Raw genomic sequence first — 72,089 nt, 5'->3', positions numbered from 1 at the left:
CCTATTTTTGGAAATAAAAGACCAAAGTGGCACTCCAAGAATACCTGTTATAGTGCATATTATCCAAAGAGGAATCCTTCCAGTAGTATTAGCCATTTGTCCTGCGTACCTCCAAATTTCATCAAGTGGTCACTTCCTATGCACGAACAACGTAGCTGACCATGAAGCCTTGCTTATCAAATTAGAACTAGCTATGGCAAAGGGCATACGATCCATCCACGTTAACGTTAATAAGGGTATTTCTCAGCTAGTAATGAGACAAGTCATTGCTGAGTATCAAGCAATAGAAGCAAAGCAGTAGCCATACCAAAAAAAAAAAAAAAAAAACCCTAGAATCTAAAGTGAGGGATGAGTTTCAAATTTTTAAGGCTTCATTTTTCTCTAGCAAGTAACTGGGGAAGCATTTATTCCCAAGCGATAGGGCTTGTAATTTAGATTTATGCCTTAGTGCATTCCGAGATAGAAAGATACCAATAATGGAAAAAGATATGCTCTTGAACTCCAGTAGTAGTTTAATCAGTTACTTTTGGTAGGGATGGGAGACAAAACTGCCACTGATGGGAAAGCAATAAGAAGCTTGAAAGCGATTCTGACACAAGATATGATTACAGGAAGGGAGTTTGATCAGAAATAGACCGAAGCATAACTACAAACTCACGATCTTTGCCAATAGATAGGAGCATTCGGTGGAATCAGTGAACTACACTTGCTTCTGGATAGATGTGTGGGATAGAGGGCTCGTGGTACCTACTGCCCACCCTTCCTCCTCTGCTTTGAGCTAAGCTAATAGCTTTAATTGTGGGATGTCTAAAAAAGATGCTCTTGTTTGTGGCCCTCCTTCTCTTCAAGGTAGCTAGATTAGTCGAAAGAATCCCAGTACCTTATACCAACCTACAGTTGAACCCTTACCCCAATACCTAATTGGACTTGTTCTGTAGTGACAATCTCTCCTTGTAATGCACAGCTCCTAGTACATGATTAACCAATTGCACAAATCCTATTACGTGACTTCAATCACCAACTAGAGAAGGTTGTTGGCTGCAAAGTTCTTCAGTTCATCCAGACGATGAAGATTGAGAAGCTCCTTGGTTATAAAACCCTACGGTGCACAAACACAGCAGCTTCTACTTAAGAAAGATGAACTAGGGAAAATTTTGTCTCCGGACACAATTTGCTTGAACAAAATTTGCTCAACACTTGTGCAACTTATGTCACCTTTGATGGCCCTTAAAATTATCATTTTATATGTCTGGGGTTCTGAGAAAAGAATGCCCAAACACATAATCACAAATTAGAGTCAAAACAAATCTGAAACTCTGTTTTTCATAAACCTTGACAGATAGTTATTTGTTGAGCTGCTATCGAGCCACAAGGCTAGAACAGCACTTAAACCTCGATAGATGCTAGCTGTCGAGTTTTAATGACAAACACTTTCTCAGCTTGAATCTTGGACAGACTTGCATGTCTTTAACACTTGGTCTTGAAATAAGGTTTCTTGAAGTATTAAACACATCCTAGATCTACCCAAATACAAGTAAAGTGTGTTTTGTCAAAGGATTAGCCAACTACATAAAATAGTGACATATGTTTCTAACATGTGAAACACATATGTCCTAAGAATCTCCCCCTTTAGCAATCCGTGACAAAACCATAACAAACAAATGAACATATGAGAGAATTCATAAATCACTCAATTCATACTCACTTGTTGAATACAATAAAATCTACCTAATACAAACTCTTGAAAAACTTTGCAAGAAGAGAGTTTATGGCAAGTAAACTATGACAACCTATATTTCTGAAACACTTTAAACAAAACTCATCAAGGTATCTTTGTGTGAAACAGAAATAATAGATTGCATACAAGTAATAAAAAGCATGTGCATAAAGAGAGAAAAGAATCAACACATGTAAAGGTAGGTGAAAAAAACATACATCAACATATAAAGAAAATAAGTACAATATATGTCAATAATGGTCGCAAGACCCATGTACAAGATATAAATGTATCTAAAAAGGAGAAAAGAAAAAAAAAATACAAATAATCCTCACTACATCCCTTAAATATCAACACTCCCCCTAACAAAATGGTCCTATACTAACTCTCCCCCTAAGTATGACTACTCTCATATCCAAAATTACTCCCCTTTTTTGTCACAAGTGACAAAGGATAAGAGTGTCAAGTAGACATCTCATTTGTACCGGAAAAGCTAGAGTCTCCATCATCATCATCCTCAAAAGCAGTAGAACCATCATCATCAACCTCATCCTCAGCCTCAAAAGCCTCTAGAGTAGGTGGAGGAGAAGTCTCAGAAACAAAGCCACCTATGACCGCCTGTCATCGTCCAATATGATCAACACGGATGTTCACCTGATACAACTCAGCAGAGAGTGCATCAAGGTGAGCATCCATGCACTGAAGCTGCGTCGTGATATTCCCGAGAGTCACATTGCCCATAGAAAAGGAGGAAGCAGATGTGGATGGAGCAGATTGGGATGGAGCCGAACGGCTGGGAGGAGCTGCTAACCCAGACTACCTCGACCTAAATTGAGCCTTACTCCGTTTAACAGTAGCAGCATCTATAGCACACATGTAGGTAAAGTGGTCGAACACTGGAAAGAGAACATAAAAGTGACGTAAGATCCTCGTGATAATGGAAGGGAAGATGAGCTTATCACAGGACGCTGTATCCCTATAAACATCTATGATAGAAAGAATAAAGTGAGAAGGAAAATTTATAGTAAGATGCTCAAGAAGGGACAACAAAAATCGAGCTCGGGACTCTGTGATAGAGTTATAATGAGATAGAGGGTGAAAAAAAAAAGTCATAACCATGTTAAAAAACCGAGGGCCTTTTGCAAAACCCGAATAGTAAGTGAACGGATGCCCACCCCACTCAGAAGGGTGCTCATAAAAAGCAGATATGAGCTCGTCTTTAGACACAGTCCTTAGATGATCACAACCAAGGTAGTCAGGAAACTCTACCCTAGGGACACGGAGCACATTTGCAACAATCTGTAGTGTGACAGCAATACGTGTACCTCAAATGCGAGTAATGAAATGAGGTACTAAATAATCAAATCCATACATGTTGGAGTAAAACTCCTGGATCAGCACGAATGGCCATGTGATTGGGACGTCACACAGTGACTCCCAACCCCGACTGTGAATGACAGTGGGTAGGTCAGTGTCGGCGAAGTCCGCTAGGATGACTTGGCATTTAGAATGAATGCCTCGTCGAGAAAAGTTCTCCAAGAAGGGCTTTTGGGCATCCTCATCATGAAACAGAATAGATGAAGGAGTAGGATCATATGAAGTGGATGCCTCGAAACGAAGAGGGTTCCAAGACGGAGTAGACTTATGTTTGGGTGCCATAGACATAGACTAATGCAAATAGAAGAGAGAGGGAGAGAGAGAGAGACAATCAGAAAAGTCCCAAAAACAATTCAAATATATCAAGATATATTGAAAAGAAAGAATGTATGCATGGGAATGCGTGAACATGTGACATGCAATATAAAAAGCATCATAGGCTCAACCCAATCCAATCCTACCAGCACACATCTAAATGCATGATAATACTGTAATAATGCTTATGTGATGCAATGCATATGGTTTAAAGATCATTTAAACAAAAACCCATCCCAAAATTTCCACAAAAACTTAACAATTTTGAAAAACCCCAAAATTTTTCAAAAACCCCAAAACCTAGGTCTAAATGCATGAATAATGAGAGAAAAAGAGATCATACCAAGTGATTTGAAGCAAGGAAAGGCCGAAAATCACATGGGTTTGAAGGTTTCGAGAGAGAAGTGAGTGTTTGGGAGGTGAGGAGAAGGATCTGTCGAGAAAGAGATCGAGAAAAGTGAGAAAGAAATCGCAAATAGCACTTAAATAGGAACCTTATAAAGCTCAATCGATCAGGATGTGTCGAGGAGGTATCAAGGTTTAAACACATGTACTAGCTACCGAGCCATCCATCGAGGTTCTGTCAAGGATCAATTCAACAGAAAAGTTTATAAAGAAGCTCGATCAATCCACCTAGCTGTCAAGGAGCTATCGAGGTATCGAGACCCTATTTTGCAACCCGTATTTAACCTCACATGAAAGGTAAAAGGGTAATTTCACCTTAGAAATATGCATCTTGATTTTGGTTATTAGATCCTTAATCTATTTCACCAAAATGATCTTGATGTTGTAAGGATTAAATCAACTGGTCATAAGCCCGAATCGGACTACCAAATTGAAAGTTATCATCAAATCAAGTTTTAATGGCTGAGATGCACCATCACAAATTGAGTCCAACTCTATGTAATTATGAACAATTGATTTCAATTGGTTATAAGTATAATCAATTTGAGATCAATGATGTGTCATAATTTGATTGGTTAGACTACATTATATGGTAGGGTTGCACACACCTAATTAACTAGATAATTAAACATTAATTATTAAATGAGTAATTTGTGCAATTATCTTTCAATTAGAGTAAATTTGGAACCAGTTAAGTCTGAAATGGGAGTGATTGAAGCCATTTAATGTTAATTGGGAGCTAATTTGGAACCTATTAATGTTAATTGTGCTGAAACAATTTTCTAACAAATGACCTCTGCTCACTATTTCATCAATATCTCTCAGGATATTTTGAATCTGTGAATGAAGTTAATTTTTCCAAAAACTAGACATCCGGGGCTTCAATTTGAGTATAAGAATGAGACAATTCTGATCAGAATTGAGTCAGATATGATTTTTTAAAGTTAGCTCTATAGACTGTTACAGCAGCTACGGGAAAACTGAACTTTGCTTGCTCCTCACTCTCATCAATCTCCATTTTGAATACACCAAATTTCCCTAAAGGCTAAAATGAGGTCTAGGTTCATGATTTTTTGTCAACTCTCATTAAATAGCCTTCCATTCATATTTCCTCCACCACTACTTTATAAACCCCTCCTCTCGTTCATTTCAAAACACACAAAAAAAACCCCTCTCATTTCCTTTCTTGAGTTCTAGTGAAGTTGAGTAGTCTTGTTATATCTTGGTATTCTTGAGACTCAAGGTATTGAGTGAGACTCACTCTTCCTCTCCCAACTCTTCTTTTCCTCTTTCCTTAGGACATCCCTCAAGAGTCTCCTCATCCACCATATGGATCTTGCATGAAGATATAATCATCTTCCCTAACTGTTTGTTTATGTTATCATAATGAGAATTTAAGATTAAAGCATGATAACAATTATTTAAATTCCCTTGAATATGTTTAAATGTTCTTAAATGTTTTTATGTGTTTTTTATATGTTCTTGGTTGTTCATCACATGTTCATGCATAACACTAGTTTCGATCTTAAATCCACATCAAAAAACATGAAAAAGATGTTTGTTTAATAATTCTTTTAAATTCTTGAATCTAGGATATCACCATCCCCACACATTTACTAGAGTTTATTTTCAATCCAAATGCAATGCTTAATAAATTGAATTAGGGTTTATCACATTCACAGACATTAAATTCAACATGTAAATTGATAGATAACATATTAGATGTTGTGATATGAATGTTGGCCGTCATAGTCTAGAAGACCGGTTTCACTAGGCAAGGAGGGTGCCTAACACCTTCTCACCTTCTAACATAGCCTCCGAGTTTAGATCAAGGGTTAGTAGATCAAATTTTTATCCATATAATTTTCGATTTTTAGATTGTAAATAGGAAACAAACCCATGCACTTTATCTTAAATTGAATTTAGAACCAAAGTCATGTAATTTTCCAATGATCGATGTAAATTCAATTACAAATTAATAAAATGAGGAATTTTTCAATTTTGGTTTTCTTATTTATTCCAATAATTAAATAAGTGACAACTCCATTGTAAAACCCTTAATCTAAAGGGAAAAATATAACTAATCGAACCTCCATTTTGAGAGGCAATAACACGACTTCACCCATTCACGTGAGTTTGGCCCAACATCCTATAAAAACGGGCCGGGGGCGCGGTTTCTCACAAGAGGACCCAGAAAGTTTGTCAATCGATCCACCTAACTATCGAGAGGTGTCGAGACTGCGATAAAAAAAACAGCTGAAAAGCTCGATAGATAAGCTAGGTGTCGATGAGGTATCAAGATTGCTTAAAAACAGTTTTTCAAGAAGGAAAAAACACAAACATGAATACAACTAAATATGCAACTCAACTAAGGATCCAATCAACATTTTAAACTCTCAAAACCATCTCTTAATAAGAAAAATGTCAAGCATTTTGATCCCAAAACACACACACACACACACTAAATAAGTTTAACCAATTTTATATTCCAAAAATAAGTTAAGATCGTTTAGTGATCATGCATTAATACATGTGAACCTTGTGATGGTCAAATCACATTGTACTTGCACATGTATCAAGAGTAGCAAAGAATAATGCGTGTTGTGTGTGAAAAATATCGCAAGATTGCAAAGGTGTCTATATGTTATGACGATTTGAGATATGAGAAAATCACTTTAACTCACACACAATCATAACTATTTGATAGGGACTATCACTTTCGAGGTACATCCTATAACTCCCACATCTCCTAGAATACACACTTGCAATCATATTTAAATCATTTTATTCTTTTTTCTTTTTATTTTTCTTTGCATATTTTTTCTTTTAAGCAAACCATGCATGGGCATATAAGAGATAGAAAAGAAATACCCAATCAGGTTAAGCTTTTGACATTGCACTTTTGCTATGCCGAAGCATACAGATGTCATTTTATGATTTCGAGTAACAGTGGTGAGATGATTATTTATAACTTTCTCTTAGGATTTTGTAGTCCTTTTCGTCAAAAAGAGTGATATGAGTGTTAAGTACAAGTTTTAAGTACGAGCCACAAAGCTCACTTGCTTAGTTGTACATAGGTGCCAATGTACGCATAACACACACTGTTTTTGTATTTTTCTAATTTTTCTAATTTTTTTTATGAAAAACAAAATAAACAAAACTAAAAATAAACAGACAAAAACATATTAAGCAAAGCAAACCATAAAACTAGATTAACTTAAAATAAAAAGCAAAACACACAAGTAATGCAAAAACAAAAACAAGAAGAGAGAGAAGAAAGTGATAGAATTACTTGGAGCCATTTTCCTTCCACACCTTGGAAGAACCTTTCATTTGAGTAAACCCTTGAAACGGCGGTGAGGGGGAAGAATTAAAACCGTTCAAGTTCAAAAGGAACATGAGGGCTTTGAGAAGATCTCCAAGAGAAGTAATAGAGAATTGAAGCTGATTTTGATTTCCCAAAGCTATCATGCCATTACTTTATTGAGTGGCTAACCACAATTTGATCAAATATGACTAGCAACTCCGTAATGATGACAGAAATGCTGCTTCTTCTGTTTAGGCTTTTGAGAGTTAGTCTTCTTAGTCCTAAGGTTTTTAACTTCTTTCTTATCTTGCTTAGGAGGTGTTCCTAAAATAAATTTACCCTTGTCTATGTTCTCACTAGCTAATCCAGTTTTAATATCATTGTTCTCAAGTTCAATATTATTAGCAGGAGGAACAAAAACAGTAGTACTTGTAGAAACAACACTAGGAGAAGAGAAATCATACCCTAAACCAGTTCTATTAGAAGCTGATTTCTGAATGCTAAGCATCTCATCAAGTTTTACACTTCAAATTCTCTCCAATTAAGCTCTAACTTGAAACAGCTCCACTTCAAGCTTCTTAGTCTTCTCAGCCAAGAAATTATTCTCAAACCTTAGTGCTCCATTAGACTAATTGGCTTCATCAAACTTTGTGGAAAGCTTTTCTCATTCTAGCTCTACATAACTAAGCTTCTTGGTGGTCAACCTATATATCTTCTCATGCTTCTCTAAGACCTTGTATAACTTTGCATAGGCTGTATGGATGTCATCTTGTTCATCCATCTTCTCAAACTTGGACTCCACCAATTCCTTTTCTTCATCCATGTCATCAACAATCCCCTCAGTAGGATTGACAATGGTAGTGAAGGCATTCAGGATTCCGTCATCCTCATTGTTGGAATCATTCTCAGGCTCAGTGCCACTCAAAGTAGCAGTAAGTGCCTTGCTCTTCCCAGTGGTCTTGAGATATATGGGGCACTCTTGTTTCATGTGACCAAAGCCTTGACACCCAAAGCACTTTGGTCCTGAAGAAACAATGTACTGACCACCATCCTTAGCATCATTCTTCCCTTTATCTTAGCTCTTGAACTGAGAAGAGTTGGATTGCCTATGGTCCTTGTCGAAGCCCTTCCCATTGGCATTCTTCATGAACTTCTTGAATTGCCTGGTGATATAAGACTTCATCTTAGAATCTTCATCGTCTAAAGTCTCATCTGTCATTACTCTTGGCCTTCAATGCCATGCTCTTGCTCTTACCCGACTTACCAATCCTCGTTAACCCTAGCTCGTAGGTCTACAGATTACCAACCAACTCTATCAAAGGGATCTTGTCAATATCCTTTAATTCCTCAATCGCCATGATTTTGGCATGGAATTTCTCGGGTAGAGATCGAGCACCTTTCTCACAATCTTGGGTTCAGGAATGGTTTCCCCAAGATTGAAGGCTAAGTTCACTATGTCCTTGAGCTTGGTATAGAACTCATCAAACGACTCATCCTCCTCCATCTTGATTTCTTCAAAGCTTGTAGTGAGCCTTTGACAGCCTTGGTTCCCTCATAGGTTATTTGGAGAATGGTCCATGCCTCCTTAGCAGTTTCAGAAAGGATATCTTCTTGAACTCTTCGTTAGTGACCGCACAAAATAAGGCATTTAGTGCCTTACTGTTGAAGTTTGCCACCTTGATCTTGGTATCATCCCAATTGGTTAGTGCTTCCTTCAGCTTGGTCCAGCTATCTCAACAGCTTGCCACACTTTCTCATATAAAGACTACAAGAAAGCTCTTATGCGTACTTTCCAGTATGCATAGTTAATGCCATCAAATAAAGGAGGTATAATTAAAGACTGTCCCCTATCCATGACAAACAGAGGTTAATAGATCATACAGCAAAAATTAAAACTTAATCAGAGTGTGCCTGCTCTAATGCCACTTGATAGGCCAAAAATGTATTAACCTCTTGTGATTAATTAATTGATTAATTAGCCAAGTTTATTAATTAATCAAATTAACATGCAAAGCGCATGGTAGCACAAAAATCACCAATTAAACTAAGTGCAGCGGAAATTAAATTAACATGGTGATTTGTTTACGAAAGAGGAAAACCAACACGGCAAAAACCTACTGGGTGATTTTAAGGTCATCACTCCCGAGAATCCACTATTATAACAATAAGCGGTTACAAGTAAAGAAATCCCAGTACTTTATACCAACCTATAGTTGTACCCTTACCTTAATACCCAATTGGACTTGTTTTGTAGTAACAATCTCTTCTTGTAATGCACGACTCCCAATACGTGACTAACCAACTGTGTAGATCCTAGTACGCGACTTCAATCACCAACTAGAGAAGGTTGTTGGCTGTAAAGTTTTTCAGTTCATCCAGACGATGAAGATCGAGAAGGTCCTTGGTAACAAAACCCTACAATGCACAAACACAGCAATGACTTCTACTTAAGAAAGATAAACTAGGGCAAATTCTATCTCCGGTCACAATTTGCTTGAACAAACTTTGCTCAACACTTGTGCAACTTGTGTCACCTTTGATGGCCCTTAAAATAATCTTTTTTTATGTTTAGGGTTGTGAGAAAAGAAAGCCCAAACACATAATAACAGATTAGAGTCACAATAGATCTGAAACTCTTTTTTTCATAAACCTCAACAGATAGCTATCTATCGAGTTGTTGTCGAGCCACGGGGTTGGAACAACTCTTAAAGCTCAATAGATGCTAGCTGTCGAGCTTTAATGACAGGAACTTTCTCAGCTTGAATCTTGGACAAACTTGCATGGTTTTAACACTTGGTCTTGAGACAACGTTTCTTGAAGTATTAAACACATCCTAGATCTATCTAAATACAAGTAAAATAATGACATATGTTCCTAACATGTAAAACACATATGTCCTAACAAAGGACTAGAAAATCCTAAGAGAAATGCATAAATAACCATCTCACCACTGTTGCCCGCCAATCATGAAATGACATTTGTATGCTTCGACATAGCAAAAGTGGAATGTCAAATGCTTAACATCATTGGATAATTCTTTTCGATCCCTTATATGCCCATGCGTGGTTTGCTTAAAAGAAAAATATGTAAAGAAAAATAAAAGCAAAAAGATCAAAATACTTTATATATGATTGTAAGCATGTCTTCTAGGAGATGTGGGAGTTATGGGATGTACCTCGAAGGTGATAGTCCCCATCAAACAATTATGATTGTGTGTGAGTTAGAGTGATTTTCTCATATCTAAAATCATCATAATATGTAAACACATATGCAATCTTGCGATGTTCTTCACACACAACATGCAATATTCTTTGCTACTTTTGATACGTGTAGGTACAATGTGATTTGGTCATCATAAGGAATACTTGTGTTAATGTATGCTCACTAAACTGTCTTAACTTATTTTTTAAATTGGTTAGACTTGTTGTGTGTGTGTGTGTGTGTGTGTGTGTGTGTTTTGGGATCTATGTGCTTAACATTTTTCATGTTGAGAGATGTTTTTGAGAGCTCAAAATGTTGTTTAGATCATTGGTTGAGTAGCATACCTGATTGCATTCATATCTGTGTTTTTCTCTTCTTTGAAAAACCGTTTTAAGCAATCTCGATAGCTTCTCAATAGCTCTCGATAGCTAGACTATCTATCAAGACCCTTCAACTGCTTTTTATCGCATTCTCGATAGCTCTTGATAGCTAGTTCAATCCATTGAGAAATTTTCTGTCTCCTTGATAACTACCTCAATCCATTGAGCTTCATTGTTGAGGAAACCTCTCGTTAGATCCTCGATAGCTGGTTCGATAGCTAAAACATGCCTTTTTAAATTTCGATAGCTCTCGATCGATCGAGATTTATGAAGATTCTATATATAGCCTTCCTTGAAATTTCAGATCATTTCTCTTCGATCTCTCTTGATTGCTTTCAACCTTTACACCTCCCAAACACCTCTCTCTCACTCTAAACTTCATTCCCAAGAGATTGTCAGCCTAAAGATCATCTTCTTTCATCTGGTATGATCTTTTTCACTCATTCTATCATGTTTTTTGACCTAACTTTTGGTTTTTTTAGAAATTTTGGGATTTTTGAAAATTAATGAAGTTCTTGTGAAATTTTTGGGATGGGTCTTGTTTAAATGATTTCTAAATCTTCATGCATTGCATCACATATGCATTATAACAATGTTTCATGCATTTTAGATATGTGTTTACTTTGTTGCTATGTTATGTTTGGTAGGTTTGGATTGGGCTGAGCCCATGATGCATTTATATTTGCATGTCACATGTTCATGCATTTTCATGCATACGTACCTTCAAGTTTCGATATTTGTTATATTGTATCTTGTTGTTGCTTTTCTGATTGTTTCTCTCTCTCCTTCTTTCTCTCTTTCTTACGTTAGTTGTGTCATGGCACCTTCTGTGATCATACAAGAGTTCTACTCCAATATGCACAGATTTGATTACTCTATACCCCAGTTTGTCACTTGTGTTTTGGGTATACGCATGGTAGTTACTCCGGGTATAGTATCCGAGGTACTACATGTCCTTAGGGTAGCGCATCCTGGCTACCTGGCTGTGAACGTCTAAGGACAATGTCCAAAGACGAACTCTCATTTCTATTTTGTGAGACACCTTCTTCTTGGGGTAATCGTCAAAACACCTCATGCTCAGCCTTTGCTAAAGGTCCGAGAATCCTAAACATGGTGATGACAATCATTCTCTATCCTTTGTCTCAATATAACACTATCACAAAGCCTCGTGCTCAGTTTTTGTTATCCCTCATTGAGGATCTCTCTATTAACTTCCCTTCTCACTTTATACTCTCTTTTATAGATGTCTATAAGGATACAACGACCTATGTTAAGCTTATCTTTCCTTCGGCTATCACGCGACTCCTTCGCCATTTTTCTGTCTCCTATCCCGAGTCTCCTCACTTCACGTTCATGTGTGCCATTGACGCTACTACCATTAAGCGGAGTATTGCACAACTTTGCTCGAGGCAGCCCCGAACAGAGACATCAGCTCCTCCAGCTTCTACCGCTCCATCCACCTCTGCTCCTTCGTCTTCATTGGGTGGAGTGACTCTTGAGGCCATCATGGTACAACTTGTGCAAATGGATGCTCACCTTGACACTTTTAGTGATGAGTTGTGTCAGGTGAACCCGTGTTGGTCATATCGCACGACGACAGGCTGTCATGGGTGGTTTCACTGTCGCTTCCTCTCCATCTCTGCCAGCCTTTGAGGGTGAGAGTGATGATGGCTCCAGTAATGATGATGCTGATGAGAATGATGATGATGGCTCACCTAGTGATGATGAGATGTCTACTTGATTTATTTGCCCTTTATCACTCGTGACAAAAAGGGGGAGTAGTTTTGAGATGAGAGTAGTCATACTCATAGGGGGAGGGTTAGTCTAGGAGATAGAGGGAATGTTATTGAGGGATGTAGTAAGGATTCTTGTATCTTTTCTTTTCTTCCTATTTTAGATAAATTATTTCTTTATGTGCACGTCGGAAGTGAGACTGTTGAGCTGACCTCCTTGGACTTATAACTTACTTGTAAGGTGGGCTTAGGATTTCCTACTTTAGGTCGTTCTCGTCACAGAGACTCAACGTAGTTTCTGCTATCTCTCTCTCCCTCTCTCTAAATCACTCTTTTTCTCTACTCTCTATTTTTTTGAGAACCGTCCAACAACCTTTTCCCTTTCCATCTTCTCATATTTATAGCTCCGGTTTAGTGGAGAGATCATGATTACTGTCATAGTTAGTGCAATTGGGGGTCCAATATCATCAGTTGTAAGTGGGTGGTCAAGTGGGAATGGAATGTGGTGAATGTGGCCTTGGAACTTGGTTCCAACTCAAGTAGGAATGCTCGGCAGTGATGTTTCCTGGGAACTACCGAGCATGCTATGGTGTATTCGGATGTTAGTCTTTCTTTATTATTCGGGAAAGATTTGTTGAGCAAGGGTTAAGTGATGAAACTTGGGCTTATAGTTTCTACGGGTTGATTAGAAAGAGACTGGGGATATGGGCCATGCTACTGGGCCTGAATCCAAGGCCCAGATGGATCTGGGTACCACGGTGCCATACATTAGCCCACCCTTGATTCATGTTTGGCTATCGGGAAGAATCAAGGAATTCAAAAGGCATTCAAGTTTGAAGGGATTAACAGGTAGAGACTTGGGTGGTTACGGAAACCCATTAATGCATTCTCAAAAGGCATGCTATTCCAAGGTGCTAGGTTCAACTATCATTATTATTTGATGGTTCGTGAATCGAGACAGCATGTGTGTTAGTTGTCATTGGCATCCGTAGATTTTTTTTGCTAATCATGCCTCATTATTGCTGATTAAATGTCTCTCTGTCCTTTTCGGCCTCTATAAATAGTTCATCATGAATCATTCTTTCACTTTTTCATTCCCCACTTCCTGAGTTTACTCTCTGCCGAGCATTCATCTGTGAGCTTACTCACCAGTCCAGAGACCCTTTCATCCCTAAAGCCCAAAGTAAGTCTTTTGCCTTCTCCTTTTACTTCAGCTTCTTTCTTCAAGTTTCTTCCTTCAGTATTAGACTTTAAAATGGGTTTTTCCTTCCTTCGGGACACTGCAGCGTCTTTAGCCATATTTAAGCAAAAGTTTGAAATCCCCGATGATGTGGAAATGGCATACTGCAACGAGAGTGAAATTGCTCTCCATAGAGGGTGAGGTACTGCTTTCTTCCCCTTAATGGCGATTCTAGAGGGCGGGGTTAGGTTTCCCGTAGACCCTCTCTTAGTCAACACACTTAGGTATTTTGGGCTGTGCCCCAACCAACTCCCCCCCAATTTTTACCGAGTAGTTAGTTGTGTTAGTAAGTTAAACCATACATTTGATTTCCAATTGGACCACCATGATATAAACCACATGTACAGTCTTTGTGGGAATAAGAATACCAACTATTACTTAAAGGTTAGAGATACATGGGTACAGCTTATATCATGCCTACCTGACTCAAATAGGAATTCAGCCGGGGAGTTCGTCCAGATGCGTGGCAACTAGTTTGCCGGAGAAATTCCCTGCCCCCTCTCATGGTGTGAAGCGGGTTCATACTAATCTCTAACTTAACTGTCTTTCTACTTGTGTTAGTTTTATTTATTTGGACACTAACACTGTATGTCATCTTCCTGTATGAATATATATATATATATATATATTTTTTTTTTTTCTTTTTTTTCTTTTTTTTTGCAGAAGGTAAAGTGTTTGTCCTGGATATCAGGACAGTCCACGTCAGGGACCTGAATTTTGCACTTCGATTTGAGATATATGTCCATTGGGACAGACAGCTCTGAGCATCCCATCTAATTCTCAAAGTTGAACCAATCTATTCCACCTGGTAGTCCTTTAAACAAGCACTTTTGGTTGACAGCCCCCTTTTGTCATACATTAACATTCGGCATGCAAATTTTCTTCCACCAAGATTTACAGTTGGAGAAGCTCGGGAACTAGGTAGGCGATATACTTGCTCGGACGAACTTGCACCGTTGCGGGACGAGCCGGTGGAGTGCATGTCCCGGCGTCTTCGAGAGCTTGCCCATGCACCTGTCTAAGAAGAAGCTCCCTGTCCAAGACGAAGCTATACAGCCCGAAGAACCCGCCGAACCTGAGGCTCCCGCAGATGAAGCCAAGCAATTTGCTATTGATATAATCGACCTTTCTGATACCGAACCTTATGTTAGTGAAGATATGGTGACCCAGAGGGTTATGACCATAGACCGTTTCGTTCCCAGCGCGAGGCAAGCCGTGCAACAGCCACTGCCTCAAAGCCAAGGTCAAATGCCTCCCCTCCCACCTCCTCCCTAAACCGGATGGGTCCAGAAAGGGCAAAGAGTTGCCGAGCAAACGTCTACCAGTCCAGGAGATATAGCAACCCAGACTCCTCCCCGACCAACCGGTGGCATTGTGATTCAAGAGTCGCAAATCCAGGCCGGGACGAGCGTAGCATCCTCCTCCAAAGCCGCGCAGGCGTGGCAACCCAAGTTTCTGCTAGATGGCAAGCCACTTTCCGCAAGCACTTGTGTACAGGTATGGGAAAAAGGTGAAGGGGACTGTGTTTCTCAAAGTTTGACGTAGGGCCTCCTTTTGCCTGAGGATGTGCATGCCTTCTAAGAAGGGTCGGAGGAGTCTATGTGGTGAAGGCTGTAGTGGCATACTATTGCAGTAACCCTTCATCTACCAATTCTCTACTAACCCTTACACATTCATTATTTTTCATTTTCCTTTCAATTCATTGTCGTAATAATTCTCGTTGTTTCGTTAGGCTGCTCAGCTGGCCCACATCTTTGATGGTCGTGTAAAAGAACTTGCCGAGGATGCCGATCGAGAGAGGGCTGCAAGGGAGACAATAAAGGCGGCTGATACTGCCGAGAAAAAAGTTGTTACCGCAAAGAAGGCCAAGGCAATGGCAGAGAAAAGGTCCATGGAACTCTTGGCAAAGCAAAATGAAACGGACCTTAAGTTAGCCAAGGCAGTAAGTTTGAACACTGCTCAATTCGAGGAACTTACCCACCTAAGAGCGGCTTTGGAGGCTTGCGAGGAAAAGTGGTATAATGAAGGGTTTGTAGATGCCAAGAATTCCGCGGAGCTGATCATGAATCAGGCTCGGAGGTTGGGCTTTGAGGCCAGATGGTTTGCTGCTTTGCAAGTTTTAGGGGTCCCTGAAGATTCTTCTCTGAGAGATCCCGGCCAAATACCCTTCCCGAGCTCAACTCCAACTGTGCAGAATCCCTCGTTGCCTATTGACGAGGAGAAAATGGTGAGCATGAGGGAATTGGTGGAACAAATTGATGCTCATGTGGAGTTAGATGAAACGGAAGCCACCGGTATCCCCTGTGCTCGTGATCAGCCTGGTGGGGACCTGCTTTCTCCCACGACCGACCAGCAGCAAATCGGAGTAGTCGCCCGGACCGGACTCGCCGTTCCAACAACTTGATCGCCGAGCTGACTCCTTATTGCTTTTATTTATTTATATTGTCTTTTAATATTATCTCTTTTTTGGTCAATTTGCCTATGTCACCGGGTTGTGGTGACTGAACAACTACTTTATTTCCCAGGTATAACTCATGTGCAGTCGCTGGGTTTAGTGATGAAACATTGAATTTATTTCTCTGTTGTTGTTATTTGGATGATGATTTATTCACCATATATTTGCTTTGATCATATTTATGAATGCTTAGGTACCGCTTTGTTCTATGTTGTTGCCTCGTTTTTTTTTTTTTTTTTTTTGTTATCCTTTTTCTTCTTGCATGTATGGCCGGGGATGATTTTCAAGGTAGAATAAATCAAGCCCCCAGATATTAGATGTTTTACTCAACACATATTTGCCTTCTTGAGAAGATGAACGACAAGCTTACACTTCCGCAGGAAGTAAGTTTCTGTCCTTAGAATTTTTTCTAGAATAAGGTTTCCACCTGCTCAGTGGTGTTGATCAAACGGAGAAGGAGGCTTCTATCCTTAGGATTTTTTTTTTAGCATAAGGTTTCCACCTGCTCGATGATATTGATCGAACCGAGAATGAGGCTTTTGTCCTTAGGATTTTTTAGCATAAGGTGTCCACCTGCTCGGTGATATTGATCAGACCGAGAATGAGGCTTCTGTCCTTAGGACTTTTTTTAAGCATAAGGTTTCCACCTACTCGGTGATATTGATCGAACCGAGAATAAGGCTTTTGTCCTTAGGATTTTTTTAGCATAAGGTTTCCACCTGCTCGATGATATTGACCGAACCGAGAATGAGATTTCTGTCCTTATGATTTTTTTTTTAGACGTTATTCTTTAATACTAAATATGTAATAACGAAATTGAATACAACTGCAACAAGGAACCTCATCATCATATTGACCAATGCAATGTACAAAATTCAGACTTACATTTCCAAGCACGAATGATCAATGGTAAAACTTCTTAAGATTGTGGACATTCCATGGCCGGGCAAGTGGCCTCTCGTTAAGGTCTTCTAAATAGTACGCTCCGGCTCCGGCAATGGCAGTAATTCTGTACAGTCCCTCCCAAGCTTGAGCTAACTTTCCGACATTTGTGTCTCGCATGTTCCCCACGGCTTTTCTTAGCACCAAGTCTCCAGCACTGAATTCTCTAGCTTTTACATCTCAATTGTATCGTTGGGCAAGTTTCTGCTGGTATTTCGCTAGCCGTATTATTGCTGCTTCTTGGCACTCTTTCAACCAATCCAAGCGTTCTAGCATTAACTCATCATTCTCGGCGGGGTCAAATCCCGCAACCTGTGCACTGCACAAATTCACCTCGGCCGGTATCACAGCTTCTGCTCCATATGTTAAGGAGAACGGAATCTCCCTTGTGGACCTTCTGGGGGTTGTATGGTAAGCCCACAAAACATTAGGTAGCTCCTCGGCCCACCTTCCTTTCGCCCCATCCAACCTTCTCTTCAAGCCATTCAGGATTGTCTTGTTAGTTGCTTCAGCTTGGTCGTTGCTCTGCGGATACGCCAGAGTGGAATACCTGTTCGTGATGCCGAGATCACCACAAAAGGTTTGGAAAGCTTTGCTGTCAAACTATAGCCCGTTGTCCAATATCAATAAGTCCGGCACCCCAAATCTTGTGACTATGTTTTTCCACACAAACTTCTTGATGTCTACATCCCGGATATTAGCCAAAGCCTCAGCTTCCGCCCATTTCATGAAGTAACCAACTGCCACCAACACGAACCAGCGATTACCTGTTGCTCGGGGGAATGGGCCGAGAATATCTAGCCCCCATTGTGCAAACGGCCATGGACTACTGATGGGATTCAAATGACCTACCGGCTGGTGATTCAGGGGAGCGTGTTTCTGGCATTGTTCACATTTCTGCACATATTCAGCTACATCTTTCTGCATTTACGGCCACCAAAATCCTTAAGTCATTGCTCGATGTACTAATGAGTGCCCCCCTACATGACTGCCACACACTCCATCATGCAACTCGGACAGAAGCTCATTTACTTTCTCGGGGTGTAAACATGAAAGGTACGGTTCTCCAAAAGATCTCCAGTATAACTTACGATCTACTAACAGCCAATACCGGGAAGCCACCCGACGAATCTTTTTGGCCTCTTTGTCATCGTCCGGAACTCGATCCTCGGCCAAGAAGTCAATGATCGGGTCCATCCAATACGGCCTTGTTATTGAAATTATGGCAACCTCCACCCCCGTCGAGATATAGTTATCTCCCACACTAATACTTGGCTCCCTTATAAGCTCTACTTTAATAAGTCGAGGAACTTCCTCGGTCATTAACGAGGTTAACGTGGCTAGGGAGTCAGTGTGTCTATTTTGTGCCCGGCCGACTTGGGCCACCTTCACCGTTCTGAACTTGTTAATGATTCGCATTGCTGCTCGCAAATATTCTTTCATCCGAGAATCCTGAGCTTCAAAGCTACCCTGGATCTGATACACAACTAGCCAAGAATAGGAATAAATCTCTATATCTCGTGCACCCAGGCATAAAACGGTCCCTAATCCAATAAGAAAGGCCTCATACTCGGCCTCATTATTAGAGGCTTTAAATCTCGATCTAAAGGAATGCTCCAGATGTATCCCATCCGAAGTAATTATGACAATTCCGGCTTCGGCCCCTATAGCACTCGAAGCACCGTCCACAAACACTTTCCACGGGCGATTCTCTACAAGACAGATCATCTTCCTATCGTCTTTAGGGGAGAACTCTGCAACGAAATCAACAAGGACCTGCCCTTTTATCAAGCTTCGCAGCCTATACTATATGTCAAAGGAACCTAACCAAGTCCCCCACTTAGCTATTCGGCCCGTGAAGTCTGACCTCTTTAACAATGACTGTAAAGGATACTCAATCAGGACGAACACACTAGGGCTAACACCAACTTCTCCAAAGGTTGGTATCTTGTCTCGGCATCAACCAGGGTTTCGCTGATGTAATACACTGGTTGGTGTATTCATTGGTCTCTCAATAGCATGACGGTCATGGCATGATTGGACACTGAGAGATACATGAATAAATCTTCCCCAAAATCCGAGGCTGTTAACATGGGCGCTCGCGTCAGATACTCCTTCAAATCTCAAAAGGCTTTTTCACACTCCTCATCCCACTGAAATCCCTTCCACTTCCTTAAAAGCTGATAGAACAGTCTATAGCGATCAGCAAATTTGGAAATGAACTGGTTAAGTGCTGCTAACATCCCAGTTAATACTTGCACTTCTTTTGGATTGCTCGGCGGCCTGAGTCGATTTACAGCTTCGATCTGATCGGGGTTGGCCTATATTCCTCGATTGGTGATCAGATACCCCAAGAACTTACTAGCCCCCACACCGAAAGTGCACTTATCAACATTTAGGCAAAACTTATGTTGCTGGAGCACCTCAAACACTCCCCGAAGATCTTCTACATGTTGTACTTCCTGTTTACTCTTCACTACCATATCGTTGATGTATACTTCTACCTACCACACATCCAATTTTATCTCGGAACATCTTTGGCATCATCCGTTGGACGTGACTCCGGCATTCTTCAATCCAAATGGCATCATGTTATAGTGATAGTTTGCATCCGAGGAGATGAATGCTGTCTTTTCTCGGTCCTTGGGTTCCAAGGCAATCTAATGATACCCCTGAAAGGCATCCTGATGATACCCCTGAAAGGCATCCAAGAAGCTCATCTCGGGTGTCCGTATGTGGCATTCACCAATTGGTCAATCTTCGGCATAGGGAACAGATCTTTCGGGCATGCCCGGTTTAAGTCCGTGAAGTCCACACAAACCCTCCACTTGCCGTTCTTCTTCTTCACTACCACGGTATTCGCTAACCTTTCCGGGAGGATCTCTCTTTTCACCCCAGCTTCCTTCAGCCTCTGGACTTCCAATTTTACCGTGTCAACATGCTCCCTGGCCACTTTTCTCAGCTTCTACTTCTTCGGGGGGAATGAAGGGTCCACATTGAGCTTATGGACAATGAACTTGGGGTTTACCCTGGGCACTTCGTACCGACTCCATGCAAAGACATCCACATTCTGCATAAGGAATAACAACATTTCTACCTTATCCTGGTTCTTCATGCTCGTCCCTATTTGAAAACACATGTCCGTGTCTGGAAAGATTTTAATCTTCATTAGCTTCTTGGCACAACTAGCCCCCACTTCTTCTCGGGGCTTCTGTAATTGCTATGAAAATGCCTTCTCAGTGGTTTCCTTTTGTTCAACTTGCTTGTGCTTCCATCTGACCGCGGCAACTAGGCATTGCCTAGCCACTTACTAGTTTCCTCGTACTACAGCAACTCCATGCTTGGTAGGAAATTTAACCTTCACATGCAAAATGGATAGAATAGCCCTCATTGTATGAATCCACGGCCTTCCTAGGATTTCCGTGTATGGGGAGAATGATCTAACTACTATGAAGGTCACCATCTTCCTTGCCCTCCATATTTACAGGAAAGGAAATTTGACCCTCTAGAATCACCATTCTTCCATCAAATAAGACCAACGGCATATCATAACTCGTCAAATCCTGATTTTTTAATCCAAGCCCCTCAAATAGATCTGGGTACATTACGTCAGCTCCGTTTCCTTGGTCTATCATCACCCTTTTCACTAAAAAGCCGCTCATTCGCGCTGTTATTACCAACGCATCATCGTGCGGTTGAATCATTCCCTCTAGATCATCCTCATCAAAAGAGATAGGCAGCCGGCCAACTTTCATCCTCTTTTCGAGTGGTTGTTTCTCTGTGCAAGTTTCTTTGGGTGCCACTGTCAATACTCCTCTTCTAGTTATAGTCGCACCCCTCGGAGCAGCAGGAATGACCTCAATGCTAAATGCCATGACCGGCATCCCAGTTTCCAGAATCCACTACGAACTCTTTCAAATATCTTGCCTTCACTAGTTGCCCCAGATGATCTTTTAATACCCAGCACTGGTTAGTGGTGTGCCCCTTATCCCTGTGGTATGTGCAATACAAGTTTTGATTTCTCTGAGACGAGTCGCCCCCTATCTTGTTTGGCCATCTGAAGAACGGTTCATTCTTAATCCAATCTAAAATCTTGTGTACTGGCTTTTTGAATGCTACATTCACCCCCCCCCCCATTTGTTCTTCCAGTACCTGCATCCTAAAATCCTTCCTTGGTCTCAAGGGAAAAATGCCCTGCCGGGAACGATTCAGCAATGGGGCCTTGCCCTTATTCTGCAGCTGATCATCCTTAAAATGTTTATACTCCTCAATACCCCTCATAAGTTGCCTCATACCCTCGAGAGGTCTTTTCGTCAACGACTCTCGTAGTTTAAAGTCCTCGGATAGTCCCATCTTGAAAGTGCTTGCCGTAATCTTCTCGTTGTTCCCACCGATTTCGTTGTATAGCTACAAATACCGATTGGCATAACTCCGAAGGGTTTCACCGACCCTTATCTTTATGGATAGTAATGCATCCACCGGTTATGGCACCCGACTGCATGTCACAAATCGACACCAAACTCCTAGATCAACTTGGCAAAACTGTGAATAGAACCTTTTTGCAACCCATTAAACTATCTCAAAGCCATGAAGCCAACACTTAAGGGAAACACCTTACACATCAACACATCATTGTGTGTGTCCAAAGACATCATATGGATATAATGACTGACGTGCTCCACCGGGTCCGTTTTCCCATCATAGGATGGTGGCCGTGTAAATCGGCCCGGCATAAGGGCCTGTTCAATTTCATTTGAGAACGGCGACCGAGCGGCTCTTCATAAGGCCTGGCTCATTGCATCCATGGCAGCATTGTAGGGCTGCCATTCCTCCGGGGAATTTAAACCACGGTCAACATATCTGCGTGAACGCAAACAGTCCCAACGTTGACGCGACTCTCGAGAATGTGAGCGATTCCTGTGGTGGCCTGATTCTTGGGAAAGGGAACAATCCCATGTTGATGGGAACCAGACTGGCTGGACCCCTCTTCACCTCGATTTCCTACACTACCATCCCTCATTTCTTGGTTGTCTCAGTCCCTTCTCTAGCGCCAACCTCTTGCCTCCAACTCCAAATCCCTCACCAATCTGCGCAATTGCTCCAACTCTTCCTCTCTACGCTCGCGCTCCCTATCCTCACGCCTTTTCTGTCTTCTTTCCCGCCATGTGGAGTCCTGAAAAGACCCCATAGATCCGCTCTCAGCTTGGCCTCCCGAACGCCCCTCGGACATTTCCCATGCATGAGTCTCAATCGAACCATAACTTTGTAGGATAGCTTCATGGTGTAGGCGCCAATTATGCACGCCGAAAGTGAAACTGTTGGGCCTGACCTCCCTTTGACTCACAACTTACTTGTAAAGTGGACTTAGGATTTCTTACTTTGGGTCGTTCTCGGCACAAAGACTCAACATAGTTTCTGCTCTCTCTCTCTCTCTCTCTCTCTCTCTCTCTCTCTCTCTCTCTCTCTGAATCACTCTTTTTCTCTACTCTCTATTTTTTTGAGAACATTCCAACAACCTTTTCCCTTTCCATCTTCTCATATTTATAGATCCGGTTTAGTGAAGAGACCATGATTACTACCATAGTTAGTGCAATTGGGGGTCTAATATCAACAGTTGTAAGTGGGTGATCAGGTGGGAGTAGAATGTGGCGAATATGGCCTTGGAACTTGGTTCCAACTCAAGTAGGAATGCTCAGCAGTAATGTTTCCTAGGAACTACCAAGCATGCTATGGTGTGTTCGGACGTTAGTCATTCTATAATATTTGGGAAAGATTTGCCGAGCAAGGGTCAGGTGATGAAACTTGGGCTTGTAGTTTCTGCAGGTTGAGAAGAAAGAGATTAGGGATGTGGGCCATGCTGCTGGGCCTGAATCCAAGGCCCAAATGGATCTGGGTATCACGGTGCCGTACACTTTGTATATTGGTCTTGTGACCACTTGATATACATTGTACTTATATTTGGTTTATATATTTTTTGATATATGTTCTTTCACCTATCTTTCCATGTGTTATTTCTTTTCTATCTTTATGCACAAGTTTCTTTTTTAATATATGCAATCTATTATTTCTGTTTCACACTAAGATGCCTTGATGAGTTTTCTTTTAAGTGTTTTAGAAATACAGGTTGTCAAAGTCTACTTGCCATAAACTCTCTTCTTGCAAAGTTTTTCAAGAGTTTGTGTTAGAATAGATTTTATTGTATTCAACAAGTGAGTATAAGTTGAGTAATATGACTTCTCTTATATGTTGATTTGTTTGTTGTGGTTTTATCACGGATTGCCAAAGGGGAAGATTGTTAGGACATATGTGATTCAATGTTAAGAACATATGTCAATATTTTATGTAATTGGCTAATCCTTTGACAAAATGCACTTTACTTATAATTGGGTAGATCTAGGAGTGTTTAATGTTTCAAGAAACAAGGTTTCAAATTCAAGTGTTAAAGCCATGCAAGTATATCCAAGAATCAAGTAATGAAGTGCTAGATTTTAAAGCTTGATAGCTAGCTCGACAGTTAGCATCTATCGAGGTTTAAAAGCGGCTAAAGCCCGTGGCTTGATAGCTAGCTCGATAGATGGCTATCTATCGAGGTTTATGAAACTCAGTTTTTCAGAGCTTTTTTTCATCCAATCCATGAGTATGTGTTTAGGCTTTCTTTTCTCATAACCCTAAACAAATATAAGGATTATTTTGAGAGCCGTCAAAGGTAGCACAGTTGCATAAGTGTGAAGCAAAGTCTTGTTCATGCAAATTGTGACCAGAGACAAAATTTGCCATGGTTCATCTTTCTCTTGAAGAAGCTGCTGTGTTTGTAAACCATAGAGTTTTGTGACCAATGAGCTTCTTGATCTTCAACGTGTGATGAACTAAAGAACTTTGCAACCAACATTCTTCTCAATTTGGTAATTAAGTCGCGTACTGGGATCCGTGTAATTGGTTAGTCACGTACTAGGAGCCGTGCATTGAGAATGGAAGATTTTCACTACCGAATAAGTCCAATTGGGTATTGGGGTAAGGGTTCAACTATAGGTTGGTATAAGGTACTAGGATTCCTTTACTTGTAACCGCTTGTTTTGATAATAGTGGATTCTCGGGAATGATGACCTTAAAATCACCTGATGGGGTTTTTGTCGTGTAGGTTTTCCCTATTCGTAAACAAACCACCGTGTCAATTTAATTTCCGCTGCATACTTAGTTATTTGGTAATTTTTTTGTGCTGCCACATACATTGCATGTTAATTTTATTAATTAATAAACTTGACTAATTAATCAATTAATATATCATAAGGGGTCAATACATTCTTGGCCTATCAGAATATAATCCCCATGGAAGAGGCAGAGGATTCTTCCCTGATAGACCCAAGTACATTTGAACAATCCCCAATGAGGAAGCAAAAGATTTTTCCCCAAAGTATCCTCTGTAAATCAAGTACACCTAACGTATCCCCCATGAGGAACTAGAAGATTCTTCTCTAGTGAGTCCAATACACAAAAAAAAAATCCCCAGCAAGGAAGCAAAAGATTCTTCCCCAAAGTCCTTAGTAAACCATGAAGGAAGCAAAAAATTCTTCCCCAGTGGATCACATATCTACACTACTCCTCAACGAGCCCATTCCTACTACTCCTCAGCGAGTTTCTCATCCCCAAGCAAGTCATGAGAGGCAGAAAATTCCTCCCCATGCACAATTACTCCTCAGTGAGTTTTCACTATCCCTAGTGGATCTAGCAATCAAGGCTACTTGGTAGGCCCATAGTACGTTGGGAAGTTCCTCAGCAATCTCCCCTTAGCGCTCTCCAACCTCTTTTTCAACCCATTGGCGATAGTCTTATTGGTGGACTCAGCTTGACTATTGCTCTGAGGATGTGCCAGTGTAGAATTCCTATTCTTAATCCCAAGGTCTCCGTAGAACTTTCTAAAGGCCTTGCTATTAAACTATAGTCCATTATCCAAGATCAACGTCATTGGTATCGTAAACCAAGTTACAATGTTCTTTCAAACAAATCTCTTTATGTCGATGCCACAAATGTTCAATAAGGGCTCGGCCTCTACCCACTTAGTAAAATAATCAGTCACCACTATTACAAATTTCCTGTTCCCAGTGGCCCTTAGAAAAGGGCCCACAATATCTATCCCTTACTATGCAAAAGGCCATGGGTTGGAAATCGGGTTGAAAATTATTCCTAGTTGGTGGATGTTTGGTTCGTGCCTTTGTCACTAATCACACTTTTTAACGTACTCCGCTGGACTCCTCTGCATATTCGGCCACCAGTACCCCTTAGTCATTGCCTAATGAGCTAGGGATTGAACCCTGTATGGCTCCCACATACTCTTTCATAAAGCTCGACGAGAAGTCTGTTCATGGCTTCTGGGTGCACACACGACAAATAGGGCCATTCAAATGATCTTCAGTACAACTTCTTCTCAGCTAAAAACCAAAATCTAGCAACTTTCCTCCGTATCCTTTTAGCATCCTTCGGTTCATCGGGGAGAGTTTTGTTTAAGATGAATGAAATGATGGGGTTCATCCAGCTCGGGGAAATAGCTACAGCCACGACTCGGCAATTCTCCTAATGAGAGATGCTCAAGGACTCTAAAGACTCCACTAAAATGATTTGAGGTATAGAACTCCCGATGGACAAAGCTACCGCATGGGTATTTTGTCCCTTAGAAATCCGGTTCACCTTCATTGATTGAAATTGTGTTTGCAACAAATGGACTAGTTTCAGGTAATCCGCCATTCTCAGATCCCTTGCCTTGAAATCTCCTTTGAGCCAACTAACCAGCAAATGCGAATCCGAACATAATTCCACCTCTACTACTCCTACCATCATGGCTACTCGGAGCTAGGCTACTACTGCTTCATTATTCGAGGTTTGGAAACCAAGTCTAAGTGAATGCTTTACTCTTATACCCTCTAGTAACTCTAGCATTATTCATATACCAGAGCCTTAGCATTCAATGCCCTATCCACATCCACATTACATGGCTAAACTGATACTTGGCACACCATATGTACCTCTCTAATTGCCGGAGTGAACTCGGCTACAAAGTTAGCCAGCACCTGCCTTTGATCGCATTCCTTGGCTTATACTTGATGTTGAAAGAACCCAATCTTGTACCCCACTTAGCTATCCTCCTCGTGAAGTCTAACATTCTCAACAAGGATTGCAAAGGCTGCTCGATCAAAACATACACTGTGTGAGCCTGAAAGTAGTGCAAGAGTTTCCTCGTGAAAGTAGTGCAAGAGTCTCCCCAAACTTAGAGATTTGGTCTTGCGAAAAGTGCTAGGAAGCATGAAAAAACCAAGTTTAGGAAAACTAGCCCTGAATTGGGAGGGCCCGTACCACATAATTGTCATGGCCGAAATTGGGGCTTACTACTTGGAAGATCTAGAAGAAAGGCCACTTCGTCGGCCGTGGAATGTAATCAACCTTAAGAAGTATTTCTACTAGCATCTAGACAATCGTGATGTACTTATTTGTTTATGTAAATTTGTTAAGGTTTGATTATTCATGTTCTACCTTAAATAAGCATATTGTCAGTAGGCCAGAAGAATGAGATGAGTTCCATATATAAAGAAAAATAATAATAAAATATCACTAAAGACCAAAGCCTAGCCTCAGCTTGACCCTTGTCACTGACTAGGTGGAAACCTAACTAAGACTGAAACCCTAACCTCGGCTTGACCTTGACCACCGACTAGATGAAAACCTAGCTAAGGATGGAAGCCTAGCCCTCACCTGACCTTGGCACTAACTATATTAAAACCTAAGTTAAAAATAAAAATAAAAATAAAATAAAGCTGAAAAGGCCGTCTAAACATTCAAGGACCTAGCACCGTGTAAACGTTCAAGGACCGAGCACCATGCTAACATCCTTCATTTTCTTTTTATCAACGATTAAGTGTCATATCTTCAGGGTAAAAAGCAAGTAAAAAATTCAATGCACCAAACAGAAATTCAACCACACAAAATTAAATGACATATAAATAAATCAAGGAGTAAATTTTTCTATTAAATAAATCCAAGGAGTATAAAAAAGATAATAATGAAAATAAAAATAAAAAATAAAATTTATAATCAACCCCGTTTAGCTTAAGCATTGGGGCTCTACTTGGTGACAAGAGGAGTAGGATTAGGGGTGGTTTCGGCGGCTACCGACTCAACTGGAGCCATAGGGGGCTGAACGGTTCCTAGAGGGTGCAGATCATCCCCGTCAATGACATCTGAAGTATGAGCCTCAATATACTACAGGAGTTCACAAAAACTAGGGTTGTCTTCTACCACCCAAACCTACCCTCCGTAAGGCTTCCTTTCAATTAGTGGGTCCTCAGGTAGGGGAACTTGGGACAAGTCGATGTACAGGAAGGTCAGAGGGAGGTTGAAGCATTAAGAACAACCTCTCATCCCTCCAAGTACCCCACCCGCCGAGCCTCCCCTATAACCTTGTCAGTGGAGAGCTTAGTATCATCAGAGTTGAGGTTGTAGTTGTCCTGCTTTGCCTGATCTAAACCCCTTTTCACGACTGCAAGCTCTTTATCTTTGGTTATGATAATGCTCAAGACTTAAACAAGTTTGGTGTCGAACTCCTCAACCGTCCCTTGCAAAACCTCTAACTTTTAGTCTACAAAAGCTCGTACCCTCTCAGCACTGGCTAGCTTTTTCTCAGCTTGGACGACCTCTCGATTCTTCTCTTGAATGTGGGACTCCAAGACTTGTCGTAAGGCCTTTTCGCAACCTACTTCTTCAGTGGCCTTTTTCAGCCGATCTTCAAGCAAATGCACCCCCTGTGCAGCTTGCAATCCAAGAAAGAACATGTTAGTGCTAGGGCTGTAAGACGCAAATATATATCGAGTTATTGAAATGTGGCCAAATAAAAACCCTTATCGCAATGGAGTGCCACTTAAGTGTGATGGCAATGTTCTCATCTGCAACTTCCTCCCATAAGTGTACGTCCTCAGGCATCAGTTATGCCTTTCCGAGGTAATTACCACACACCCCATTTTCCCTTCCTTCCCTGACAGACGGTGGGGGGTTGGCCAACCCTTGAGTAGGCACTCAACTAGGAGGCTAGTGAATTGACTACATCAAGCATAGTTAGAGGATCATGCTCTACAGCTAGAACAATGTTCTGACCCTCAGGGCAGTCAGTAACCCTTGGCCTTTTCTACCTACAGGCAGAAGCAACCCCTGCGAGTCGAGAGGGAGGTGTTTGTCCAGTAGGAACTTGGGCCTTAGGGAAGTTGTCCAACAACTGAATATCTAGGTGTTTGACCATTGCATCAATGGCTTGTACTCCCTCTGACTCTTTCATAGGATATGCCAGGCTTCTGCTCGAAAAACTAGTTCTCCCAGACCGTCATCAAATGGCTCTAGGGATTTTACCCTTCTCTTGTGGGGACCTCTTCGCCGAGCTTCATTTTCCAAAATGTTTAGTAGGAACCCATTCAGCCTGACGTCAATGTATGATAGCAGGGGATGCTTTGCTCAGAGTGCGTTTTTGTGGGCGCAAGGGCCCACAACATGGTGTCAACCCCGAGATGGGTAAGTATGCCTTGGCCTAAGGTGGACCATGGCAGAAAAATGGAGTCGCCACCTAGATTAAGTCTAGGAACCATAAATATAGCGCCATTTGTGAAATGACTAATCTTTTACCAGAGCACATGTCTAAAGCTTAGGTATGGAGATAGGAAGGTATTAGGCATCCAACCCCATCCGACCCATAGGTCAGCTTCCACTAATTGTGTTCCAAGTCTAAATCTTATTAAAGGTAGGTTTAATACATTATTCTAACTCACACACACTCTAGCAAGCATCTAAGGCATATAACATGGCTTCAATTATCCCAAGCCTAATATTCATCTATCATAGCATTGAGCAAGCATATCTAAGGACAGAAGCATCATATGTCAAAATCAAACAAGCATGTTATGACATCCAAAAATCAAAGGCATGGCATTCAAATCAAGCATATTCATGTTATTTAATAAAAAAAAACTTATATTCAAGCCAATGCATCTTCATATGAATGCATGACTTACCTCACTGCATTACAGCACCTATGCATCAATGCATGTTCATATTTTGTGCATTTACATGGCATTTAAACAATCTAAAAATCCTAATAAGCATCAAAGAGATAAAACAAACAAACTAAAACAAAACAGAGAAGAGAATACTAAAGATATAGGAACTAGGTCAAAATAGAGGTTAAACATGTAAATAAAACAAAAGGAAAACAAGCAGAAAAGGATTAGGGTTTCTAGATAGAGATATGCATGCACATACATAGGGCATGCGTACGTAGCCCAATTGTATACGTACACATATCATGAGTATGCGTGTGCAAGCATGGAGCATGTGAATGCATACACACCCGGAACATAAAACTCAAAAAAATACAGAACAAAAACTCAGAAAACAAGAATCTAACAACCTAACATGCTTAAAACACAAACGCAAAGTAAACCTAAACTAAACAAACATATTACAAACATACAAACATATAAACAAGCCAAGGAAAAATAGAAAAACTAAGAAAAGTGAAGAGCCAAAAATAGAACCTTTACCTTAATGCAAGAACTCTCTAGAGCTTGATTTTGATCATTACCCTCAATCAACCTAGTCATAAGGAATTCAAAAATGAGTTAGTGAACTTAGAACTCAAAGATCAAGACCAGAAAAGGTCTCAATCAAATAAACTTGACTTGAGGATGTTTTGTGAAAAACTCCCTTTTTAATTCACTATTTTCTAGTGAATCTTATGTGTTTTACCACCTGAATTTGTCCTTCTTGAAAATGTACCTTTTATGGCTTTATATAATCGAAAAATTGGGGTTTTAGGTGGCTCCCAGATGATGTGGGATTCATTCCAAACCAAGTTTCAATGTAGAAAACCCTTCCTTTCATAGTTTCTAGAACCCTAGCATGCACACGCATGCACGTGTATGCGTATGCATGCATAAAGCTTGCACTCGCAGATCTTGAGCATTCATGTGCATAAGTATGCCTAGGGTTTCCGTGGCCTTTCTTTTCCAAAAACAGTTTATTTGGTCCGAAAATAAGTTATATTTTCCATAAACACTTTCCTCAAGTCAATTTTCATCTAATCGGGCCCTAAACCAATCTTGGGCTTTAGAATTCTTACATCATTGGGGAATAGGGGCCTAAGTCGTAGGGGGTAAAAATGCACTGTCTACAATCTTCTGGATCTTGAAACCCAGTGTAGGAGGGTGTACACTTGAGAATGAGATGTGAGGCTCAAAGCTACCCGTCGGTGTGGATGAACACCCCAAAACGGAGCATTATGTTTAAATCCTGAACTTCAATGAGGCCAATGTTCAGCTTCATACATTTGGAGTCTGCAGTGACAAAGCCGAGGAATAACAGTTAAGCAAAACACAATACAAAATATGACGAGTGTTAAAAAAAAGGGGGTGGGGGGGGGATGCAAATAAATGAATGGTTACCAACCTACCCTTTAAGGAGAAGTCGGGCAAGTGAGTTCATCAGCAAGCCAGTTCCCACTCACCTTTATGAATTCCCCTTGGGAATTCTTATTAGAATCCAAGAGGCAAGATACCAACCTTATTCGGCTGTCCTGGACTTTAAGATAGTAGCTGTTCTTAAGACTTCCATTACAACTATAAAGGAAATTTATGTCGTGGTGGGTAAGTATTAGGTTGAAAATCCTATTTAACTGGCTAACACAACTAAGCACCCTATTAAAGTTGGGAAGACAGTAGTCAGGGTTGAGTCCATAAAATCTAAATGTTCCTAGTAACAAGGGGTCTAAATGGAACCTAACCCCACCCTCTAGGATGACCATTTGGGGAATAAAAATTACCCTCAGCACTCTTTGGTCCTCTATATTTCCCTCCGGATAGTATTCAATGAATATGTCTCTAGAAATATGGTATTTGGCCTTAAAGGCATCTACGGCAATACTAGTGTTAACTAAATGCGCAAACCTCATTATAGGACTAAGGAAATGAAGGTTAGAAAACTTACAAGGAAGAAGGACATTCTCAGGAGGAAGAGTGTTCTCGGGAAGAAGGAGGCCTAGAACGTGAGAGACTCTGGTTTGAGGCTGAGAATGAGAAATGAAATGGAAGAAATGAATTAGAGAGCCCCTGGGACTATTTATAGGGGAGGTAATTAATGCTTTGGGCAGGTAAAATTACCGTCTACTCCTATCCTTCGATCCACATGCCTCGGTAACTAAATGGTCAGGCGATCCTGATCGTTGAACATGATTGCTGGCTTAACACATGCAAGAAAGGCAGGTTGTCAAATCCAGTGCATTTATTACCTGACGTTTAGCAAACTCAAGATGTGACAGTCACATCAAACATGATCTCCCACATGCCAATGACATGACCACGATCCCACTCCTATGATCTGGAAATGGGATCGAGGAGGGCTATTGTACAAACCGAGAATAGTAGGCCAATACTCGAATTGTTAAGCCCACATCTATTGGAATAACCTCGGCCCAATTTAGGCCCATATAGGCAAATTGTGAGGAATTAGCCAAGTAGATAAGGAAGTCTCCAAGGTGTGCCAAGAACAGGAGGTAATGCCTTAGGGGAATCCGCCGCAAAGCTTCAAGATCCGGCTTCTGGCACAAGTTTCTAGGAGGTTATGTCAACAACAGAAGATGGGTCTCCTAGTGACAGATGATACTGATAGGCAAGAATGTATTGACCCATTTGATAACATAATCAAATTAATTAGCCAAGTTAATTAATTAGATTCAATTACATGCAATACATGTGGGCATAAATAAATCACCAAATAACTCAATGCAGCAGAAAATAAATTTGACACGGGTGATTTGTTTATAAATGGGGAAAACCATCGAAGCAAAACCCCACTAGGTGAATTTAAAGTCACCACTCCCGAGAATCTACTATTATCAAAACAAGCAGTTACAAGTAAAATGAATCTCAGTACCTAATACCAACCTATAGTTGAACCCTTACCCCAATACACAATTGGACTTGTAATATAGTGATAATCTCTCCTTTCAATGCACAGCTCCAAGTACGTGACTAACCAATCGATGCATGGATCCCAATACATGACTAACACGCCAACTTGAGAAAGATGTTGGCTGCAAAGTTTTTCAGTTCATCCACACGATGAAGATCAAGAAACTCCTTGATTACAAAACCCTCAGCGCAAAGACGCAGTAGCTTCTACAAGAGAAAGATGAACTAGGGCAAATTGTCTCCGATCACAATTTGACTGAATAGCCACTTTGCATCAAGTTGCATTACCTTAGACAGCCCTTAAAATAATTCTTATATATGTCTAGGGTTGTGAGAAAAGAAACTATACACAAATAGCTTGGATATGCATGAAAAACTAATCTGGAAATCTGAATTTTGTAATTCTTGATAAATATAACTTCTATCGAGAGTTGTCAAGAATTATATATTAAATCTCGATAGATACATCTGTCGAGCTTTAAAGAATAGCACTTCTTCACTTGATTCTTGAACAAATTTGCATGGCTTCAATTCTAGACTTGAACTCTTGTTCCTTGAAGTATTAAATACATCTTAAGTCTACCCAATTACAAGTAAAGTGCGTTTTGTCAAAGGATTAGCCAATTCTATATGACATATATTCTTAACAAGTTTCACATATGTCCTAACAGATACGATACGGACGAATCAACTAACATGCCAAATATTCCTCCATCATGACTACCCTATTGAAAGAATGGTATAAATAAGAGGGGAAGGATAAGGAGAGGGGGTTGGAAAATTTGGGGAGCGAGATACGAGAGAAGTAAGAAGAAACACATCTCAAGGAAAAGGAAATCCTATTCGGATTCTAGAAAAGGAGCTCAGCTATATGGTAGCCTTCACAACAGAGAAAAAACCAAGGTAGTTCAGTGCCAAAGTGAAACTAGTATTCCATCAGTGACATCGACAACCACTTTTTGGAGCTCTCATCATGGGATAAGCGCAACCTAGAGTACAAGTAAATTGGGGGTTCAAGCCCAAAAGCCCAAGGTTATTGGGAACGGACCACCACAAATACCATGTGAAGTCAAGAAAGTTTTTATAAACTAGTAAGCTTATAAAAATAGTAATTAAATTATTTTCTTTTTTTATTTTCATTATTTTTTTAGAAGAACAAGAGTGTTCCTCATGTTCTTTGGGGAAGAACATGTATGGTTGCCCATAACTTTACAACAAACACTTTCTTAGCAACCAAACGTGCAAAAATACATAAAAAATCCTTATCCTCCACCAAAACCTCTAGCAAATCAAACCCCATAAAGCCAAAAAAAATCATCAAATCCACAAGAAAAAAAAAAAACAAACCCAGAAATTTAAAGCAAACCAACACCAACAGGGGAAAAAAACCCAAGTCAGAGAGACAAAGAGGGCTAAATGGTTCTTTTCCCCACTCTCTTAGCAACCAAACACCAACACCAACCCAAATTCAACCGAAATATCTTAGGAAATCCTATCATTTTTGGGTTTAAGTAGATCGGGGGAGGGGGGGGGGGTTATGTTTTTTATGTATCAAGATTAGATCTAGGTTTTTGGGTTTAAAGCAGATCCTCATCCTCGTCATCCTCATCAATCCAGTCATGACAGCTTGTGGTCATAAGAGGTAGAACTTGGGGTCTTTGGCCAAGGGTGGGTTCGTGGGAGATCAAAGAGACAAAGAGTAATTGAACTCAATGGGCAAAGAGAGAGAGAGAGATTAAATTGATTTGGGTTGGTTTTGTGGGGTTTGGTTTTTTATTTAGTAGAGTATTAGGTTGGTTTTTTTTTTCTTCTTCTTCTTTTTTTTTTTTTTTTTTTTGGTCTTAAAATTGGAAATTTTAATTTTTGTTTTGTTGTACTTGGTGACTAAGAAAGTCAAGAAAATTGTTATAAATTTTTTTCTCAATCTTTAAAACTAAAAAAGTTTTTTTTTTAATTTTTCCAATTTAAATTAAAATTGACAAAAAAATTTATTTTTTTATTAATTTATATGCTGATGTGTCAATTTTTAAATGCTAAATGAATTTTTAAATATTATTTTAATAACCATGTCAGCATTTACTGGGCAAACAGTACACTCTGTTTGCCATGTAAACAATTTCATGTTACTAAGTTGATAGCAGGGACTGAAATGGACATGATTTTAATTTTTAGGGACTCAGGTAGACACGACTAAAAAGTAGAGATCAAAACATAAATTGGTCAAAAGTATAGGGATTAAAAGTGCATTTATGTCATTTTCTTTTTGTGTTAAAGTACAGCAGGGACTAAAATGGACATGATTTTCATTTTTAGGGATTCAGGTAGACACGACTAAAAAGTAAAGATCAAAACATAAATCGGTCAAAAGTATAAGGATTAAAAGTGCATTTATGTCATTTTCTTTTTGTGTTAAAGTACAACATGAACTTAAATGGACATGATTTTCATTTTTAGGGATTCAGGTAGACGCGACTAAAAAGTAGAGATCAAAACATAAATCGGTCAAAAATATAGAAATTGAAAGTACATTTATGTCAATTTTTTTTTGTGTTAAAGTTTTCTTGAGCGCTTTTTTTTTGCTGTCCTTTCCCTAAATAATTAAAAGGTAAAAAGGATGGATAATATGATTTTTTAACATGCCCTCGTGTTTCACATTTATTAAAGTGTTTTCTGTCGTGTTTACAATCCCTACGAAAACATGAAAGATACTTTATTTAATATTATTGGAGAGTGGTCCCGAGGTTGATGCTTTCGAAAATGATAATTTTTGTAGGTGCAGGGTTTTTTTACGGTGGGCCAGCAATTCTCACCTAAGAGTTACGCCTACTAGCAATGGATCTCTCTCACAGTGACAACAGCTCCACCAAATTTGATTTCCATAAAGAGAATTTCTGACCACAGTCGGAAATAGACATTAGCGAGAAGCACTGGATAACAAATGCCATTTCCATCTACCCCAGGATGAATGGATGATCCCACTCTCTGTCTTCAAGTACCGAATTTCTCAGTTTCTGGCCACTTTGGTCGTTTCTTTCTTTCTTTTCCAACTTTTATTTTATGTTTCCCACGTATGTTTTGTGAATTCTGCTTTACAGTTAATCAATAAATTAGTGCTTATCGAGAGATGGAGGTAGATGCAGTCAAAGCCAAAGGATAGTAGATTGGTCGCCAACCACTAATTAAAGTTGGGATTGGATATTTCCGCATGAGCATGATTCTCATGGTTGTACAGTGGCGTCAAAATGGCCGAATACCATTATTTGACAAATTATGTATGGATTTATCACTGATTGTGAAATAATTAAGAATCCATCACTTTTTCTAAACTCAAGTTTGCTGTATAATTCGAGTTTCACAAACTCGAGTTTCATAAAAAATAGCCACCAACTTTTTATGTAACTTGAGTTTCTTGAAAAATTGCACGGCAAAACTGGAAGGCTATTTTTAAAGAAAACTTCTTGAGCTCCAAAAGGGTGGTACATTCATATATATTTCCAAAACGGTTGTATATCCCTACATATTTTATCAAACAATGGTATTGACCAATCCAAACAGTGTGAATAGGAAAAAAACTGGATTGAGATTTGGGAGTTGCATGTGATGAAAATAAATAATAATATTAAAAAAAAAAAAAAAAAGGTAAAATGCAAGCCAAGCCATCCTATAATCAACTTTGCATGGCGTGGGCCAATCAATGTTCGGTTGATTGATTAAGATTTTACGGTCGAGTACAATAAAATATAATTTTTTTATGCAAGCTTTTTCTATCCTCAAGATTTAATGGTTTCTATTTCCATTCCTATCTTTTTCCTTTTATCATTTTACAAGATATTATCAAATTTAATCCGAAAAAAATGATAAGATTAGCAATTAAATCTTTTTTCTGTGTATTAATTTTATAATATCAATCAATATCCTTGACCTGGGAAAACAATAGTAAGAACAAGTAAAAAGGAAGGAAAGAACCCGCCAACCACATGGACCATTTTGCAACAATAACTCTTGATAAAGGTATTTTTGTAATAAGATCAGGATTCTTAAATGACAAAAGCACCATCAAGGAAAAACTATCATACCAATAAAAAGCCGACGGCCTCAAAAGAACTGTCGGCCCCAAAGGGAATGTTGTTTTCAAAAGAATCAGCCTTAGACCTCAACGTTTATGAAGTGAAGAATTTTACAGCCAACAACAATCATTCAAGTGGCTGGATTTAGTCACTTACCGAGATTAGGAATGGCAATGGATCGGGTTCGGGCCGAGTTTTTCCACACCTGAACTCGACCCGCGGGTTTGTCCCAGAAACCCAAACCCAGCCCGTTTATTAAACGGATTTTTTTCTTAACCTTAAACCCGCCCCGTCGGGCCTCAGCGGGCCCCACAGGCCCTATCCCCTCATGCCCAGCCAAGCCCAAAATCAGAACCACAAATTTCCATTTATGATTTTTCAGCTCAAAATCATAAACACAAACACAAATCCAAACACGATCACAAACATAAACACAGAAATCTCATACACAAATGTCAGATCTATGATTTTCCCTTTCAAAATCACACATAGACACAAACTCACATTGAGACAAACTGAACCCAGAAAAAAAATATAAAATAAAATAAAATAATAAAATAAAAATTGGAGATCGAGGTGGACCGAGGCCGTGAGGCCATAGGCGAGGAAGATGAGAAGGGCAGAGAGCTATGTTTCAGTGTGAGACCGGCAACGGCAAGGACGAAACGAAGTTGAGAGTTGTGTCTAATAGCTTGTGCTTGACTAATTGTGGGCTTGTGGCCGTGTGAGTGAGAGAGCTAAGAGATGAAGAGGGAGAGGCAGCCGTGTGAGACAGAGTGAGTGAGATTGTGAGCTGGAAATGAGAGGTGAACTGGCAAAGGTGTGCTAAAGAGATTAGAGGTGGAGATGTAAGGCTGTGAGGTCTGAGGTGAAATGAAATAAGGGTGAGGAGAAACTTAAGGTTAGTTATAGCTATATATATAGGGGGTTTTTTGTAATTTCAAGGTACCGGGTTATATCCGGGTCGAGTTTCGAATTTTTTTTATAAAACCCACACCCGCTTCGGGTTTTTAAAAAAAAAAACCCATACCCGACCCTATTCCTAATCGGAGCAGGTAAAACTCGACCCATTAGGGTCGGGCTAGGCAGGTGCCCATGGGTCAGGCAAAAATTGCCATCCCTAACCCAAATCCATGCAAAGGAGTTTGTCACAGGTTGGAGATTTGTGCGTCAAAGGAAAGAATGCTACTACAAGATCACGTCCAAAGAGCGAAGGTTCAACTGTACATTGTATTTTGGGATAGGCTAGGGTAGTGGTAAGATTCCTCATCTTTGTAACTGCTTGATTATTGATTAGTGAATTCTTGGGAGTGGTGACCTTAAATTCACCTGGTGGGATTTTTGCCTTGCGAAAGATTTTTCCCATTTGTCAACAAATTACCGTGTCAACTTAATTTCCGCTGCATTTAATTTATTTGGTGATTTGTTGGTGTCTCCACGATTTGCATGTAATTTGACCTAATTAATCAATTTGGGTAATTAAATTAATTAATCGGGGTCAAGCTATCTTAACCCAATAGATGAGGTTATAAAACCCAAAAGGAGCAAAGGTAAAAGAGTATGCACTCTAATCTCTACATACTAGCCATATTATTCTCTTTGATTGATCCTATTAAATGAATATTTTCACCTTTTTAACTTGATTATCGAAGAGCTCACTACTAAAAACGCGGGTTTAAGCCGCGTTTTTGAGCTGCGTTTCTTTAAAACGCAGCTCCAGGATAGCAGTTTGAGCCGCGTTTCGAAAAAACGCGGCTTCACCCTTCTTCTATAGCCGCGTTTAGAAAACGCGGCTATAGACCAAGGGTGGAGCCGCGTTTTGTTCGGCTGAGGCTGCGTTTTTCCTGAAGGCTCAGCCGGGAATTTTTTTTTTTTAAATCTTTCCCTGAGCTGCGTTTAAGAAACGCAGCTCCATCTGATATAGAGCTGCGTTTTATTGAACGCAGCTCAAATACGTTTGGAGCTGCGTTTAATAAACGCAGCTCGATCTAATATGGAGCTGCGTTTAATAAAACGCAGCTCCAAACGTATTTGAGCTGCGTTTAATAAAACGCAGCTCCACATTTGGTATAAGTGAAACAAACCCTAATTAAATTTCAACACTTGAAATTTCCCGATCCCCAATCTCAGCTCTCACTATCTCAGCTCAACCTCCCGATCCAATCTCGCCGCCGTGCTCTCAAGAGCTCTCGCCGCCGTGCTCTGAACCCACTACCCACAAACCTCACGCCTCCTCCCTCATCAAAACCCGAAAAATTTGCTGACCGAAGAGACCCAAGCTCTTCATTGGTGAGGCTCGCTCCGTCGCCGGCAGGCTGTCACTCCACTTGATCAAGTTTCTAGATCTTCTCACAGGTGACCACTATCTCTCTCTCTCCCTCTCCATTTTCCATGTCCATTGTCACGTTTGTTCTTTTTCAATTATTTTTTTTTTTTTTTGCTGTTAAAATTTTTTTCCTGTGGAGCACTGAGATTGTTGAGTCTTATTCTCTCCCTTCTACGCCTTGTGATTTCTGAAGGAGTTCTTTTTCAGGTTTTTCTCCTTCACCAAGAACCAACCAAGGCCTAAATTAAGAATTAGTACCATCCATCCAACAATGGCTTCCGGTGAGTTCGTTTTCATATTCCACTGCTCTGTTTCGTTTTCAGAAAATTGAAAAAACTTATATTTCATGTATTATAGACATGTAGTTTCAACTTTCAATCACATGTTATGATATAGTTTTTGCTTTATCAAAAATTTTAACCTTTTAACCTTTCAATCACATGTAGTTTTTGCTTTTTTTTTTTTTGATAGATAATAAGAATTTTATTGATGGAAAAGAACAATGTGTTTACGATTGTAAACTCACTGCCCTTGAAACAAATACAAACAAATCATAAGGAAAGACTAATAGAGATAAGGAAATCAGACAAGGAACTACAATGCGTAAGGCCCCAAATACTAGACCACTCAAACAAAGTCCTAGCAAGCAAGGTCTTCAACATATCTATAGGCCTCTCAACGTCCTCAAAAGTTCGGGCATTGCGTTCCTTCCATACTAACCACATAAGGCATCCTGGTACCAAATTCCACATGTAGTTTTTGCTTTATGATATAGATTTTGTGCTTGTGCGAAAATGTGAAAATTCTTTGACAGATTATATTTTGGGCTGTTTTGGGCCTCGTCTTGTTTTTACTTAGGTGCACACCCCAATCTTACTATCTTTGTTGATCAATTTTGCTACAACTATCTTCTTGATGGCAATCATTTTGTCATTACTTTGTGGTAGGTCAGCCTTGTATACTTCTCCACACCCACCTCTTCCTATTAGTTCAAATGAAGCTAGGTTATCTTCTTTTTCCAAGAAGGCTGAGTCGTTTGCCTTTTCTTATCAAAGGACTAAACATTGTTGGGCTACTTGAGTCTTTTACTCTACCTCTTATAAAACCCATTATGGATCCAGCCAAAATCTAGGTGCATACTTCTTAATCACGCCTCTTGGGTCAAATAGGTGCATATTAGTTGTGCTAATTGTAGTGGTTAGTTTAAATTTCTTCTGAGTGTCCCCTTGAGTGACCCTAATCAAGTTCTCAGGGGTCAAGAAAACGTCAAATTCTACGGTTACATCATCACAATTCATATCAAAATCCTGCAGCCAGCATTATTTTTCATAAGAAACTGGGTACAATCTAATTCACATTGTGGTGGGTAACATAATTCTCAAGGACTTCAGCAAATTTACCATAATGAAGGGATCTTTGCATTCTTTATTACTAGAAGAAATAGATTCCAGGAATTCCTTCTAATCTTGTGTCCATCTACGGATTGGTAGCTCCGTTATCCTTAGTGTTGTCTCATTGACTTCCTCTATAGTTCCACAAATAGTGTAGCTATTCCCTCCTTCCTTTGCAGCAGTTTTGTCAATAGTTCCTTTAAACCATTTATACCATGGATCCATAGGCTCTGCAGCATCACCATTCAACAAGCGCCTAATATTTGCTATTAAGTCTCTTGGGTTGTAATTAGGAACATAAGAGCTCCAACCAGTCCCAATTCCTTCACTACCATTGACAAGAACCGTTGGTATAATTGGCATGTACCTAAAATAATCAAAAAATTATATATAGGAGTTCTTCATCAAACATGTCAAATGCTAAAATTTTTGACACTCAACTATAGAGGAAGTCAATTTTGTTTGTTTAATCCTACACGCTTGCCCTTTCCCTCTTTCTCATGCTTGGCCTCTCCTATTCTTTTCTGGTTCTCCCTCACAACCCATGTCGCCAATCATCTCCCTTCCCTTCTCATCAAGCCTCATCACGCTGCCTTCGTTCTTGAAACCCATCTGCTCTCTGTTAAGCTTCAAGGGTTCGTGCTCTGTGTGGTCGGCATGATCGGCATTCTTGGCTGAGGTTGAGATCAAAGAGGCTAGGCCGTTGGGGTGGTTGTCATTAGAGAGGTTGGGGTAGGTTTTGCCTGGGGTTTTGTGGTGGGTTCAGCTCAGGATTTGTGTGGGTTCAGATCAGGTTTTGTGGTGAGTTTGGGTGGAGGTTTGGGTTTCGACTAAGGAACTAGAGTCTAGAGGCTGTCCAACCTACTCCACTTGGGGCACCACCATTTGCTGTTGTGCTTCTCAATATCAATGGATGTTGTTGTGATGGATGCTGTTATGGTTTTGGGATTGTGATTTTGGTGGTTGGAGATTGTGGTTTTGGGTGATTGTGACTGTGGCAGTGATTGTTGTGGTTGTGGCAGTGGTGGCTAGTGACAGTGAGTGTGGGTGGTGGTGGTTGGTGGCAATGGGGGTGGGTTTGAGTTTGATTTGATTTTGGGTTTGTGATTTGGTTTTGAGATTATGATTTCGTTTTGGGTTTGTTTTTGTTTGTGATTTTGGTGGTTGGGAGTTGAGGATGTGGGTGGTGGTGGTTGTGGTTGTGGCAGTGGGTGTGGTAGCGGCAGTGGGTTAGGTCTTTTCAGTTGGGAGAAGAGACATACACAGCGAAAGAGAGAAGAAGAGATGAGATTGAGAATAAATAAAAAATTAAAAAAATAAAAAGAATAAAGAAACAATATTTTAATGAAGTGGTAAAACATATAAAACTTTTGATGTTGGGTATATTATAAAATGGGATGTTAAAATAGATAAAATAGAGTTTTGAATTACTAAAAGTTATAATTTTTAGCATTCTTGATGTGAATGCTACAAGGGAGGTCACTACTGTCTTCTAGTGGCCATTAATTATCATGTCATTTTCTTGATTTAATTGCGGTCAGCACGCATATGGAAACCAAAGAAATGCATCATGTTTCTTTGGGATACAAACAAGTGCAGTAACACTTCATCTCTACCAAGTAACATCCAGCTTCAAAAAAAGAAGTTAAAGAACACATACTTTTATACCTGGAGAGCACATGCCAACTTAAATGAGTTACATCAGTGAATTTCTAACCTTCAAATTCTTAGATTTTGCAAAATTGGAATTTCAATCTGCATGAGACCAAAGGTGCCTTTTTGTATCTGCCAAAAGTTCAACAGGAAATAGGTTGGATGCAAGAGGTAATGCAGATAAACAGAAATGGATTACGATGGATTAGGTGTATAAAACTCAAGAGGTGGTAAAATCAACTCAAACCCATTTACCCACTCACTTAAATATGATTCAAACCCACCCAATTATTAATTGGGTCAAATGGGCATTAACCCAATTAAAACCAATTAACACTTATGTTAATTGAGTTTTAACTGGGTACTCAATTAACATTTAGAGATTAGACTTTAAAATCATCATCATGCAATGTCCTTAGAAGAAGTTTATTCGTTTGCTTTATTAAAACATTGAAATGGCATTAATCAGTCAGTGATGAATGTGTTGGTCATGTAACTTTTGTGTTACTGCAGAAATATTTTGGCAATGAACTTTTCGAGACTATCAGAAGACGGCTATTGAGAAGATTCTAGAGAAAAAGGACTGCTTGGTGGTCATGGCCACTGGCAGCGGCAAGTCCTTGTGGTAAGCCACCCAGCCAGTCTCAACTCCCATTTTCTACATTGTGTATTTGCATCAACTTTAGTTTTACCTTTTCACTTTTATGTACAGTTCTTTAAAATTTTACTTTTTTCATTTTATATGGTTTGTAATTTGATTACTGATATAATCAACATGAGTTCCACCCTTGGTTGTGGCAATCGAATTCACAAAGCTGACCTGGTTAAAAAAACAAAAAAATCATGTTAGTCTCACACAATTGCAATTTCAATTGACTCATTATTCCCTTTGCTTCAAAAGACCTAGGTACCGGTTGAAACTGCCCATCTCTAAGACTCACGCATATCTCCCACCTATCATTAACTTTCACATCATAGCTGAGGAAACAAAAGATTCTAGTGAGCAATTAATACTATGAAGGGGAAAAATACAAATAAAATGAAAACATTCAGAGTTTCATAGAAAGAACCTTGGAGGTTTCTCAGGTTTAGATTTAGCAGCAGAATCTGAGTAGACATTAACATAATCAGTAAATGATTTTACGGTGACCTGAGTTCCACTCAGGTCAACCTTCACAGACTTCCCAAGGCACCCAGCCAAGTCAAATACCCGCTTTTTCATCAGCGCAACCATGTTGTCCTCAAGATGAGTCATGTTAAATTTTGCTAAGTCGGGCTTAAATGAAACCTTAGTCCAATTCTCACTCTCTTTGCACTTTGAAATGACTGGCTCAGATTTTGTTTCCATGTTGTTGGAAAAGACCTTCAAATCACCAAAACCATTTTACTAAATTAGCACATTGATGAAATGCTATGTTTTTCAAAGGAATAAGACTTAATCTAGAAAACGCGACTAAACAATACATTTCAGTGACCAATATTATGTGTCCACAAAGTGAACAGAACTCTGAACCACATTAGGCAATAAAACACCCACAAATCTATGAACTATTAACAATTTAATTATAATATAATCAGTAAAATAACCCATGAAACCCAGAACCTTGTGCATATGCATCTAGACAAGAACCCTTCTACAACTACACAACAGAAATACTTTTGTACAGTTTTTTTTTTTTTTTTCCTTTTATTTGATAAATAAGCCAAGACTAGAATGAAAAAACAAGATCAGAATTCTCACTGTAATAAACAATAACTGAAATGCACTGATATCCAAGAGCATTCATTCAGAAACATATTAAATCCTAAATTCCCTGATGAACCAAAAGACTGATTGAAAAAACAAAGGAGTTAATTAAAAATTGGCCCACGTCACATAACCTAAAATTGTATCAGTTCCAAGAATGAATCAAAGAAAACAAAGAACAATCACTAAACAAACTGAAACCCTAACTAAATCCATCATGCACCGAAAACTCAATCAAACAAATCAAACACCATGAATCCTCACAAACCAGCTAAACCATATATGCCACCAAAACAAAGTTCAAGAATCCAAATCCAGCACCAAGAAAACCCTTAAATGTCCAACAGTCCCAAAACCCCAAAAATTGAAATCACCAACCCCAACTCATAACAACCAAAACCATATCCAAGAACCTAAAACCCTAAAATTCCAACAAAGAAACACATAAATAAACAGAGATATTGCATCAAAATCAAGTCCAAGAATCCAAATGCACCCCTAAAATTGTGAAATCCAAGTGCAGCACCAAGTGAAATCCACCCCTAAAGTTGTGAACTTGTACAACACCAAGTGCAGCACTAGCACCTTTCTTCTCAATTAACACCAAGATACTAAACAAAATAAGGAGGAAATACAGAAATTATCTGTTATTGACAAAATAGTTCTTAGCAACTTAACTTAAATTTTGTGAATTTTTGTTTGCGGTTGTCATCATCAATTGTAGATACTACACAACACAAAAAGGAATAAACACAAATACTGCACAACAAGCTAATTACTGTGCTGTAGATGTATACGCTAGATTTACTCCTCCCCACAAACATTACCACAATATCACCAAGTGCCAATTTTGACACTATTTACAAATTACCCATGATCTGTCTCTGTTCTTGCTATTGGTTGCTTATCGCACTTCTCCTTGCTTTGTTCTGCTTCATGCCCTCGTGTTCATATCCTGGTATTAGGCTAAACCACTGAAAACAAGTATAAAAACTCACATGAGAATTCAAATCAATATGGGAAAGCAAGAACAGAGTGAGTGAAAAGAGATGAAGAAATAAAAGGTCATTTTTGAAATTTTCTGTGTGTTCTTTGATTCTGAATTTTCATGCTCTTTGAAATGTTTTATGTTGTCTCTGTTGCCGTGCCTTCATGGTTGCTGCTTCCCTTTGTTTCTCTTATACTGTCAACCTTATCATAAAGTACCAACCTCTAGATTTTTGGGTGAAAACAAAAACAGAGGAGAAAATAAAACTGGAGTGTACTTAGGGTAGCTCTTGAAAGTTGAGACTCCCTGATCCAAACTTGTTCTGAAATCAAGTACAAATTCAGACCAACATGTAAATGTTTCATTCTCACCACTAAATAAATAAATAAATAAAATAACAAAACAGCAAAAACTAAAACAAACTCCAATCACAACATGTGAACGTTTCGTTGTTCTAATCAAATTTAGCTTTGTTGCTTTTTAAAATTTAAGCAGCCATTTTCACCCTTAATTGTTACGATCCGTGTACCCTAGTTTATTTATGAATTTAATGAAATTGTAGCAGTTGTTCTAATCAAATGTTTAGAATTGAATTCCCTCTCTGAGGACTTAAAAAAGTTACTTGTAGTGTCTGTTGTACCTATGAATCTATGTATGTTTTTTAAAAAATAAAAATTGTGTGTGCGCACGCTGCAAGCCTGCAAGTTAGACATCCCAACCTTGATGATGATATATATTGCTGTATTTTTAGAAAGGGGGTACCACTGTTGACGTGGAAATTTGAATGGATCTGAATTTTAGAATGAATATATATATATATAGACACAACAACAACAACGCCTTAGTCCCTAAAATTTGTGGTTGGGAATGGATCCTATTAGCTAGGGTTGGCCACAATTTGGAAGTATGCTTCCAAGTAAATTACTGGTTTTCTGCATTGAATTTCTTTATAATACCTTTCTTGGACTGAAAAAGTACCCGTTGTCAAAAAGTTTTATGTGTTTTTATGAATTTTAGAATAACTTTATATGATCTTTCTGTCCATCATTTGCAGAACTTTCTTGTGGACATAAAAAGGACCTAGATTGGCATTTTTGCCTGTGCTTGCATTTGAAGGAGGAACTAGAAAAAACATACTGAGGTTTGAGGTGTGTACAAGTTTAAGGTCATGCTTATATGTTAATGGGAAAGACAAGGTTGTTCATTCTTTAGTTTAACTATGGATACATCATGTACCCATGCATCATCGTATGCATATTTCCTAGGAAGTCAATTCGTTGTGTTTTCCTACATCTTATATTATTTTTCTTTACGTTGTAACACATAGGGAGAGAAGGCTGAGAGGTTCTAAACTCAAAGTTGCTTCCTTGAGGTCTTCCTGTTAGGCTTTGTAAGTTGCTTCTTTAATTCTGTGCTTCATTTATATAGGCCTATTTGTAGGAATCGTTCCTCCAAGTCTCAATCTCACAAGGTTTGTTACTCGCAGCAGTCAACGTATCCACCTCAACAACACAGGCTCTTAGCTCCATTGGTATCTCTCTCTTTCTCTCTATCTTTGTCTCTGTATGTCTGTTTATTATGTTTGTGATTGTAATTATAGGCATGGAAACAAGATTTGCTGGTAAATTGAAGATTATGATTAACACATTAAGTTCGGAACTAAAAATTTAGATTCATAATCATTTAAGTTGAAGCAACACTTTTACAAGTTGTAATTACCTGATGATCTACTGATCATTACATTATAATTTTAGGGGCGTCTAATGGTCCCACTAAAAAGAACTTGTTATTTTTTCAACAATAATGAACTTCATTTTGTTGGTACCATACTCGGGACTCATGAGATGATGTTGGGGAGGGAACCATCAAAAAAATACTACTTGTTTTTTTTTTTTTTAATTTCATTTTGTTCAAACTTGTGAATCGACGTTAATTAAGGGAGTCCTTTGGGCTGACTGAAAGACTTGGTCCGCCTCTAATGTAAAATGCTAAATTTATTACAATTTTTATTACAAATAATTTATTATTTAATGTGATAAAATGTTAAACTTATTATAAATTCTAATGTGAATAAATAAGTGTTTGAATTATTTAATGTAATCGATAATACACTAATTTGTAAGATTTATGTAAAATTTATAACATTTTTAGCATCATTTGTCAAGTAGTTGAGGATATATATATTAGCCACCGAACAAAACAGATTATGAAAAAATAAAAAATAAAAACAAGTACAGCTAAAGCCGCATAAACTATTTTTTGAATAGTGAAAGAGTACGGTACTACTAGTAAACTAATTATATATATATATATATATATATATTCACACACTCTCCAATGTAATTTTATGGTTAGGTCATTGACGTCTGCCATTGTGATTTTTTGAAGCTTTGTTTTGGATACCCTTTCTCATTCTGTCAAGTATCAAAAGCATTTTTATCTCTTTCTATCCACAGAATTGTGTAAACACACATATACGTCCAATATTTCTTGTAGGATACAGCTTTGGCTCAACTTGTTGTGGACTAGGATCTCCATACAGTTTCATATTACAGGTGTGCCATTTTTTGTTCTCTGTTCTGCTATGTTCCCTATCCTCTTTCAACATAAACGAGAGTTATTACACTATACATTATAACTAGTAAGACATTACAGATGTATTTTATTCAACATACATGGAGTGGTAGTCCAAATTAAGGATATTTTTTATTGATGCATTTTGATAGGGAGAATTCAAAAAGACACATTTTGAAAGAGATTAAAGGGTGCTCTACAATTAATCCACCCTCTCACAAATCACAATTAGGTAACTCTCTCTCCTCTTGCACTCTCTTCCTTTCAATTTCATTTTCAGGTTTTTTTTTTTCTTTACTCATTTTGATAAAATTTTCTTATAGTTATTACAGTTGATGCATTTTTCTTAAGGATATTTTTTATTGATGCATTTTGACAGGGAGAATTCAAAAAGACACATTTCGAAAGAGATTACATGGTGCTCTACAATTAATCCACCCTCTCACAAATCACAATTAGGTTACTCCATAGAAAATGTGAGTTAATTTTTAGGATTATGCTAAATTTTCCTACAACTTTGTTTTACAATATCCAAAAAAAAAAAAAAACTCCTCATTCAAAATGTATCGGTAATTGGTTTTCCTATATAACCCAACTACTTGAACTGATTGTTAAAGTAAATTTATTAAGATCATCGACATATATGGCTAACTTTTCTAGAATCCGAGGTTGCCCCACTTCTTTCACAAAAGGATGCCTAGCTTCTTTAATTACCTTTTGGGTCAAACTAGTTAGCCACAGTAATTAATTTGGACTACCCTCTGGGCTCTATCATTAATTTCGATTATTTGATTTATATGATGTACTAATTTTTTTTAATGTGTTAGGGAATTGTTTTGAAATTTACAAGGTCTTAGTTAGTCTTTGACATCTAGTTCACCAGAGAAAAAAATAAGAAGATGAATGATAATAATCATGATTTGCTTCTTTCTTCGATAAAATCATTCATGCACCTAAGTTGTTGTGTGCAACTTGAATCCCACGTGTAAAACTTTCATGCATAACTCATCTTTAATTATTATTATATATATATATATATATATATATAAGTTTTTTAAAAAAAACTCATCTTTAATTAAAATTTGACATTTGTCTTATTGTTGCCTCCTATAGTTGACATTTAAAGGGAGCTCTAATAGATCCAAACAATGATGTAGGTCCATCCATAGCAAAATAACAAGATTCCTCTATTATTTTTGGCCTAAAAAAATAATAACAATAATGAAAATAATAAATTTTTTTATTTTTGTTATTACTTTGTGGGCTGAGGGTAGCATTTATTTACTTTTTGTTAAGTAAAACGACAAAACTGGGAGAAGCATATTAAAAGGTTTTACTACGGTAATTCTTAAAACGTAAAAACGTTCATAATTATCCTATTATGAACCTTGTAATTTAATTTTTTTGTTTATTTTTTGTGTTTTGAAGGTTCCTTATGCCTAGTTTAAGGGTTACAAACATCACACTCTAGGATATAATTTTGTTCAATTATCACTTACTTTTTTATTATTGATTCATGACATTCAAGGGGTTTATTTATGCCAAGTAATAAGAGCTATATATGTTAATCTATTGTAAAATTATTGCCAACAAAAAATTAAACTAATTTTGATACCTTCAATAATAATCCTTGGTGAATATAATCCACATGTTAAAATTTCAAATCTTAAATTTACACATAGGGAAGAATGACTTTTAGCGATTTCATCATTTGTAGTTTTGTCTTGTTTATATTTGATAACAATGGAATCAAAAGAGATATACAATATCTTTAAAATAGGTATGTAATTCCATTCTGTCTTTGTGACCGAAAGAAAGAATAGAAGGGGGGAAAAACAGTTTGGATGTATACTCTTTCTTTGTGACCCAAAAAATTGTATACATTTTTTTTTTTTTCCTCCCTCCCTACTTTTGGAAGCAATTTTAAATTTAACAGATTTCATCGCACAATCTCTATCTTCAAATCAAAACAAGTAACATTATAATTTTAACTTTTACGTTTATGGATGACTAATTAAAAGTAAAGCACAAATATTTAAAAGGTATGTACATTTACTTCAATTAGTAAATTATTTTATTCTTAAATACAAGATTGATTCAAGTTCAAGTCTCGCATATACATACAAAACTAGTTTGTGTTTTCTCTTAAAATAAAAAACAATCATCATAGTGTAGATGTCATATGTTATATATATGGTATCTATAAATAAAGAATTATAATAGATGTTGTAATAAATTAAGATAAAACCATGTCCTGTCTCATCTTTCATATACAATCATTAGAATTTAAAAAGAAAAACAAGGACAATACATTTAAAGAATGGTGAGGGCACATTGCCGTGTTAAAGGATTCCCTCTATAATATCTTTTTGTTCTCAGAATAATCAGGCTTAATTATGAGACAAAGAGATAAGTGCAAAATAATAAGTCCAAACCCCACCTAAGTGTAAGATCAGGAACTTGTAGATAAGGGTAATGTATTACGTAGTTGGAAACAATAATGCATGTACGAATAAGCATGCAGCATGTTAGACGTGATGCCTAGACAAAGAAAGAGAAAAAAAAGTGTCTACTCAGTGTGGTTTATAGTTGTTGAAGAGAAGGAATTAATTATGTGTTTACTAAATATGAAGTATTTTATGTTAGGTTATGTTACAGAAATTTGTTATGTTCCAGTTGGAAAAATAAAATAAAATCATATTAATAGCAAACAAAAACATCAAGATCCACCATCTTATAAAAATAATTGGAAATATGTTCTTGAAAAATCAACCCATTCGAATGAGTTTTGGAATGTCACCCAAACTCGCTATATTCATGGCAAATTTTTTTCAGTACTAGACCTTCACAAATTCCAATCAAATTTAGTTAATTATATATCGTACTAGTGCTATCATTTTCAATTTAGTATTAGTATTTTTCTTTTTAATCTATGAGGCCTATTTTCCATCTCTAAATAGGAAGTATGGATTTATGCCACTGTTGAAGAATGTTTTCTGATTTTGTTTAATTAACCTTGTATGTTACTTATGTTCCATCTCTTTTACTATATACAGGTTGAGAATTTAATAGCTTGATTTGGTTATTGTGAATTGGCTACTGCAAATCTTTCTGGTCAATTGGTTCCACAACTTGGTCAGCTTTTAAATCTGCAGTACTTGTAAGTCATCTTCACATGCAGGGCAAGTTGTTTGACTGTATTTTTTTTTTTTTTGGTGTTGCATGAGTTAGTGCTAGGATATGTCCCCATAAGAAATAGACTTCACTACCCATAAGAAATTCTTAGGCTGCTTGTTCAAACCCCCACCTCCTTGATTAATTATAGTTGGGTCCTTTTCTCATTTGAAGTTCATCTCTGCATTTAATGCTGGCATGGCTGGTATTATAGTTCTAAAGGGTAATTATGCCAAAGAAGCATTTATTCAACAGTTTGTAAACAATCCCCTTTTTCACAAATATTTAATCAAGAAAGGAAATAGATTTCCTTCCAAACACAATCCAATATGCAGTAACTAATTAGCAACTCTAAGAGACTAGAATCAAACAAAAAGACTAATCAAACGTTTATATGCTATAACTATGATGAGGTAGAATTGATGAACACCACTTTCTTCGTTAATGAAATGTTTGGTAGGGCCTGTGAGACGATCATGTTTATTGAAGGTGAACGATCGGCAATAAGACAGATCGATCCAATAGGATTAGGTGGATAGCTTCTATCCAAACAATTGCTAAAAAAGTAGAAGTGAACCTAAACCTATGTTGCTCATATTTGGTGTGTAATATAATATTTAGCTTCATTCTACATCTTACCTGTGTACATGATTGTACTACATTTTGTACATGTGGTCAATGTTCTGCATCTTACCGTACTTCTATATTTTTGCTTCTTAATGGGGGTTTCAGGTAGGAAGACACTGAGGCAGCGGCGATTCTTCTTCATATTCCACTGCTTGCTTAAGATAAGGTAGCTTTCTTTTCATTACTCGCTTTGTGGGAAATGCACTTGTGTGTAATATATGCTTCGAAAAAATAAAAACAGTATTCCCTCATCTAGCTAGCTATAGCTGCCCTATAGCTGCGTTTTCGAAATTCTAGCTAGCTATAGCTGCCCTATAGCTGCGTTTCTTATAAATGCAGCAAAAACAATATGCCTATAGCTGCGTTTTAAAAAATGCAGCTATAGGTCCCTCTGTAATAAGTTCTTATTATTACAAACAGAAATTAAGAAATAGCTATTACAAACAAAGGGGAACTACAGCTGGGTTTTTAAAAACACTGATATATTAGTTAAAGTTAAAGATTGTTGGATATATAAATATTTTAAATTTTACATTTACTTAAAAGAAGTGGTAAATGATCATTGAAATTCTGTTTGGATGACCTTCTTGTGACTGTCTTATTTGTTTAAAAATACGACTATAGTTACAATAAGTGAGGCTTTAAAAAGTTTACATATCACATTAAAATATTCCAACAATTATGCTTAAAATATTCCACAACAACTCACATTAAGTTATGATTGATTTAGTGTTATTATTTACAAAATTGAAACTGTGACTCTTTTTACTCGTGAAGTAGTGTTATATATATGTCCGTGAATATCTAAGCATAGCTAAGTATGTCTGTTTGTAACAAATCACCTATTCTTAACAAAGCACGTATGAATCTAATTTGAAGGTTTATTGGCTCTGCATTACCAAATGTTGTTGTAGGTCAGATTTTGTAAACTTATATACCAATGGATAAAAGTTGGATGAAGAAGAAGAGGGGTGACAGGGAATACGTTGAAGGTGTCCTTAACTTTGTGAAATTTGCATCTTTACATGCACGTGATGGGAAGATCTTATGTCCTTGTAAAGAAAGTGCGAACTTGAATTTCGTATCGCCTGGGGTGGCACAGGCCCATTTGTGGACTAATGGGATGCTTGGAAGTTACACACATTGGAAATATCATGGGGAATCGGCGGCTGTGCCAACGGCCCCCGAATGTGGGAGTAGTCATGTGCAAGACTCCCATGAACAATACGGTGACTTCCGTGGGATGTTGCATGATTTGTGCCCCACGCATGAAATGGTAGATGAACCAATGAGAGAAGGTGAAACTGCGCAACAACAGGCTGAAGGTCTGAATGATGGTGCAAAAAAATTTTACAAAATGATAGATGATGTCGACAAACCTTTATATGCTGGTTGTACGAAATTTAGCATATTCTCAGCCATCGTTGTGCTGTTCCAGTTGAAGACTCTTTGTGGTTGGACGAACAAGTCATTTACTATGTTGCTTCAAGTCCTGATGGATATGCTTCCTTCAGATGCGAAGTTGCCAAAGGACCATTATGAGGCTAAGAAGATAGTTTGAGATTTGGGTTTGGGTTATGAGAAGATTCATGCTTGTCCAGATGATTGTATGCTATTTTGGAAGGAGAATGCTAACCTCGAGGCGTGTCCTTGTTGCAAAAAAAGTAGGTGGAAAACGAATGAGCCATCTGTTACTAATAATAATGCCTCATCCAGTAAGGGAAAGAAGAAAGCTGCAAAGATCCTACGATGGTTCCCCTTAAAGCCAAGATTGCAGCGACTGTTTTTGTCAGCTGACCTGGCTAGTTCTATGAAATGGCATGTTAATGGTCGTACAAATGATGGGGCCATGCGGCATCCTGCTAACTCGGATGCATGGAAAATGTTTGACTCCATGCATTTACAGTTCTCGTCTGAGCCTCGTAATGTCAGACTTGGATTAGCTGCAGATGGGTTCAACCCCTTTGGAATTATGAGTTCTACTCACAGCACTTGGTCTGTCATGCTAGTCCCTTACAATCTCCCGCCTTGGCTGTGCATGAAACGGTCATCCTTGATTCTATCACTACTTATTCCTGGTCCTACATCGCCAGGGATTGCGATAGATGTGTACTTGCAACCTTTAGTAGAAGAACTGAGGGAATTATGGGACGTTGGAGTAGAAGCGTTTGATGCATCTTCAAAAAATGTATTCCAATTGCGTGCGGCATTGATGTGGACCACACATGATTTTCCTGCATATGCAGATGTGTCAGGTTGGAGTACGAAGGGTAAGTTTACGTGTCCTTGTTGTGCCTCGAACACCGATTCTCGATATTTACATCATGGCCACAAATTCTGTTACATGGGACATAGGCGATGGTTGGATAGTGACCACGAATTTCGGGGTGAAAATACATTATTTAATGGATCTACTGATATGCGAGTGGCACCTGTGGCACCAGTTGCGTCAGACATAATTATGGATACTGAAAGTATAGTTGGACGTTGTCTGGGGAAGAAATGTTAACTTCTTTACAACAAAAGAAAGAGAGGTGAGGCAATTCCCTGTGGTTGGAAGAAGAGAAGTATACTTTTCACCTTGCCTTATTGGGAGGATCAAAAGTTGCGACACAATCTTGATGTGATGCATATAGAGAAGAATGTGATGGACAATATACTTGGCACGGTGCTGAACTTGAGGGACTGGACAAAGGATAATTACAAGGCACGCCTTGACTTGGCAGACATGGGAATAAGGAGGGAACTTCACCTACAACAAAAAGGTGATGATAAATATACGATACCGCCTGCGTGTTTTCATATGACTCCATCGGAGAAAGATGGTTTCTTGCAAGTTTTGCGCGACGTAAGAGTGCCTGATGGATATGCTTCCAACATCTCACGCCGTGTCAATCTGAAAGAACGCAAGATTTATGGTTTAAAGAGTCACGATAATCACATCTTGATGCAACAACTCCTTCCAATCGCTTTACGAGGATCTTTGCCATCGCACGTTACTGGGCCTTTGATAAAGTTAGCTTGTTTCTTCAGGAAAATTTGTTCCAAAACCCTTACGGTTTCAGAGATTGAAAATGATGAGGTAGAGATTGCAGTCACATTGTGTGAATTGGAGAAGATATTTCCTCCATCTTTCTTCACTGTGATGGTACATTTGGTCATGCACTTAGCTACTGAAGCCAAGGTTGGTGGTCCAGTTCAGTACCGTTGGATGTATCCCATTGAGAGGTAAGTCATATGTAATACATGTACATGTGCGCTTTCTAATATATAGCTAGTGTCAATTACTAATCTTCTCATGCGTATTATAGGTACCTGTCTCGTCTAAAGTCTTACGTAAGAAATAGGGCTGCTCCAGAAGGGTCTATTGCTGAAGGATACATAGTGGAAGAATGCTTAACGTTTTGTTCACGGTATATGGAAGGAGTTGAAACTATATTCAATCGACCTAGAAGAGCAATGGAGGAATCAACAGGGGCGGTGTCAAGCGTGACACTAGACAATCATGAGTTCACCCAAGCTCATCGCTACGTGTTATTCAATTCCGAGAACATTTACCAGTTTCGTGAGTAAGTGCTACAAACACCAATATAGATTACACGACATTCCAATGTACGCTAGGTGTATTAACACTAACACAATTGGCATCGCATGTAGGATGCACAAACGTGTGGTGGAGGACGAACTTCGAAGGGGCCACCGTCGTATATCCCCAGCTATTATTCATAAGCACCACATGGAAAAGTTTTGTGGTTGGTTTAGGTCTCACGTACGTTTTACATTTTTAACTTCTCAAGCTTTTAACTTTCCCATAAGTAGAATTATTGTACGGTGTGTAATAAGTTTGTTTGGTTATAATAGGTGATGTCAATGACTAATGCTGATAGGGAAAGAACTTCAGTTAATGATACAATTATCACACTTTCCAAAGGGCCGTATACTTTGGTAAATCGGCTAAAGCATTATGTGATAAATGGGTTAAAATTTAGGAGTTCGAATGTCGAGACAAATAAGAAAACGCAAAATAGTGGAGTTAGTGTCGTCACTGAAGGTGGCATTACGTTCTATGGTGTGTTAACAGATATTATTGAACTGAATTACTCTGGTAGTATCAGACATGTGTTATTCAAGTGTATATGGGTTGATGATGAAAATAGGAGGGGATATAAGACTGATGAGTTTGGGTTTCCTATGGTGAATTTTACACACTCCATACATGGTGGGAAGGAAATTGTGGATGAACCATATGTGTTGGCGCCTCAAGCTACACAAGTTTTTTATGTTGAAGATAAAAGACACAAAGATTGGTGTGTTGTTGTCAAAACTAAAACTAGAGATGTGTTTGACGCTGGTATCGGCCCCCATTGTGATGAGGATGACATGTACGAGTTTTATGAAAACATTCCATATAGTGTAACTAGTAATGATGCTGTTGGGGAAAACCTTCGTTGGAGTCGAGATGATGTGGAGGGAACGACAATTGATGCCTCCATCATTGGCGAGAGACATCTTCATGAAATGGACAATGTAGATGATTGTGAGTTCATTGATGATGAGTCCAATGATGAAGATGACAACGAAGTCGACTACAGCGATGATGAGTAGTGTAATAGGATACTGTTGTATGTGTAATCATGTTATATATATTATTGAAATTGTAAGTCGAAATTGTAAAGGTTTATTGCGTGCAAAGTTGGAGTGTCTTGCATATATATGTCAAAATTGTGTTCCTCTTGCTGTTGTTAACAAATTAATAACACTTTTAACATAAGTAATTATCACATTAAATTATTATTTCTTAATGGGGTTGCATATATGTTTAAAATGTCTTTTGTGGATGTTGTGAAGAAATTACAGCTTTAACATATCTCATTCATGTTAAAACTGTAATTTCGTCATGTTGTTAGTATAATATTATGTTTATGTTGTTAAAATTGTTATTTCTTTATGTTGTTATTTGTTATTGTGATTGGCTGGTGGCTATAATAATCTTTATGTTTGTGTTGTGAAGGTGTTGGACGTAGGTATGGGCAAGAGAAAACGGCAGTTGTGACTTGTTTATGTCGGCGAAGGATCGTCACATGGAGGACAAAGGGTGGAGGCAGAAGATGATAGAGCACATGGAGGACAAAGGGTGGAAGCAGAAGATGACGAAGCCCATATTTCTCAAGAGGCAAGACCGGTTGCCTCTGATGACGATGAGACACAAGCTCCTGGTACTTAACATGTCTTTGAATAAAAACTGTATTCATTTTTCTTCTTTTACTTTAATTTTTGTTGGCAGACTATGCTTTTAATAGTTCAGTGTAGTGTAATAATAGTTTACAATGGTTGAATTTAGTTAAATAATATTCTAGATACTAGTATTATACCCGTGCGATGCACGGCTTCATCAAGAATAATGTGCATACTAAAGAAAATATTTATTAATTTAATTAAAATTAAATAATAAAATAGATAATTAAACTAAAGTAAAGTTTTGTATTTAAAAAAATCATATATAATTCCAAAATTAATTGAATGGAAAACGGTAGATAATTATGTAACTAATATAAAAGAAGATGCCAAATCGAAAATAACTTCATTAGCATTTGGATATGATGAAAATTAAGAAGTGATACCTTTTGGCAATGTCCTGCACACCCATATATATATATATATATATATAGCAGGTTGGATACTCAACAACTCACATATATGAGTTGTTGAGTATCCAACCTGCTAGGAAAAAGCTATAGAGTATAAACTATATATTAGCGGCATCCATACCCACCAAAATGAATCAACATAAATCATAGGTAACATATACTAAATTTGCAAGACATTAAAATTTAAGATTCAAAATATAATGGGAAAGTCAAATACAGGTGAGTTTTAGTTACCCCTTATACACTTGTTTTCATGATATAAGTGCAAAAAATAATATATGAAGAAATAAAGATCTAATCATTTGATGCATACTAAAGATTTAAAAAAGTAAAATTTTCTCATATAATAGAAGTATAAGTGTAGAACATATAATTTGTAATTAAATGTGTGATGTACGGATATATTAGCAATATATATATATATATATATAAACCGTGAAGAGTTTTAATCCATATAATTCTTTAGTTATTTGTGTGAGTTCAACAACAACAATCATTTAACAAAGTATCAAAATATTTACAAGATGAGGCAATATTCATTAAACAAAGAGAAGGTATATAAATAAGATTAAGAGTTTTAATTAATTTAAAAATAATAAGATAAAGAGAAGGTATATAAATATAGAATTTGGAAGTGAAGAGAAACCTAAGGCTATAAAATGAAGTGTATTAATTGATAAGAAGAATTTATATTAAAAATACAAAAAGAATTAAAGTAGTACTTGTAGCAAATTAAGAACAAAAATAAATAAATAACTAAAAGAATGGAACGTGACCAAGTTTTTAGTACCTTTGGAAATATCTCCTGTAATTTGTAAACTGACTTGAAACCCATCTCCAATAACTTGTTATTGAAACCAAAAACAAAAAATATGCAATCTTTTTACTTTTTCTTGCAATTTAATGATTATAGAGATACACATGACTAATCTCAGCCCAACAATCATACCAAGCATTCCCTAACTAAAGTAAAAACCTGGTACCAAACCAAACCTCTTGCTCTTCTTGCTTTGCTCACCATGTTGAAAGTAAAAACTTTGAGAAATCATCATAGGATTAAGAGTGAGCTTGAGGTGCGGGGCATTAGAGGATTTTTATATGTTGATGTGAGTTTTCCTTTCTCCAAAAAAATAGATGATTTATCAACTTAAAAGAGGTTTAACTAATGTAGAACTTTAAATTATAATGAGATTAATATTTTTAATTAATTTCAAAATAATAAAAGAAAGAGAAGATATGTAAATAAAGAATTTGGAAGTGAAGAGAAAACTAAGGCTAGAAAAAGAAGTGTATTAATCAGTAAGGAAAATTTTTATTAAAAACAAAAAAAAAAGATAAGAAGACTTAAAGTAGTACGTGTAGCAGTTTTTTCTATCAATTAAGATTTTTTATCAACTTCTAAATTTATCTTAAAAATCTTATTTCCAACGTATTTTAATTATATCTTTCCCAATTCTAAAATCTCTCAGAACTCTACGTTAAAAAAGAAAATTATATGAATTATAAAATAAGTAGTTGATATGAGGTAAAAGAAGTTGAAGTAAAAATTAAATAGGAAAACACAAATTGCTACTTTATCCAAAAACAAAAAAAAGAAGTTGATAATGTCAAAATTTAGGATATATTTTATCAACTTAGAAATTATAGGAGAATAAAAATTATATATATTTTTAAAATCTAAAAATCTAAAAAAAATTCTACAATATGGTGAAGTTACTTGGTGCAACCACGGTGTCTAAGCCCAACTTTTATTATATATAATATCATTTAACTAAAAGAAAGTAATAAAATACTCACAAGCAAGTTCATCATACTAATCCTTGCCCACAACATATATGTTGACATCCCCAAGTATTGTGTAGATAATACAAACTGATCTGGTGCATTAAGTGCATTTCCCACCAACTGAACTCAATATAACAATTTTATAATAAACTCAGTCATAAAAATCTAATATAGCTGCCCTATGAAGGCTAAATTCTCCTTAAAGAAATAGAGAATGTGATTGTGTACAGAAACAGTGCATGCTAATCACATGTAATATTTATTATAAGACCTCTAGTTATTCGTAAAAAAAAAAAAAAAAAAAAAAAAAAAAAAAAAAAAAAAAAAAGGCCTCTACTTATTTCTATGGCCAATAAGAATAATTATTGTATTCCATAAAATAAAAAAAGAAACGAAAAGAATAATTATTATTGTTGTCCTATCTGAATTTGCTTCACGATTCCAAACACAATCACTTAGAGAAGATCAAACGTAATTTAGGGTATGTTTAGTGTTTTAGGATGCTTTAGTCATTAAACTGTATTTAAATTAATATAATTTGGTGTTTTTTTAAGTTGTGGCTCCAAAAATCAAATTTTATAAAATATATATTTTAGAATGATGACTTAAAAAAATATGGTCTTTCAAATTTTTATGTAACAATCTTAGACGAAGTTTAGAGGAGTCAAAGGATGTCATATTATATAAAGTTCATATTCGACTTGCCCTTTTAAAATACCCTCCCCCATTGGCTACTTGTTGAAGGGGATTTTTTTTTTTTTTTTTTCTCCAATGGCTTAATAGAAATGACGCTTTTCACTTTGCTCCTTCTGATAACTTTTCAATGGCTACCATTGCATACATTTGTCTTTTTCCATTTCCATAGAAGACTTATAAATTGACATGGTAACTTATGTGATTGGTCCCACATAAATATTATAATAAATACATTTCTTAGTGGAAGGAAGGCATCAATTATCCTGTTTGTCTATGTAGCATAACTTAATTTTAGTGCGTAAGAGTTAAGACTCCACATATATAGAAGGAACAAGTAATGTAGGCGAATTCATCTACAAATGTATATGCATCCTGAATGGTTGAAACATGTAGACTTTCTTCCTAAAACTTTCTTGCATCTTCTCGATTATGTATATATTTTATGTTATTGTACACACCGCTATGTAGAAGTTTAATCTATATAATTCAAAATAGAGGTGACTTGTCTATCACAAAATCGCCTCCTGAAATCTCTCCTTCAGAAATGTACTAATGTTTTGTTTAAATGAAATTATAAACCCTTAATATCACATTAAGTTAGTAGATGTCTAAATTTTCCGTGCTATGATATGTTTCATTACTTGTGAGAATTGATAATTCAGCCTTAATATTGGTGGTTTTGTATATACAGATGATTATGAACAAAGGCCAGCAGCGGAAAATACACCTAAACGACGTGGTCCTACAAACCTAGCTGACATATGGGCATTGGATGGATCCTGGAAGATCTCGTTGCCGTTAAATGGTCGAGGGCAACCGATTGACCTGGATGGTAAAATATTTGTTCGGTGGTTGGGAACTTTCTGTCACAATGGGTTGTTATTGCCACTTGTCCCTGCTGCGTGGCCCAAAGTCGAGGAAAAATATAAAGATGATTGCTGGAAGGAGATTAAGGGAATATGAAAATAAAGTATAAGTAATAGTCATTTACAGTCGCTGTCGTATATCCAATGTGATATTCAGTAGGGTCCGTGCTTGTGCTTTGCTAACTCCATTATTGCATTTCAGCAACAGTATCTCATTGATGAAGATATTATTAAACCACCTGATCAAAAGGGATGGGCAATGCATATACTCGGGGTCCTTAGGAGAAATCGAAGGACTAAGTTGAAGAAGATTCACGTACGAGGGCGGACAAAGGAAGATGTATTGGCCAGGAAGACACCGCGGAGGGTAATGCCGGAGCAGTGGGTGCAGATGGTTAACTATTGGTTTGATCAGAAAACTGTGGTACTGCTATTTTATTCGTCTATCTCATTATAGTCGTAATTTAGTCAATGATATCATGTTGGCCATGTTTCACTCTAAGAAAAACTAAATCTTCTTGTTATGTATAATATAATTAGTGTAGCTCCAAAGCACTTTCCAATAGATGTGATAGAGTTGTTTTGCCCCCTCAACAACATAAACTTAAGATTACTATTATTTAGAGATTGGTTGGGGACTACGACTACTACAAGGGTATGCAAGTTCATCATATTTATGCCAAGGGTCTCAATAAGAAATATATAACAAAAAAAAATTCATTTGTGTCATATTAAACAAATGAAATAGTAATTTTATCGTAACTCACTTATCTTGCTGTACTGGCTAACCTATGTAGTTTAGGCTGTGGGCGAATTCATTTATCCTTTATGTTCTATTCCATGCTTGGGTTATGATGTATCTTCTTCCTTTAATACTAAAAACATGCTTTTTAACTAGTTTGTGTTTGTACTTAGAAGATCACAACATAGTTCTTCACATATAACTTAAATGCACACAATACATAATCACACCAATAAACCATCTAGATGAATGGGCATAACCAATTTAGGTAAACTAATAACAAACATGCTGTAAAACCGAATATTTAGGTCACACACATGCTGCAAAACCGAATTTTATCAACTCCTATTTTTACACTGAGGAGGAGGATAATTAGAAACATAAATATATTATAAATGCACAATGACAAGCACAGACGAGACAAAAACTTACACTAAGTAGTAACATACCTTAGTCAAGAGATGTTTACTTTTCATATATTTTGCCGGTAATGTGGTTGCAGACATTAAGTAACAAAAACAAGGTCAGTCGAGGGAAACAGAAGGAGATAGCAAGATCTGGGGCTCAAAGTTTTGCACAAATTTCTCATGACATGGTAAGAAATGCATTACAAGTGCTATTGTATTCGTGTATCACATTAGCTGATTTTATGCTTTTGATTCACTGTAAATGTTGAAAATACATTGTTACTTTCTTCTTAGTGGTAGATATAAACGTAGAATTCATGAACACCTTAGTCAATGCAAATGATAAACAATATAACAAATCTGAGAGCAATTGTGTTTATTGTGTGAAATTTTGTTCGTCATGTAGGCAAAAGATAAAGAGGTTCCGGTTGAGCGAGCTGATGTGTATCTAAAAGTATACCATAGGAGAGATGGGACTGGTGTTACTCCTCATGCGCAGGAGAACATAGTAAGCACAATTTTAATGGAATTTTATTGTATTTTGTGTTTGTATTGTCTATGGTGTGTAATATGCTAATTGCTTATTGTGGGGAAACTTACAGACTAGGATAGAAGAACTTCTGAGCCAAGAGGGCGTGCGACTAGAAGGAGAGCCTGGTAGTGGAATTCTCTGGTCCACAAATGATGCATATGCTCAGGTGTTTGGTCGAGAGCGTCATGGACGTGTACGGGGGGTGGGACTTGGAATCACGCCATCGGGAAGAAGTGCAACAAATGCTTCACAATTTACTTCAACTCCATCGTTGCCAACCAGAACAACCCAACGAATTTTGGAGTTGGAGAGCAACTCCACTAGACTGACTGAGCAACTAGCCCAACTACAAGAAAAACTTGCCCAATCAGAAGCAAGGCAGCAAGAATCAGAAGCAAGGCAACAACAAATGGCTGAAGTGATTATGCGCATGAATGAAATGTTCGCCCAACATAATGGCAGTAGTATAGCTGATTTGTCAATGTCTCAGGTATGAAATTGAAGGTGTATTTACCAAAACATTACTTTTTTGCAATGCATTAATTGTTATGTGATATTAATATGATACCTTTAATATATTCAGGGTGGCAGTGCTTGACGGGGACTCTCCATGGGAATGAAACTATGAATCCTCAGGTAAAACAAATACAACTATTCGTTATAACATATACAACTATATTGGGAAAAAATTAAAATAAAAAAAATCAAATTATGAAGGAAGAAGTAGGGAAGTAGATGTATTATAAGACATAAAATCAAATTAGAAAATGTTAACCATGCCTTTTTGCACTTGCTAAATGTCAACCACGTAGTCCATTATTAATTTAATTGTTTTAAAGGAAGGGTAATAATAACAATGTGGTTAATTAGTACATGGTATACTCGACGTAGAGTATTGTTCGCATTTTATTGTTGAAACTTGAAAGAATAGAAATTTGACAACTAGTGAACTATGTGAAGGGACCTTACTGGAAGGTAGCATTCCATCTAAGAAATTATAATATTTATTGTTATATTTAACAAATGGCAGTGAATATGGATTATGTGTGTGTATATATATATATATATATGAATTTGAAGAGAGTGGAATCTATGATATTGTATAGAGTATGGAGGTATATAAACTTTTCAAAGTGGAATCTATGTCTCACTCTTAGTCTTGTTTTTAAGATGCTATGGTTTTAAATGAAGTTACATCAAAAAGACTAAAAATTTAAGGGATGTTGACCTTGTTAAAGTGCAGCTAGCAAAATACTTGATTTTGTTTAGAATTTGTTTGTTTGGGCTTAAAATGTTAGCTTATTTCCGGTGTTGTCATTGTCACAGGTACCATGAAGCTTGCTGGGAAATTGTTGAGTGATGTTTCTATTTTGTGATGTAAAAACTAAAGTTTGTTGGGAACTTTTATTTGCTATGTAATTTTTTGGATATGTAATTACTCTTTTGGCAATGAACTTAATTGTTTTGTTTATGTAAAAATATCGTTTATGTAATTAATATTTTGGATACTATATACAGTATCAAATATGCAATTTGGTAATGATTTCATATATGCAATTTGTTTTGTTGGTTAGTATTGTTGCATCTGAGTGTTGGCAGGAATATGTCTCTGGAATTACAGGTTTTGTTTTGGGCAGTACTGTGTTGAGGAAGAAAAAAAAATATTTTAAAAAAAAAAATAAAAAATATAGCTGCGTTTTGGGTTCCTATAGCCGCGTTTGTAGAAACCGCATCCATTTATTGGGACCTATGCGGTGCTTTGGGCTGCGTTTCAAACGCAGCTCTATCCGCAACCTATAGCCGCGTTTCTATTGAAAACGCGGCTATAGGTCCCGCTTCTGGACTTGTGAAAAACGCGGCTCTAACCTTTCCAAAACGCAGCTATAAACACTGTTTGGGCTGCGTTTCAAACGCAGCTCTATGTGCAACCTATAGCCGCGTTTCTATTAAAAACGCGGCTATAGATCCCGCTTCTGGGGTTGTAAAAAACGCGGCTCTAGGCTATTTAAAACGCAGCTCTATGTGCAACCTATAGCCGCGTTTATATTGAAAACGCGGCTATATATCCCGTTTCTGGTGTTGTAGAAAACGCGGCTCTAGGATACATAAAACGCAGCTAAAAAATCTGTTTGGGCTGCGTTGTAAACGCAGCTCTATGGGCCACCTATAGCCGCGTTTCTATTGAAAACGCGGCTATAGGTCCCTCATTTGGGGTTGTGAGAAAACGCGACTCTAGGCTGCAGAAAACGCAGCTACAGACCCCGGTTTGAGCTGCGTTTTTGAAAATGCAGCTCTAGGTCCCCGCAGGGGCCTATAGCCTCGCTGCATAGGCCGTGTTTGTAAAACGCGGCCATAAAACGCAGCTATAGCCTTTAGCGGCGTTTTTTATAGGCTATAGCGGCGTTTTGCAAATGCGGCTATAGCCTTTTTTTTTGTAGTGGCTTTTGGCTAACACCACACCAGAGTTCTCTCCCTTTATCCATTCTCCAACTTTCTTTGCAGTTTGATTGTCAAAAGACACCCTTATTATTGTCCATTAGATAGAGCATAAAAGACGATTTTTTGCATCATCATTGACCATTTAGATCAAATATTTTTGCTGTTAATCATGATTAACAATGATGAGCGTAGCAAGTTTAGTCCAAAGAGTGTAAGTAGATATTTTCCTGTCAAAGAAACGAGATCTTTCTTATGTATTAAAATAATAAATAAATAAATAAATAAAGAGCAATAATCAACTCATACTTTTTTTTTTTTTTTGGGAAAGGATCAACTCATACTTTTGTAAAGTTAGTGAAGCATATGCCAAATAATTCTAATATGATTATGATGTATTAATCAGTTGTAGAAGTGACATAATCAATGCCTGGCATCCATTATCTTCGTGGGGGCAAAGGTGTTGTGCTATAAAAAGTTTGTTTAACACACAGAGGATCTTACTCTAGGAGGGAACATTAGTTAAAAACACTGAGACACGCAAGTTTGAGTTTTTTTTTTTTTTTTTTTTTTTAAATAGTTCGAAACTTGATTGAGATTCATCAAACCAACAATTCTCATCGTCTTTCATCCAAATCTACAAAAAATAGTTTAGTTGTAGACTTGTATATCTGCTTGGTTGGCTTCCATGTAGAATTCGTATGTGTCAGCTGTATTATCAATAAGCAGAATATGGGAACAGAAATTCCTGAAAGCGAAAGGTTTGCTTACAGCAGTCCTCTAAACAAACCCAACTCCGGTGCTACCGAAAATATTAAAAGCAGCAACAGCAGTAAATCCCACGTTGTAGAAGAACCGTACGTTGAGATCACTATGGATCACGTTTGTGATAATTCTGTTGTTGTTCAAAGCGTTCAAACTGTTGCTGTCGTTGCTGATATTGAAAAAGATCCCCAGTTGAGTACTTTACCTGCTAGAGATCTCGAGAAGAGTACCTCATTTGGTTCCTCAATAGTAAAAAGCGCTTCTGCACGTATCAAGAAGGTCTCTCAGGAACTGAAGCGATTCACTTCATTCTCAAAACAATCCACTCCTCCAACTCATTTTGATAGGAAGAAGTCCACAGCAGCTCATGCTTTAAAGGGCCTCAAGTTTATCAGCCAGAAAGATGGCGGTATTGGATGGTCTGCCGTTGAGAAGCAATTTGACAAGCTCACTGCTTCCACCAATGCCTCCCTTCCTCGTTCGCTATTTGGCAATTGCATAGGTGCTCGCCACAACCTCACAAACTCTTCTCTAATCTTTAATTCATATTTCTTTTAACTAAAGAAATTAAGTCTAAGGCACTTGGAGCTTATAAGTTGTTCAAAGATATCGTTATATGTAATGGCAGGAATGGACGAGAAGTCAAAGGAATTTGCTGGCATGCTGTTTGATGCGCTTGCTCGGAAGCATGGTATTAAGGGTGATTCCATCAATAAGTCCCAGCTGAAAGAGTTCTGGGACCAGATTTCTGATCAGAGCTTCGACTCCAGGCTTCGAACTTTCTTTGACATGTACTTATTCTTTTCTTTTTAGAATAACATTTGTACCTGAATATCTGCAAAAGAATTATTACTTTGTCTTCATCTACCAATAAACCATGAGCTAGCTTACCATTAAATGCAGGGTTGACAAAGATGCGGATGGCAGAATCACTGAAGAAGAAGTCAGAGAGGTATTACAGTGAATATATCTTTTAAAATTTATAAATATTTAATCTGAATCATGAAATTGATCCCTTCGAAGAGATGATCCTTTTTTAAGCTTTGTCCGGATAAAAATTTTCTAAATCAAATCAATATATTATATTTGCAGATTATCTGCCTAAGTGCTTCTGCCAACAAACTCACAAATATTCAGAAACAAGCAGATGAATATGCAGCCTTGATCATGGAAGAGTTAGATCCAGAACATAAAAAATACATCATGGTACAAAATCCGCACACACGATCTCATGATTAAAGTAGGAAACAATTTATTTTCTATTGTAGAATTATTATTTTAGAGGAATTTGGTCATCTGGCGATGACTGTTACTGGACTGACAGATGGACAACCTGGAAATGCTTCTGCTGCAAACACCAAGTCGGTCCATAGGACGTAGAGATAGCCAGAATCTGAGCCGGAGGTTGAGCCAAAAGCTCAAAGCCACACAGGAGAACAACCTCTTAAGGAGATGGTGTCAAAGAACAGAGTATTTCTTACAGGATAACTGGCAAAGAGTGTGGGTAATTGTATTGTGGATTGGGGTTATGTCAGGCCTATTTGCATACAAGTATTTGCAGTATCGAAATAAAGCTGCATACGAGGTTATGGGCCATTGTGTATGCATGGCTAAAGGTGCAGCCGAGACACTTAAATTGAACATGGCTCTTATCTTGCTACCAGTCTGCAGAAACACAATAACCTGGCTTAGGAATAAGACCACACTAGGTGTCGTAATCCCTTTTGATGACAACCTCAATTTCCACCAGGTAATTTCCTACTTTTTTTTTTTTATCCTCACTAGGCACCAAAAATTGAGAAGAAAATTGACAGCATCTTTTTTCAGATGATAGCAGGGGGAGTTGCAATTGGAGTTGGAATTCATTCAATTTTTCATATGGCTTGTGATTTCCCTCGCCTTATTCTTGCAAGCAGTGACAGGTATAAGCCGATGGAAACTTTCTTTGGGAAGCAACCTTTAAAGTACTGGAATTTTGTTAAGTCAGTGGAAGGAGTGACTGGAATTATAATGGTAGTGTTGATGGCAATATCCTTCACACTAGCTTGCCCTTGGTTAAGGAGAGGTAAGCCCAACCTTCCCAAATTTCTCAAGAATCTAACTGGCTTCAATGCTTTTTGGTATACCCACCACCTCTTCATCATTGTTTACGCCCTCCTAATTCTACATGGACTTCAGCTCTACCTGATCAAGGAATGGTACAAGAAGACGGTTAAGCATCTATCACCTCACACTTTCGACCTTTTTTATTCACATTCGTTTGCTTTTTTGGTAATTATAACTCCTTATATTACATTTTCCTGCTCCACTATAATTGGCAGACCTGGATGTATTTGGCTGTTCCTCTTGCTCTTTATACATGTGAAAGATTGATCAGGGCATTCAGATCCAGTGTTGAGCCTGTTTCAATACTAAAGGTAAACAACTCAAGTTATCATTAATTTTTGTCATATGGGACGTGCGTATTTATTTAAAGTTTATGTTGGTATGTACATATAGAAGAATATCTCATTCTCTTTCACACTGAAGGTGGCTGTTTATCCCGGAAATGTGTTGTCACTTCACATGTCAAAGCCCCATGACTTCACGTACAAAAGTGGGCAATACATGTTTGTCAATTGTGGTGCTGTATCTCCGTTTGAATGGTATGCCTCCCTTGAACCATCGTTACCAAATATGCCAAACAGTGCCAAGAAAATTTTAACTTGCATGTCTATAAGACATCTTTATTACCATATCCAAAAATAAGATAGCACTGATCACCTTTTTAACTTAGGGCATGTTCTTTCCCTCTTCTTTCCTTGTCTAATTGCTTGCATTGCTTACTTTTGGGAACTTAATTTTATGTCCACAGGCACCCATTTTCCCTTACCTCAGCACCTGGAGATAATTATCTTAGTGTTCATATTCGAGCTCTTGGTGATTGGACACATCACCTCATGGACAAGTTCTCAGAGGTGCGTTTTCATTAGGAAAATTGCCCATCTTTGGTTTTATTGGAAAATCATGCCTTACGAAGCAAAGGTCACTACTTTGAAGTTTGAACCTTTAGGCCAAAAACGCACTTAGGAAACTTTATTATTGTGATAGAATCATAGATGATAAGAATCTCATTAAATGCTCTATGTTTATATGCGAAATTATCATCTTCATTTGAGAAATTTCCACAATACCCCTACCACATCATTCAATGAGAGGTATCATTAGTAAATGCTAATCATTTAGCGAAAATATATTCTCTTTATGAAACTTTCTCTTTCGCTTAATTGTTTGTCTAACATTGCACATTCCTTTTGGTAAGATGGTAATAAGAAATACGATTTGTAGAAGGAACCCACGCTGAATTATGTGGGGAGAGAACTATTCCAAAGTAGGAGCCACCTTCCTGTAGCTAATCTCTGTGAAATTGGTTTTCTAGGTGTGTAAACCAAGTGATGAAAGTGGACTCCTCAAAGCTGACTTCTTGCAAGGAGATAGCAATCCAATTCCAAAGTAAGAAGAAAATAATTGCTCTTTCAAAAATTTTAATTAAATTATATCTTTTTAGGTAAGAGGTCAAAAAATTTATGTCAGGCGAGAGAATCAGATGATGAAACATAATAGATTGTATCCCAAGACAGTTACATGTATACAACAAATTATGTAAGAAGGGATCAAGAGGGTTAGTATCATACTATACATATCATGAATTACACATAACAGGCTTTAGCTTTTAGGTCTGCCCTGGGCTAAAGAAAGTGTGAGGTGTTTGGCATATAATGAAATCAAATTATTACGTCAAGTTTTAATATGTCAGAATAATGATTAAAAGATTAGATTCAACACTTTATAATAGCTTAAGCTTTTGAAATATACGATTAATTTTCATTTTACCACAAAAGTTTGGTGACCCTACTGCCCTCAAAAATTGTTGCTAGGCTTATAGTTAAAGCCATAAAACGAAAATTGTTGATGAAACCCAATAATTGGTACACCAGATAGCCACTATGTATAAGCTATGCCAGAAAAAAAAGCTTTAGGTGATGTCTGTTACAGCAATTTTTCCACGACATAGATTAAAGCATAAAACAAAGAGACGTCATTCTTGATTGATGATGTTGATACATATATCATATGTATGAGATAACTTATCATGTGGAAGGGCCAAAAACTAAATAAAGTGTGCAAATTATTTTCATCTAACATGGCAATAGCTTCTCTCTTCCTTGCTTGCTTGCTTGAAAAAAAAAATTCCTGATTTTAATAATAATGTAACACCCAGCAAATTAAAATAAATAAATAAAGGTAATGATTTCTTTGATGGGAATGACCAAAAGAGTGGTGTGTGATGAACAGTGTTCCAAGAGTGTTGATTGATGGTCCATATGGAGCTCCAGCACAAGACTACAAGCAATATGAGGTGGTGTTGCTAGTAGGGCTAGGAATTGGGGCAACCCCAATGATCAGTATTATGAAGGACATAGTGAACAACACCAGGGCCCTGGACGAGGAGGAGGAGAAAGCAGTAGGAGCAAGTAGAGTGGATGATTTTAAGACTGCGAGGGCATACTTTTACTGGGTGACAAAGGAGCAGGGATCGTTTGACTGGTTCAAAGAGGTCATGAACGAGATGGCGGAACTGGACAACAGGGGAGTGATTGAGCTTCATACTTATTGCACCAGCGTCTATGAAGAGGGTGATGCCCGTTCTGCTCTCATTGCCATGTTGCAGTCCCTCAATCATGCCAAGAATGGGGTCGATATCGTCTCTGGTACACGTGTCAAGTCTCACTTTGCCAGGCCCAAATGGCGCAATGTATACGAACGCATTGCCTCTAATCATAAACATTCCAGAGTAGGTGAGTAACCAATGCCACACTATTTTCCTTTCACAAGCACTTACTTTCTGTCATTTCCCTAAATTATTAAAGGGTGAAAAAGATGGATAATATGATTTTAATACATGCCCTCCGTGTTTCACATTTATTAAAGTGTTTTCTGTCGTGTTTCCGATCCATACGAAAACATGAAAGATACTTTATTTGGAGAGTGGTCCTGAGGTTGATGCTTTCGATCATGATCATGTGCTAATGATAATTGGTGTACCGTGTACGTGCAGGGGTCTTTTACTGTGGGCCAGCAGCGCTCACGAAAGAGTTAAGCCAACTAGCAACCGATTTCTCTCACAGTGACAACAGCTCCACCAAATTTGATTTCCATAAAGAGAATTTCTGACCACAGTCGGAAATGGACGTTAGCTACAAGTACTGGATAACGATTGCCCTTTCCATCCCCACCAGGATGATCCCACTCTGTGTCTCATACTCATGTACCAAGTTTCTCAGTTTCTGGCCGCTTTGATCGTTTTTCTTCCTTTCTTTTCCAACTTTTATTTTATGTTTGCCATGTAGATTTTGGGGTTTGTTTGCATACTACTTATTTCCTGCAAACTGAAAACTTATGGCTGAAAACACTATACCAAAATAATTTTTAAATGTGTGAATAGTGCTGTGAGACCCAAAAATGCATGGATATGCGCATTTTTCAGTTCTTGGTAGTCCATGAACAATACCCATGGGACCTACTAGCTAAACGCAAAACGCACGTATTGAGCAAAACGTCCAATCCAAACGCACGCTTGTTTTATGAATTCTTCTTTACAATTAATTAATAAATTAGTGCTTATCGAGAGCCGAAAGTAGATGCAGTCAAAGCCAACGCAAGGACAGAACTACTCAAGGGCTGAGGGGGACCATCCCCCCCCCCCCCCCCGGTGCCCCCCTTCCCCTAACCTTTGGAAAAAAAAATATACTAGCATGTATATTAACAAAAAGAATTTTAATTCTGGCTCTTAAATTTATATACTTGGCCTCCCCCCTCCCCAAAAAAATTTACAAATTGACCCAAGAAATCCAACAAATAGAGTAACAAGAAAAATCTATAATAATAAAAAATGCACATATCCAGATAATAAGAAAAATCTTTGGACAAATCATAAATCTGGTCTAAGCAAAAAAAATAACAACAAATCAATTACAAATCCTAGCAAAAAAATTACAAAAACCCAATAATCTTTACTCAATTTCTCCCTCTCAAATGACTCCACCCTCATAGCCATAGAGACAACTCCTATGCTACATATTGATCGCTCCATCCACACATTAGTTAGACCTTGAAAATATTAAGACATGCCAACTGACTTACAAAACTATTGATTATAAAATCCTATTATTAAATTTTTTTCAAAAGAAAAAATACAAATAATAATTAATAAATTAATGCTAATAAAGCAACTTTGTCAACCTCTAGTATTGATATTCCTTTTTTTTTTTTTTTTAAATCTTTGAAGAAAGAACTTCGCCCCCTAAATTTGAATCTCGGTTCCGTCCCTTAGCCATAGGATGGTGGGTTGGTCGCCGCCACTAAACTTGGGATTGGAATAGTTCCCCATGCATGAGCATGATTCTCCCATGGTTGTGCAGTGGTAAGGACCAATCCAAACAGTGTGAATAGGAGAAAAGTGAATTGAGATATTAGAGAGTTGCATGTGATGAAAATAAATACTAATAAAAAAGGAGTAAAATGCAAGTCAACCATCCTCCAACCAACTTTGCATGGCGTGGGCCAATCTATATATGTTAGGGTGTCAATGTTCGACCCAACCCGCGAACACGACACGAACCCGACACGGGTTTTTTCGGGTTAGGGTTTGGCCTTAATGGGTTTGGGTCATAAATGGGTCAACCCGAAAGCGACATGATAAGAAACGTGTCATAAGCGGGTCAACCCACGTAACCTGCAATAGACACATTTGACACACCAATTTAATTGTATCAACCCGAAATGACCCACTTAACATAACCCATTTAACTCATATAACAAATAAATATTTACTTTATTTTAGATTTGACAAATACCTTTCATATTGAACATATATTTTAAATTTGAAAAGAAAAGTGAGTAATTACAACAATTTACAAGGGATATAATTGGAAATTGAAACTTTATAGACCCTGGAACTACTAATACTTTTTTTTTTTTTTGGCATAGAACTTTGCATTTGGTGAGTTCCAAGGATATAATATTTTTGTTGAACTATGTTATTTTATTTTTGTTAAACTTTGTTATTTTGAATTTGAGTTGAATGTCTTTTGGAGTATAAAGAACTTATTTCTAGATGAATGTTATATTTTTGTTGAACTATATTATTTTGAATGTGGGTTGAAGACTTGAAGTATATGCACTGTTTTTTGGGATGTAAAAAAAAATTATTTCTAGATGGATGTTATATTTAATATTATGCAAGTTGAAATAGGTTGTGTTACATTCGTGTCAACCCTGTCAGATGGGTTGGGTCAGGTCAACCCGCCTTATTAACAAGTCGGGTTAGGGTTGAAGGATCATGACACGATTATTAAATGGGTTGGGTTAGGGTTGAGCCATTTAGTCGAATACTCCTATCTCAACACGACACGAACCCAACACGCTAACCCAAATTGACACCCCTAATATATGTTAGGTTGATTGATTAAGATTATAGTTGAATACAATAATTTTGTATGCAAGCTTTTTCCATAAGTCTTCATTTCCATTCCTATCTTTTTCATCATTTTATCATCCA

At 37.8% G+C, this 72,089-nt stretch overlaps 3 protein-coding genes and 1 long non-coding RNA gene across 5 annotated transcripts; 3 read left to right on the top strand and 1 right to left on the bottom strand.

Moving 5' to 3' along the window:
* Window positions 1-17,252: 17,252 nt before the first annotated feature.
* LOC115965249 lies at window positions 17,253-20,947 on the bottom strand. Its single transcript, XM_031084420.1, has 4 exons — window positions 20,750-20,947; window positions 18,105-18,548; window positions 17,746-17,993; window positions 17,253-17,622 (listed from the first exon to the last, which is right to left on the bottom strand). Exons 1-4 carry the CDS (start codon window positions 20,945-20,947, stop codon window positions 17,253-17,255), a joined length of 1,260 nt encoding a protein of 419 aa, XP_030940280.1.
* Window positions 20,948-42,030: 21,083 nt separating this feature from the next.
* On the top strand, window positions 42,031-47,473 carry LOC115965567. Its single transcript, XR_004086110.1, has 7 exons — window positions 42,031-42,127; window positions 45,292-45,385; window positions 45,565-45,627; window positions 45,724-45,768; window positions 46,734-46,792; window positions 46,964-47,043; window positions 47,191-47,473. It is a non-coding gene; the product is annotated as an uncharacterized LOC115965567 (long non-coding RNA).
* A 5,765-nt stretch (window positions 47,474-53,238) lies between these two features.
* On the top strand, window positions 53,239-55,217 carry LOC115965248. Its single transcript, XM_031084419.1, has 4 exons — window positions 53,239-53,840; window positions 53,924-54,181; window positions 54,270-54,381; window positions 54,474-55,217. The coding sequence occupies exons 1-4, from the start codon at window positions 53,239-53,241 to the stop codon at window positions 55,215-55,217; spliced, it is 1,716 nt and encodes a 571-aa protein (XP_030940279.1).
* A 9,070-nt stretch (window positions 55,218-64,287) lies between these two features.
* On the top strand, window positions 64,288-69,971 carry LOC115963908 (respiratory burst oxidase homolog protein C-like). Of its 2 annotated transcripts, XM_031083143.1 has the most exons (12): window positions 64,288-64,991; window positions 65,118-65,280; window positions 65,393-65,441; window positions 65,582-65,695; window positions 65,814-66,239; window positions 66,317-66,700; window positions 66,811-66,906; window positions 67,019-67,134; window positions 67,344-67,446; window positions 67,908-67,981; window positions 68,825-69,327; window positions 69,588-69,971. In XM_031083143.1, the coding sequence occupies exons 1-12, from the start codon at window positions 64,457-64,459 to the stop codon at window positions 69,701-69,703; spliced, it is 2,679 nt and encodes an 892-aa protein (XP_030939003.1). In that variant the 5' UTR covers window positions 64,288-64,456; the 3' UTR covers window positions 69,704-69,971. The 2 variants fall into 2 exon arrangements, with proteins under 2 accessions (XP_030939003.1, XP_030939004.1); XM_031083144.1 differs by lacking the exons at window positions 67,908-67,981; window positions 69,588-69,971 and having other exon boundaries at window positions 68,825-68,939.
* The last annotated feature ends 2,118 nt before the right edge of the window (window positions 69,972-72,089 follow it).

Source organism: Quercus lobata, chromosome 10 (assembly GCF_001633185.2).
Source record: "Quercus lobata isolate SW786 chromosome 10, ValleyOak3.0 Primary Assembly, whole genome shotgun sequence".
Taxonomy (NCBI): domain Eukaryota; kingdom Viridiplantae; phylum Streptophyta; class Magnoliopsida; order Fagales; family Fagaceae; genus Quercus; species Quercus lobata.
This window is presented reverse-complemented; position numbering and strand designations above follow the sequence as displayed.

Coding starts and splice junctions, on each gene's coding strand:
- LOC115965249 (XM_031084420.1), bottom strand. CDS start 20,947: ATGGCATTTAGCATTGAGGTCATTCCTGCTGCTCCGAGGGGTGCGACT. Junction 18,549..20,749: donor AACCGCACGATGATGCGTTG/GTAATAACAGCG, acceptor GTTGTGTATCAG/ATCCAGGGTAGCTTTGAAGC. Junction 17,994..18,104: donor CATGTTTACACCCCGAGAAA/GTAAATGAGCTT, acceptor CCGTAAATGCAG/AAAGATGTAGCTGAATATGT.
- LOC115965248 (XM_031084419.1), top strand. CDS start 53,239: ATGCATATAGAGAAGAATGTGATGGACAATATACTTGGCACGGTGCTG. Junction 53,841..53,923: donor TGGATGTATCCCATTGAGAG/GTAAGTCATATG, acceptor TGCGTATTATAG/GTACCTGTCTCGTCTAAAGT. Junction 54,382..54,473: donor GTGGTTGGTTTAGGTCTCAC/GTACGTTTTACA, acceptor TGGTTATAATAG/GTGATGTCAATGACTAATGC.
- LOC115963908 (XM_031083143.1), top strand. CDS start 64,457: ATGGGAACAGAAATTCCTGAAAGCGAAAGGTTTGCTTACAGCAGTCCT. Junction 66,701..66,810: donor AGGAATGGTACAAGAAGACG/GTTAAGCATCTA, acceptor TATAATTGGCAG/ACCTGGATGTATTTGGCTGT. Junction 69,328..69,587: donor TCATAAACATTCCAGAGTAG/GTGAGTAACCAA, acceptor GTGTACGTGCAG/GGGTCTTTTACTGTGGGCCA.